Below are 64,912 nucleotides of genomic sequence, written 5' to 3' on the forward strand. Positions count from 1 at the left end.
TGTGTGTATATATCAAGTTATAAGCATTACATATCACATATGTAATAGATACTAATATAAACATGCATATTTGTGCACCATTTTGTACCTGCTGTACTGCTATGTGCCTACAGAACTTGTCTCATTTATGTTTCTTAAAAACTAAAATAGGTCAAAGAATACAAATTCTTAGAGCAGCTGTGAAGAGGTTTTAAAATCTGGGAATTTAAGGCTGATGTGTGGATTTAATTAGGAAATGTAGGTAAAGTCCTTAGCCTGGTACCCAAATGTTCATCTAAATGTTCAGCAGTATTATGAAAGATACTTTGTGGACTCTTCTGGTTTTGGAGATAATCTGGCATCAATTGGGTTTTAATGCCCCCCACCCCATTTCCTGTGTGTCCCTGAGTTTACAACTGAGGGTCAGTGGGAGCCGGCAGGTTCACAGGAGGTCTGACAATGCTCCAACAACACCCACTCAGCACTGGAGTCTTAGGTTACTTTCAGGGAGAAACAACCCACACCACTTTGCAGGGGCTCATCTTCTATTCCTGCCACAGTGAATTATGGTTTGGTACTGGCCTGGAGTGGAATGATCCCTCCATGCTCATCAAGATGTAAACTCACAGAGGTGGGCACCTTGCTTCTCTTATTCACAGCTGCATTTCAGTCCTTATTTGAGGTTCCAAACAGACGTGATGTTAAAAGTAATATTTGAATAAACAGCGAACCCCTCTTCTATGTGATGAAGTCTTGTGACTACTTTGGAGTTCAACGTTTTCCTGGAGCCAGGGTGGGAGAGAGGGAAGAGGCATACCTCCACAGGTGTGAGAAATTAATATGAAAGTATTTTAAAATGAATGGTTTTCCCAATAATGACAGTATGAGATGAGATGTCCTGTTCATCCTTTCTAGGTCCTGAGACTCCCAAGCCTTCTTCCTCCTCAGCAGACAGAGGAGCAGCATGAGGCCTGAGAACCAGAGCAGCGTGTCCCAGTTCCTCCTCCTGGGGCTCCCCATCCCGCCAGGGCAGCAGGGCGTGTTCTTCACCCTGTTCCTGGGCATGTACCTGACCACGGTGCTGGGCAACCTGCTCATCATCCTGCTCATCAGGCTGGACTCTCGCCTGCACACGCCCATGTACTTCTTCCTCAGCCACTTGGCCTTCTCTGACATTTCTCTCTCCTCTGTCACTGTCCCTAAGATGCTCATGAACATGCAGACTCGGCAACAATCCATCTCCTATGACGGATGCTTTTCTCAGTTGTATTTTTTCATACTTTTTGTTGGTCTTGACAATTTCCTTCTGGCTGTGATGGCATATGACAGGTATGTAGCCATCTGTCACCCTCTGCACTACACCACCATCATGAGGGAGGGGCTCTGTCTTGTTCTGGTGGCTGGCTCCTGGATTCTCTCCTGTGGCAATGCCCTTTTGCACACCCTCCTCTTGGTCCAACTGTCTTTCTGTGGTGACGATACCATTACCCACTTCTTCTGTGACCTCGCTGCACTCCTGAAGCTGAGCTGTTCAGACACCTTCCTCAATGAGCTGGTCATATTCACTGAGGGAGGAATGATTTTCTTGTTGTGTTTTGGTATTATTTTGGGCTCCTATATTCGTATAGGGATCAACATGCTGAGGGCATCCTCCACTAAGAGACTCCTTAAAGCCTTTTCTACCTGTGGCTCCCATCTGTCTGTGGTGTCTTTATACTACGGGACAGCTATAGGTGTTTACTTTTTCTCCTCATCATGGGGTTCCAAAGACATAATTGCTTCAGTCATGTATACAGTAGTTACCCCCTTGCTGAACCCCTTCATCTACAGCCTGAGGAACAGAGATATCAAACAGGCCTTAGTGATGTGTGTCAATAGGGTTAAGTTCTTTCAGCAGCAATCACTAAATTATCTTGTTGCAGTCAGGAGCACAGTGAGATAGATCTGCTAAAATTATTGTATGGTTGACACCTCTATATTACTTTCATAGTATATCCATCATCTTGTCATGTATAAGTATTTTTATATGGTTACTTTAGCTTCTAGGATTATTAATAATTTTTTATTCATAATTGATAGCTTTTGCTTGTTCATCATCTCATAATATACTAGAGGCCTGGTGCACGGAATTAATGTCCTCAGAGGGTGGGGATCCCTCAGCCTGGCCTGCACCCTCTCACAGTCCGGGAGCCCTTGGGCGATGTCCGATTGATGGCTTAGGCCTGTGGACAGTTGGCCTAAGCTCTCAGTCGGACATTCTTAGTGCTGCCGCAAAGGTGGGACAGGCTCCTGCCACCGCCGCTACCCTCTCCAGCAGTGAGCCCAGCTCAGGGCTTCTGGCTGAACAGCACTCCCCCTGTGGGAGTGCACTGACTACCATGGGGCAGCTCTTGCGTTAAGTGTCTGCCCCCTGGTGGTCAGTGCACATCATAGCAACCTATTGTTCCGCTGTTCAGTCGATTTGCATATTAGCCTTTTATTATATAGGACTAGAGGCCTGGTTAATGAAATTCGTGCACAGCGTGTGTGTGTGTGTGTGTGTGTGTGTGTGTGTGTGTGTGTCCCTCAGCCCAGCCTGCACCCCTCCAATCTGGGACCCCTTGAGGGATGTCCAACTGCCCAGTGGGATCGGGCCTAAACGGGCAGTCGGACATCTCTCTCATAATCCAGGACTGCTGTCTCCCAACCACTTGCCTGCCTGCCTGCCTGATTGCCCCTAACTGCCAGCCTGATCATCACCTAACCATTCCCCTGCCAGCCTTATCAATGCCTAACTGCTCCCCTGCCAACAATTTTGCCCCTAACTGCCCTCCTCTGCCAGCCTGGTCGTCCCCAACTGCCCTCCCCTGCAGGCCTGGTTGCCCCCAACTGCCCTCCCCTGCAGGACAGGTCACCCCTAACTGTCCTCCCCTGCAGGCCTGGTCACCCCCAACTGCCCTCATCTGCTGGCCAGTCACCCCTAACTTCCCTCCCTTGCCAGCCTGGTTGCCCCTAACTTCCCTCTCCTGCCAGCCCAATTGCCCCTAACTGTCCTCCCCTGTCGGCCTGGTCACCCCTAACTGCCCTCCCTTGAAGGCCTGGTCGCCTCCAACTGCCCTCCTGTACCAGCCCAGTCACCCCTAACTGCACTCCCCTGCCAGCCTTGTCCCCCCCAACTGCCCTCCCCTGCCAGCCATCTTTTGGTGGCCATTTGTGTCCACATGGGGGTGGCCATCTTTGACCACATGGGGGTGGTCATCTTGTGTATTGGAGTGATGGCCAATTTGCATATTACCTCTTTATTATATAGGATATGCAAAATACCATGCATACCTGTTACACAATCATAAATGTGGTTTGTCTCCATCTGTTATGAGATGTCTGATATTTTGCTTATGCAGTTTTAAAAATTTTATACTATAGAAGACTCACTTATTTAGCATCATGATCTGTTCCTGGTGATCTTTCTTTCTTTGGTTTTGAACTGATTTTTATATTCTGGCTTAAAGCTGATTGTGCTGAGCAAGACAAAGTCAATCAGGGACTGTAAGTGTCCATGCAGAATGTATTGTGGCTGGTTCTGCCCACTGCACGCTCCAGATGGCAGACAGACCACAGGCAGCCTGGACTCAAACGATTACTGCAGAACCCATACTAAGCACATTTCTCCCTTCTCTGTGTTAAAGTGTCTCCTTACCTTGTATTTATACTATAAAAAATGCACTGAGATTGTGTTAAAAACCAACCACCAAAATGGATCTCAACACAGATTTAAAGCCCAGAGGAGGAGCATTGCTGATCTCACAGCAACTCCTAGAGGCCCCACCCCAGGTGCCTAAAATCCCTTCTCAGTACTAAACAGTGGGTTGATTCTGTTATTTTTATTTTTTACAATAAGAAAAACTGAGTAATATTGCTTAGGAGTACAGAAACTGCCTCATTGGAAACAAGAACTATTTACATTAAATACAAACTCAGTTGCAGGCTGTGTCTGCACATGTACAGCATGATGAAGCACACTGGGACCAACCATGGAGACAGCTTCTGGCACTCACACCACAGGGGCACGTCTGCCACATGAGAGGAAAGCAGGGTGAAGGAGGGAGTGAGGGGGAAGAGAGGAGTTCGGCTCACTTCTGGTTTCGGAGCTGATTGGACAGCCAGTCCAGTCCCTCATAGAGCCCGTCCCCACTGGTGGCACAGGTAGCCTCATAGGGCTGGTTCCTGTGGAGCAGAGTGGAGGCCCAGCTTGTCTGTGATCTCAGCTGTGTTCATGGCATTGGGGAGGTCCTGCTTGTTGAGCAGGACAGCAGCCCTGACCTCATCCTCTGCAGGCATCCACATAAGCTTCTCTCGAGCCTTGTACACATGCTCTTAGTCATTGGTGTCAACCACAAAGATGAGACCTTGTGTGTTCTGGAGGTAGTGGTGCCACAGAGGCCAGATACTGTTCTGGCCACTCAAGTCCCACACAGTGAAGCTGATGTTCTTATACTCCACAGTCTCCACTTTGAATCCAGTGGTGGGGATGGTGGTCATGATCTCACCCAGCTTCAGTTTGTACAGGGTGGTAGTCTTCCCCACTGCATCCAGGCTCACCATGAGAATGCCCATTTCTTTTTTGCCAAAGAGGCCCTTGAAGTGGTTTGCAAAGATATTCCTCATGCTGTAGACTGGAGGGAGAGACACAGGCCAGAGAAACTGTTGGCAGCCGCCGTGCTTCTGTTACTCTGAGCCAGGCTTTGTTTTTGCTCCCACCCATTTTTAACATTTTTATGTTATAGAACACTCACTTATTTAGCAAATTTTTGTGCACCAGGCCTCTAGTTACACTATAAAAATTGGTATGTGCTACAAAGAAAGGCTGCTAGAAAAAGAGACTTTTTAGGAATGCATTTAAGAGCACACCACTAGTTTTATAATTAGGAAGAGTTTGTTGTAATGGGTCCCTAGCTTAACACCTAATCTAGTTCTGATATTAATATAAATACTTTATAGGGATTCTAGAAGCCCGGTCATGAAATTCGTGCACGGGTAAGGTCCCTAGGCCTGGCTAGTAATCAGGGCAGATCAAGGCCTTCTGGCTGCTGGCTGGGGCCTACCTTCATTCCACGCTGGCCCCTCATGGTCAGTGCACATCATAGCAAGCAATCAAACTCATGGTCACCTGGTTGAACTCCCGAGGGGACACTTTGCATATTAGCCTTTTATATATATAGACTAGAGGCCCAGTGCACAAAAATTTGTGCACTCGGGTGGGGGGGGTGGAGGGGGGTCCCTCAGCCCGGCCTGTGCCCTCTCACAGTCTGGGACCCCTCGGGAGATAACGACCTGCTGGCTTAGGCCAGCTCCGGGGTGGCAGAGGGCAGGCTCAATCCCTAGGTGCAGCCCCTGGTCGGGCTCAGAGCAGGGCCGATTGGGGAGTTGGGGCACTGCCCCCTGTCATGCACAGAGCAGGGCGGATTGGGAGGTTGCGATGCCACCCTCAGTCACGCTCAGGGTAGGGCCAATTGGGGGGTTGGGGCACCGCCCCCTGTCACACTCAAGGCAGGGTCAATGGGGAGGTTGCGGCACCACCCCGTCACGCACAGAGCAGTGCCAATCAGGGGGTTGGGGTGCTGCCCCCTGTCACACACACAGCAGGGCCCATCAGGGGGGTTGAGGCTCCATACCCTGTCATGCACAGAGCAGGGCCCATCAGGGGGTTGGGGAGCTCCCCCCTGTCACTTACAGGGTAGGGCCGATAGGGGAGTTGGGGCACCGTCCTCTGTCACACACAGAGCAGTGCGGATCAGCGGGTTGGGGCGCTGCCCTCTATCACCCACAGAGCAGGGCCAATCAGGGGGTTGGGGCGCCGCCACTGTCACACTCAGGGCATGGCCGATGGGGAGGTTATGGCTCTACCTCGTCACACACAGAGCAGGGCCCGTGGGGGAGGGGGGGTGTTGGGGTGCCGCACCCTGTCACACACAGAGCTACAGGGCCGATCAGGGAATTTGGGTGCTGCCCCCTGTCACGCTGATCCCAGTGCCGGGAGGCCTCACAGCTCTGCTGATCCTGGTGCTGGGAGGCATATTACCCTTTTACTATATAGAATAGAGGCCTGGTGCATGGGTGGGGGCTGGCTGGTTTGCCCTGAAGGGTGTCCTGGATCAGGGTGGGGGTCCCCACTGGGGTGCCTGGCCAGCCTGGGTGAGGGGATGATGGCTGTTTGCATCTGGTCACACACCCTTCAGGGTGGGGGTCCCCACTGGGGTGCCTGGCCAGTCTGGGTGAGGGGCTGAGGGCTGTTTTCAGGCTGGGGGTGACTGAAGCTCCCAACCGCTCCTTTTTTCCTTTTTTTTTTTTTTTTTATTCTGGACCAGCTTTAGCTTGAGGCTTGGCTCCAGCTCTTAGGCCTCCGCTGCTGAAAGTAGGTTTCTGGCCTTTGCTTACAATGTTGCAATCCTGCTGGCTGAAGTCTGGCGGTATTTGTTACAATGTTTGAAACTGCAGGCTCAGAGGCCTGCAGCTGAAGGCGGGGAACTTTGGTTTCCTCCATCACTGAGGCAAGCAAGCCTCATGTTAGTTTCAAGCTGCCTAGCTGCCGGCCGCCATCTTGGCTGACAGTTAATTTGCATATCTCGCTGATTAGCCAATGGGAAGGGTAGTGGTCGTACACCAATTACCATGTTTCTCTTTTATTAGTGTAGATAGGTATAGATACATATACAGATATAGATAAGATGGAGATATAGATGGAGATATAGATACTAGTATAGTATAGTGTACTATAGTACAGTACAGGATAGTATAGTCAAGATTCAGCTTTCATGTGGTTACAGTAGGTCTTTGGGTTACGTCAGAGATCCGTTCCTGTGGCCCGACATAATGTGATTTTCGCCGTAAGTCAGAACCCACCTACATAAACACCTACGTCACTCACATGGAGCACATACACAGCAGTAATGAAATGAAACAGTAAAAAAAAATTTAAAAGAAAGATAACACTTCTTGACCTTTACTTGTGGTAAATAAATAAAAAACATAAAGCACATATGTACATACGTCGAAATAACGGCACTTTTTTTCTTTATAAATAAATGGGAGATGGCGACGTAACCACGAAACAACATACATCGAGTATGATATAACCCAAGGACTGTCTGTTGTATTTAAATGGTATTTCTTTTCCATCACTTTAAACTTTTCTTTGTCCTTATGGCTGTCAGGTGTGCATTGTTAAAAATGTAATGCTGGATATTGTTCATTTATGTAAAGCAATAATTATTATATTTCTGGATAATATTGTCTATGCACATGTAATTTAATCATAATACATTTGAATTTATTGTTTCCTCATTATTATATTTGCTATTTGATTCATCTGTTTGACATATATTCCTCTTGTCTTTCTCTGTTTTAAGTAAATATATATATTCAATTCCACTTTCCCTCTATTAACTTAGTAATCATGCATTATTATTTTATAATTCTTTTCTCAGCTATATGTAGGCATCACTTTTTACTTTCTATTTAGCTATTTGAGGTATACAATGCAGTGGCATCTAGGACACATATCACCAATATCTTATTTTATGACCGTTAAAGAAAACGCTATAAAACATCAACTGAGTAATTTTCAATTCAAAAACTGAACAACAATATCTATGAACCAATGTAGAGAAATAGACTACTAGAGGCCCGGTGGAGAAATATTAGAATACTAGAGGCCTGGTGAATGAATTCATGCACAGATGGGGTCCCTCGGCCTGACCAGCTATTGGGGCCCATCAGGGTTATCTTGCCCAGTCCAGATCGGAGCCAGCAGGGGCAGGGGAGAGGGACCGAGGGAGGTTGGCTGACCGGCCCAATTGGGGCTGATCAGGGCTGGCTGGCTTGGGGGAGAGACCATGGGATGTTGGCCCGCCAGGTCCACTGGAGGTTGGCCGTCCATGGGAGGTTGGCTGCGAGAATGAACTGACTACCAGGGGGCAACTCCTGCATTGAGCGTCTGCCCCCTGGTGCTCAGTGCACGTCATAGTGGCTAGTTGACTCATTCCTGGCATAATGGTCGCTTAGGATTTTATAGATATAGATATAGATATAGATATAGATATAGATATAGATATAGATATAGATATAGATATAGATATAGATATAGATATAGATATAGATATTGCAAAATGAAAAAAAGCAATGTGTAAGAGTATAGCATGCTACTTCTTATATAAAAATGAAGGAGAATAAAATATACATGTGTTTTCCATTTGAGCAGAAAGATGCAGAGGAATAATAAATTAGAAGCCCTAGTCAGTTTGGCTCAGTTTATAGAGCATTGGCCTGCAGACTGAAGGGTCCCAGGTTCGATTCTGGTCAAGGTCACATGCCTAGGTTGTGGACTCAAAACTCAGTAGGAGGCATGCAGGAGGCAGCCAATCAATGATTCCCTCTCATCATTGATGTTTCTATCTCTATCTCTATCTCTCTCCCTCTCCCTTTCTCTCTAAAATGAAGCCAAAAGGTAATTCAAATCCAGAGGAAGGAATATAAAACACTAAAAATGTGAACATATAGGTATAGGAATATGTGGTATGTATGTAATTATGCATGTGTGTGTATGTACAAATATTATATTTCTACTCTTACATAATTTTATTTTTTCTTTCTGAAGTTCCTTAAAAACCATATGACTTCTTTTTTTTAAATTAAATCTTTATTGTTCAGATTATTACATTTGTTCCTCTTTTTTCCCCCCCATAACTCCCCTCCTCCCAGTTCCCGCCCCACCCTCCGCCCTCACTCCCCACCCACTGTCCTCATCCATAGGTGCACGATTTTTGTCCAGACTCTTCCCGCATCTCCCACACCCCTTTCCCCCCCAAGAATGGTCAGTCCATTCCCTTTCTATGTCCCTGATTATATTATAATCACCAGTTCATTCTGTTCATCAGAGTATTTATTCACTTGATTCTTAGATTCACTTGTTGATAGATGCATATTTGTTGTTCATAATTTGTATCTTTACCTTTTTCTTCCTCTTCCTCTTCTTAAAGGATACCTTTCAACATTTCATATAATCCTGGTTTGGTGGTGAGGAACTCCTTTAGCTTTTCCTTATCTGTGAAGCTCTTTATCTGACCTTCAATTCTGAATGATAGCTTTGCTGGATAAAGTAATCTTGGTTGTAGGTTCTTGGTATTCATCACTTTGAATATTTCTTGCCACTGCCTTCTGGCCTGCAAAGTTTCTGTTGAGAAATCAGCTGACAGTCGTATGGGTATTCCCTTGTAGGTAACTGAGTTTCTTTCTCTTGCTGTTTTTAAGATTCTCTCTTTATCTTTTGCTCTTGGCATTTTAATTATGATGTGTCTTGGTGTGGTCCTCTTTGGATTCCTTTTGTTTGGGGTTCTCCACGCTTCTTGGACCTGTAAGTCCATTTCTTTCACCAGGTGGGGGAAGTTTTCTGTCATTATTTTTTCAAATAGGTTTTCAATATCTTGCTCTCTCTCATCTTCTGGCACCCCTATAATTCTGATGTTGGTATGCTTGAAGCTGTCCCAGAGGCTCCTTACACTATCCTCGCATTTTTGGATTCTTTTTTCATTTTGCTTTTCCGGTTGGGTGTTTTTTGCTTCCTCGCATTTCAAATCATTGACTTGATTCTTGCGCTCCTCTGGTCTGCTGTCGGGAGTCTGTATAATATTCGTTATTTCAGTCCGTGTATGCTTAATTTCTAGTTGGTTCCCCAATATAACATCGAGGGTCTCATTAGTTTTCTTGTAGATCTCATTAAGTTTATTGGCGGCTTCTAAACAGTTCTTGAGAGACCTTAAAAGTGTGGTTCTGAACTCTATATCTTCCATTGACAATTTTGTCCTGTTTCTTTGTCTCCGCATTTTGTTCTGCTTCCTTGGTGCACCCCCTAGTGGTCTTTGTGCGCAGTCTTCTAGTTAAACCTTGATTGTTGTAGCTAATACCAGGGAGGGTTTGACCTCCAGGCCAAGTGGCTATGAGAATCAGCTGTGTCTGCAGTGAGAGAACTTCTGTCCTCTAGGGAGGTGCTAATCTAGCCTTTGCCTGAGGCTATCCGGCAAATGCCTCTGTGCAGGACTTGGGCGGGGCGGGTCACACAGGTTCAACAGGGTGGGCTGGAGAGAGCAGTTATGGTGGCTCTCAGTCCTGTCCCCAGGGGCTCTGCCTCTCTGAGTCCCAGCACCCGCTGCAAACCTCAGAGAGAAAGCTGCATTCGCTCTGACTGAAGCCAGACAGTCCCTCTTCTCCCGTTTGAGTCTGGGTCCCTAAAGACTCGCCTGTATCTGGAGCTCAGAGTCTGCGACCCCCTCCCGATTGAAAACGCCAACCGCGCCCTCCGCCGCCAGCCCGCTCCGCGCACTCCGCACCTCAGAATTTGACTTCAGCACTGCGCCTCCTCTGAGTGTCCGTATGCGTTTCTCTTTCCTCCTAGTTGTAGGACTTCCACTCAGCCAGCGTTCCTGTGGTTCTGGGTGATGTCCGTTCCATTTTTTAGTTTCACTTTTGAAGTAGTTGTTCAAGGCAGCAAACTCCGGCGTTAACCTATGCCGCCATCTTGGTTCTCTCCTGGAATCTCAAAACCATATGACTTCTTAAAGTAAAATAAAAAATTGTATTATTGGCTTTAAAATAAATAAATAAATAAATAAATAAATAAATAAATAAATACAAACAAACTAATGAAATTGTTAACCTACAGGAGATGGGGTAGAAGAGATGAGAGGATGAGTAGAATTATTTGTGTAGTTTTGATTATGTTGTCTTTTGCAAGTAAAAAATAAATATTAAAAGTGGTTAATAAAGCAAAATTGAATAAAACAAATAAAATGAATCTAACTACATTTCAAATTAACTGCAAAATTTGACTAAAATGAAAAATAAATTAGGTACCCGAAGTAAGTATTGAACCCAGTATTTTGTCTATATATCACAATTAAAAATAAAATACTGAAGTCTGGTGGGTGTGGCTCAGTGGTTGAGCATTGACATATGAACCTGGAAGTCAAGATTTAATTCCCAGTCAGGGCACACACCTGGGCTGCAGGTTCGATCCCCATTGTGGGGTGTGCAGGAGGCAGCTGGTCAATGATTCTTTCTCATCATTGATATTCCTATCTCTCTCTCACTCTCGTTTTCTCTCTGAAATCAATAATATGTGTGTGTGTGTGTGTGTGTGTGTGCATAAAAGAAAAAACATTATCTTCATATAATATCAAATTTTTTACAAATGATAACTCTAATTTACATGGTTAACATGGAGGCTATTTTGTAGAGAACCTGGCAGACCACCTTACCTAATGATCAAGGGTAAAAACACTAGATAAGGATTATAAAAAGATTCCCAGGTGATTCTAATGTGCAGCCAAGGTTGAGAACCAATGCACTAGAGATTTCATGATGGCTGCTGAGAAATTGGAATCTGTGCTCACTTGCTACCAGATTTACAGCTAAATCGTAGGGAAATCAACTTGAAAGACCAATTGAAGGGTACTTGATGTGAAAAATTTTAACTAAGGAGTATAGAAGAGGCCACATAGAAACTTGTAAGAAGGGTAAAGACCTTGAAAGTGAGAACCCCTCACATAGGTGGGAATGTGGCTGAGAAGGTGAGGGATATGGCAGTTGTGAAGCTCACTCCCTCTAGGAGCAAGGGGTCTCAACCCCACACAAAGATCCCCAACCCTGGGCAACAGAGTCAGGAAGAGGAGCTCAAGTAGCATCTGGTGGGGAGTACTCTGTCCACCTGGGAGATTTGGACCATATCACCCCAGGGAAATTGCACTCTTATTTGTTATCAGACAGGAGTTCACACCAAATTCTGACTGCTAGAGAGGCCACACAGCCATACTCAGGTCATGTGGAGGGGTCTGCTCGCTACACCCAGAAGACAAAGGAGCCATTTATTTTCTTGAAAGCCTTTGGGTGAAGACCCAGACAGTGACTAAACTGTGGAGTGGGAAAGAGGAACAGGCTCCTCTACCTCCAGCAGGCAGTCTATGCCCCTCCGTCTACCTGTTGAGCTGATTGGCCTGCCTTATCTTTTTGCATTCAGCAGGACAGAGGAGTGGCCCCCTGGAATTTTCATCCTGTCCTGCCAGGTTTGAAGCTCAGTGGAGCTGGATTTTGGCCTAATTTGCAGGGTTTGGAGCCTAAATGGAGCTGAGATTGGCAATGCAGAGAGATCAGACAGCCACACAGGGCTGCTTTTCAGCTTTGTCCTGATTGGTTGGGCAGCATGGTAGTGCCAGGCATATGTTCAAACCAGGAATTTTCGACTGTGTCTCTTGGGGAGGCTTCTGTTTGGGAGACAGACAAGCAAATGCTGGGCTCTGTGGCTACATTGTGGGCAGGCAAATCCAAGCTCCCCTGCAAGTTTAGCCTGCTTTTCCCTGAGAAGGAGAAGTGCCCATCACCCTCCTAAAGGTTGCAGGCACCACTCCCAACAGGACAGTGTTTGGATCATCCCTGCCCAGTCACAGACATTCCCGCTGGGAGGGGTTGGGGAGGGGTACTGGTTCACAGTGAGGACATTCAAAGTGTGAGACCCTTGGAGACTCTTGTCTGGAATGGGGAGAAAGTGTTTAGCCTCCTCCTGTGGGCTGGGCCAGCATCATCCTCAAGAAGAGACTCTTGATCTATCCTCCTCATCCTAGGTTTGATGGCTAAGCTCCTGTAGAGGCGTTGGCTGTCTATATGCAACCTGAACATACATTGAGTCCTGCTAGAGGGAGCTAGAGTTGAAGACTCTGGGTTTGGCTTTGAAGTAGAGAATACAGTACTTTCCCCTCACATGCATGATCCCAAAGTAGGGTCCACGCAAGCCCTATCTTGGCTAACCTGAGTATACCCTATAGTCTCTTTTGAAAAGGCTCTGGAGGAAGACCAGGCCACCTCAGGGGGTAGGTGGAGTAGCTGACTGATGGAGGCAGACCATGGGGAGCCTTGGTTCTATCACAGAATGGTCCCCAGCTCTAACCAGGAAGAAGCTCACCCTTTACACAGATTGGCCTCTCACCCACACACAGGTCCAGTATATGCAGACACAAACAATGACCAGTTTGGTAGCTATAGAACATTAGCCCAAGACTTGTTACACACGTCTGACAGTGATCTGCACCTGAATGGCTCCCAAGTGGACCCAGAACTAACACAACCAGGGGTGGGCCTCAGACCACACAGGAGCTCGACCCTACAGCAATACAAGCTGCACACCCAAATGGGGATCCCTGCTGGGAACACACCACCTCTGGGGGTAGCTCCTGAACAGTGTCTCATACAAGGTGATGGAGGTTAATCCTTATAGTCACCGAGATGAAGGGTTAAATGTACTAAGCAACAGCAAACAAACCTCACCTACAACAGGGTGTGCACATAACCAACAAGAGACATTTCTTAGTGCACTCAGCTCAGGAAATCAAGCAATTGCACCACTGGGTCCCAAGAAACACCTACTACATAAGGCGACACCATGAAGAGGGCATCATCACAGTTCTATCGAATATACAGAAACAAGCACAAATAAACAACCAAAAAGGGGAGACAAAGAAACAGGGCCCAAATGAAAACAAACAAACAAACAAACAAACCAACAACAAAAACATACACACACAGGAGGAATCTCCAGAAAAAGAGCTAAATGAAATGGAGGCAAGGAATTTATCAGATATAGAGTTCAAAGTAAGGTTTTAAGGGTTCTCAGCTTAAAGAATGAAAAAAAGAACAACAAGAAAAGCCCAGAGTAAGTAGAAGGAAGGAAATAATAAACACCAGAGTAGAAATAAATGGCACAGCGACAGAAACAACAACAACACAAAAACAAACAATACAAAAGATCGATAAAACAAGAGTTAGTTCTTTGAAAGGATAAACAAGATTGGTAAAACTTTACCCAGACTCACCAAGAAAAAGAGAGAGAAATCAAATAAAGATAATCAGAAAGAAACAGGTGAAGTAAAAACTGACCCCACAGAAATATAAAGGATTGTAAAAAAAAATAAAATACTACGAACAATTCTATTCCAACAAATTGGGCAACCTTGATGAAATGGACATATTGCTAGGTTTTATTCTTTGAGTTTCTTTTATATATAATTCCAGTTGCCTTCTCTGAGATAATTTGGAATCCTTGAAGGCAATAAACACACCCAATGCTTCAAAATGAATAACTACAGTAATAGATTTGAACTTAGAGAATAAGAATACACAAATCCATAATGATATAAATAAATAAAGAAAGAATAAGAGCAAGTTCCTTCTTATAGGAGAATACAACTAATAAATATATAAAAAAAATGATAGAATTGGAACAATCGCTATTTGGCCACCACATTTGTAATAATTTTCCCATATGAAAATCACCAATGGATGTTAAGTATAGGAGGTGAAATTTTAATAAGCAAAAATTTCATGGTTGTATAGTATCAAAATATATACCTATATGATACCTATTAATTACAAGGTTAAAATAGTAACCAAAAAAATGTCAACTTTACAGTAGAGAACCTGGCACATAATACCTTAGCTAACTATTCAAGGATAACTTTTTTTTAAAATATATATTTTATTGATTTTTCACAGAGAGGAAGGGAGAGAGATGGAGAGTTAGAAACATCGATGAGAGAGAAACATTGATCAGCTGCCTCCTCCACACCCCGCACTGGGGATGTGCCTGCAACCAAGGTACATGCTCTTGAACGGAATCAAACCTGGGATCTTTCAGTCCGCTGGCCGACGCTCCATCCACTGAGCCAAACCAGTTTTGGCTCAAGGATAACTTTTTATGAATCCAGCATAATCCTAATTTCAAAACCAGATAATGACACAACAAAAAAAATAAAATTACAGGCCAATGTCCCTGGTGAACATAGATGCTAAAATCCTCAAGAAAATACTAGCAAATTGGATCCAGCAACATGTAAAAAATCATACACCATGATCAAGTGGGATTTAATCCAGGGATGCAAGGTTGGTATAATATTCGCAAATCAATAAATATCAGCACATAAACAAATTGAAAGACAAAAACCACATGATCATATCAATAGATGCAGAAAAAGCATTTGACAAACTCCAACACCCATTTTTTAATAAAAACTCAGCATGGTGAAGCCCTGGGGCGGAGTGCAGGAGGCAAACTAGAAGGGGTCCTTGGGGAAAAAAGTGGATATCTGTAATACTTTCAAAAATAAGGATTAATAGAACTCAGCAAAGTACAAATAGAGGGATCATACCTCAACATAATGAAGGCCACATATGATCAACTTATAGCCAAAATTATACTCCATGGGCAAAAACATAAAACCATTTCCCCTAAGAACACGAGCCAGACAGGGATGTCCGCTTTCACCACTCTTATTCAACATAGTATTGGTATTTTAATAGCCACAGCAATCAGACAAGAAAAAAAATAAAAGGCATCCAACTTGGAAAGGATGAAGTAATAAAAGGAAGCAAGAGCATACAATGGAGTAAAGACAGTCATTTACATAAATAGTGCTGGAAAAATAGACAGATACATGCAAAATAAAAAATAAAAAAGAAAGAACCACTAACTTACACCATACACAAGTAAACTCAAAATGGATAGAATACTTAAATATAAGTCATGAAACCATAAAAAACTAGAAGAAACCGTAGGCAGCAAAATCTCAGATATCACTTGTAGCATTACGTTTGTAGAGATATCGACTAGGGCAAGAGAAACAAAAGAGTTTAAAAACAAATTAGACTACATCAAAATAAAAAGCTTCTAAACAGCAAAAGAAACCATAAACATAATGAAAAGGGAGCCTACTGTATGGGAAAACATATTTGCCAATGATACATCTGATAAAGGATTAATATCCAAAAAATATAAGGAACTCATACAATTAAACAAAAGGAAGACAAACAATCCAATTAAAAATGGGCGAAAGACCTAAATAGACACTTTTCCAAAGAGGACACACAGATAGCCTAGAGACATATGAAGAAATGCTCAAAGTCAATGATCATCAGAGAGATGAGATTTAAATTCAAACTACAATAAGGTATCACCTTGTACCTATCAGAATGACATCAATATGTCAACAAATGACAAGTGCAGGCGAGGATGTGGAGAATAGGAAACCCTAATCCACTGCTGGTGGGAATGCAGATTGGTGTAGCCGTTATGGAAAACAACATGAAGTTTGCTCAAAAAAATTAAATATGGAACTGCCATTTGGCCCCGTGATTCCACTTCTAGGAATATATCCAAAAAATCCCAAAACACCAATCAGAAAGAATATATGCACCCCTATGTTCACAGCAGCGCATTTCACAATAGCTAAGATCCAGAAATAGCCCAAGTGCCCACCAGTAGATGGATGGATAAAAAAGCGGTGATACATTTACACCATGGAATACTACAAAGCAGTAAAAAAGGATTTTTTACCTTCTGAGACAGCATGAAGGGACCTGCAGAGTATTATACTAAGCAAAAAGACAGTCAGACAAAGACAAGTATCACATGATCTCACTTATGTGTGGAAATCTGATGAACAAAATAGATCCAGGGACATAGAAGCATGGAACATACTGTTGAATCTCAGATGGAAGGTAGGCATGGGAGGGTGGATGGGAAGAGATCAACCAAAGAACTTGTATGCATATCCGCACAATCAATGGACCAGATATTAGTATGGTGACGTCTGGGGTAGGGAGTGGGGGCAGGAAAGAAGCGTTAATCGGGAAAAAAAGGGGACATATGTAATACTTTCAACAATAACATTTTTTTTGAAAATTTGTTTAAAAAGGATAAAAACACTAGCCTTGGAATCTTTATCATATGCCTTCTGATAATATGCACTGTGGTATATCAGCTAAAAATATAAGCCTGAAATATACACACAAACATACATACATATAAACATATACACACAGAGAAGGTAAACATAGTAGAATGTTAAACATTGGGGAATTGGCTGAAGATTGACCAGGAATTCTTAATATCATTATTACAACTTTTCTATAACTTTAAAATCATTTAAAATAGAAAGTTGAAAAATCTTTCATCCCAGCTGGAGCAATGCCCAAGAACCAAGCAGTCTAGGGCATGACTGGAATCAGGGACACTGTCCCTAGGATGCCAGTCCCTCTTGATCTTGGACACACAGCTCCCCAAAGGGCAGTCAGAAAGCAGCCACAAGCTCGGGGACTTGGCTGTAGTCTCTCATTAGTAGTTAAGTGTCATCTGTGGACTCATTTCTCTGGGGTTGGTTAAGGAAAGTCTGTAGAAGTGCCAAGTCCCCAGATACTGCTTCTGTGTGTCTGATGTTAGGTCTCCTGAAGAAAACCTGAGGAGATGGGTGATAATCTGGAGCACAAGGTGTCTGACCTCACCAATGAGCCCAGGTGAAAGGAGCTGGAAATCTGCACTTGGTGATGGACCTGCCTGTGTGCTAGTGTGTTCATGTGTGAGACTCTGAGTCCATGACCCTGTAGGTGTGCATGTATTGTGTATGCTTGTATATGTGCTGTTTGATAGTTGTGTGTGCATGTGCTATGAATCTGACTCACAGTCTCGTTTTAGTGTATGTAGACCAAGTTATCAGCCTCCTGGTGTGTGGTTGGGACTCCTGATTCATGTCTGTGATCATAAACATTGGCATCACAGCTGAGCATCAGGAGTGATATGGTTGTCTCTGCTGCTGGACAAGTAGATGCCCACCATATAAGGAACCAAGGTCAGCTCAGAGGGAGCTCAGACCTCTGCTCAGCAGTGTGTTGAGGTGCACGTGAGCTGTGCCTGTGGATGACGCTCTCATGTGTGAGAGCTGGAAGTTATGTTATTGGATTTTCTCTGTGTGTATGTGGTCATGTGTGTGTGACCATATGCATGGGTGTTGGTGTTGGTTTAATGACTGTGCCTGTGACTGAATAGGCTTAACTGCCCTATGCTGACTGCTCTCCCCCAGCAAGGGGAAGGTCAGATGGAGGGAAGCTCATTAATACACTCTCATTAATAGGAGAGTGTATACTGTTTGTTGTAGTGAGTGTGGCTGGGTGTGCATATGTGTTGTGTGTTTCTTGTAAGATTTTTGAATTTGTGATCTTGTGTGATTTTGCTGAGTGTGTGTAGTGTTTGAGTGATGTATATGTGGTGAGTTGAGTGTTCACCAGGTGCATCATGAGGCAGGTGGTTTGATGTGCATTGTGATTGTGTTTTGTGGTGAGAGGTCAGTTATTGTATGTTGTATATGTTTAACTTTGAGTTATTTATGACTTGTATGTATGCATATGAGTGTTTATGAGATGAACCACATATTGGCTATTCTTCCTTTACGATGGATATTTGGTCAGCGGTGACTTACATTCCCAAATCAGCAGTGTGTGTGTGTGTGTGTGTGTGTGTGTGTGTGTGTGTGTGTGTGTGTGATCTGTACCCAGGACTCAAGTATTTCCTAAAGTGTCCTTCTTCTGGGCACCATTACTAAGATACTCAAGTTCTAAGCAACACCCTGTTTCTTGAAATAGATCTGCTATCATTTTCATTACCTGAGTGTGACTGAGTTGCTCAGAAGTTTCCAACCTTTTCTTTATTTTTACTAAACATCCCAGCGAAACAAACAAACAAGCAAGCAAACAAACAAACCATAAACTCCAGGCATCATGATGTGTGAATGTATTGGGCAGAATTACCATTAAATAGCGATGAGATCTTGGGGAAGTTATATAAACCACTGGTCTCACTTTCACATCTATAAAATGGAGAATGACACTAGTTTTGTGAATCTTGCAGACACTCTCAGTAAATAGTCATTGCATAAATAGAACTTCCTGTATTTGAGAATTCTTTGTCATTTGGATAGCACATAAATATAAAGGAGTAAAATTATCTAGTAATGGGGAAAAAAATTTTGCACAACTCTGGGTCCTCACAGCTCTAAAATAATATATTGTGCTTGGCTCCTAAGCAAGAAAAGGGAAGTTTCCCTGTGTAACAGTTATAAGCATGGGTTCTGATCACACAGACATATTAGACTGGAAACCCATGAAGTAGATAACACTTGGTGATTTTTAATTTATAGAAAATGGCAATACATATATATCAAGTTATAAACATTACATATCACATATGTAATAGATACTAATATACACACGCATATTTGTGCACCATTCTGTCCCTGCTGTACTGCTGTGTGCCTACAGAATTTGTGTCATTTATGTTTCTATTTCTTAAAAACTAAAATAGGTCAAAGAATACAAATTCTTAGAGCAGCTGTGAAGAGGTTTTTAAATCTGGGAATGTAAGGCTGACATGTGAATTTAATTAGGAAATGTAGGTAAAGTCCTTAGCCTGGTACCCAAATGTTCATCTAAATGTTCAGCATTGTTATGAAAGATACTTTGTAAACCATTCTGGTTTTGGAGATATTCTGGCATCAAGTGGGTTACAATGGCCACCCATTTCCAGAGTGTCCCTGAGTTTACAGCTGAGGGTCAATAGGAGCCGGCAATCTCACTGGAGGTCTGACAATTCTCCAACAACGCCCGCTCAGCACTGGAGTCTTACGTTACTTTCAAGCAGAAACAACCAACACCACTTTGCAGGGGCTCTCCTTCAATTCCTGCCACAGTGAATTATTATGGTTTGGTGCTGGGGTCCAACCCCAGCAGGTCCAGGGGTCCCCAAAGGTGTGGATGGAGTCGGCGAAGAAGGAATGACACAGAGACAGCGTTCAGTTGATCAGCAGCCTTGCCAGGATCTCTAGCCACAATCTCCAGCCAAGAACTGTGTCCATGTTCTCTTGCTAGGTTCTCCAGCCAGGTTCTCCAACCAGGTTCTCCAGCCAGGTTCTGTAGCCATGTTCCCTCGCTAGGTTCTCCAGCCAGGTTCTGTCCAGGTTCTTCAGCCAGGTTCAGTCACCAGGTTCTAGTCAGGTTCTCTTGCCATGTTCTATCCAGGTTCTGTAGCCAGGTACTGTCTCTAGGATCTTCAGCCAGGTTCTCTCGCTAGGTTCTGTCTCTAGGTTCTGTTGCCAGTTTCTGTCCAGGATCTTTTGCCATGTTCTGTCTCTAGGTTCTGTCTCTAGGTTCTGTGTCTAGGTTCTGTGTCCTGTTGTCTTGTTACATCTGTATTTATACCAGTTGATTCCAATCCTATCAATCTCTATTCCAAAGGTTAGGGCGTTTCTTATCTCCATTCCAGGGAGTAAAGATTCTGTTGCTTAAGCATGATTGTTTGTAGTTAAAGTGATTAATTACCCGCCTGGCACTTAGTTAAGGGGTTTTATTCCCTCCCTAACTTCAGGGGAAAATCCCTACCTGGGGAAACAACCTTTCTCAGAGAGGTGACCTTGGTTAAAACACATAGTGCCAAGTAGGTAAGCAAACATATTAAGAACAGTATGCCATATATGCCAGGTCCCTTGAAACAGCAAGGATGGACTGGCTCCCGGCAGTTTGGCTCTGGCCTGGTGTAGAAATGATCCCTTTATGCTCATCAAGATGTAAACTCATAGAGGTGGGCACCTTGCTTTTCTTGTTCACTGCTGCATTTCAGTCCTGAAACAGACAAGATGTTAAAAGTAATATTTGAATAAACAGCGAACCCCTCTTCTATGTGATGAAGTCTTGTGACTACTTTGGGATTCAATGTTTTCCTGGAGTCAGGTTGAAATAGAAGGAATATGCACACATCCACAGGTGTGAGAAATTAATATGAAAGTATTTAAAATGAATGGTTTTCCCAATAATGACAGTATGAGATGAGATGTCCTGTTCATCCTTTCTAGGTCCTGAGACTCCCAACCCTTCTTCATCCCCAGCAGACAGAGGAGCAGCATGAGGCCTGAGAACCAGAGCAGCGTGTCCCACTTCCTCCTCCTGGGGCTCCCCATCCCGCCAGGGCAGCAGGGCGTGTTCTTCACCCTGTTCCTGGGCATGTACCTGACCACGGTGCTGGGCAACCTGCTCATCATCCTGCTCATCAGGCTGGACTCTCGCCTGCACACGCCCATGTACTTCTTCCTCAGCCACTTGGCCTTCTCTGACATTTCTCTCTCCTCTGTCACTGTCCCTAAGATGCTCATGAACATGCAGACTCGGCAGCAATCCATCTCCTATGGGGGATGCATTACTCAGTTGTATTTTTTCATGCTTTTTGCTGGTCTTGACAATTTTCTTCTGGCTGTGATGGCATATGACAGGTATGTGGCCATCTGTCACACCCTGCACTACACCACCATCATGAGGGAGGAGCTATGTCTGCTGCTGGTGGCTGGTTCCTGGGTTCTCTCCTGTGGCCATGCACTTTTGCACACCCTCCTGTTGGTCCGACTGTCTTTCTGTGCTGACAATACCATCACCCACTACTTCTGTGACCAAGGATGTGGAGACAAGGAAACCCTAGGGCACTGTTGCTGGGAATGCAAACTGGTGCAGCCACTGTGGACAACAGCATGGAGTTTCCTCAAAAATTTAAAAATGGAAAAAAATTAAAAAAAAATTTAAAAATGGAATTGCCTTTCGACCCAGTGATCCCTCTTCTGGAAATATATCCTAAGAATCCCAAAACACCTATCCGAAAGAATACATGCACCCCTATATTCATAGCAACACTATTCACATTTGTTAAGATCTGAAAACAGCCCATGTGCCCATCAGCAGATGAGTGGATTAAAAAGCTGTGGTACATTTACACAATGGAACACTACATGGCTGTATAAAAGAAGGAACTCTTACCCGTTGCAACAACATAGATGGACCTAAAAGAAGGAACTCTTACCTTTTGCAACAGCATAGATGGACCTGGAGAGTATTATGCTAACAAAATAAGCAAGTCGGAGAAAGACACATACCATAGGATCTCACTAATATGTGGAGTCTAATGAACAAACTGATGAACAAGATGGAATCAGAAGCATGGATCCATAGAACAGAAAGGCAGAAACCAGAGGGGAGAAGGCTTGGGGTGACCAGATAAAGAAGCTGAAAGTATTAGCTAAAGAACATATTTGCGTACCTCATGGACACAAACAATAGCGTAATGAAGGCAAAAAAGAGGGAGGAGAAGTGACAAGGGGCAAGTCTGCAATAATGTCAACATTAACATTTTATGCATAAAAAGAAAAAAAGTATAACTAAAAAGGAAGAAGAAATGATAGAATTAGAAAACTCACTGTTAGACCACCATATTTGCCATGTAGGCATCAGCAATGGATGTGAAATATAGTGAGTGAGATTTTAATAAGAAAAATGTTAATGTTATAGAATCAAAATAACTACCCAAATGATACCTATTAATTACAAATTTAAAAGAGTAACTTAAAAAATGTTAACATTTTAGTGCAGACACCACCTTAACCAATTGATCAAAGATAAAAACTCTAGTAATTGGAAAAATTAATATCACAAGCCTTGTAATTATATGCACTGTGGTATATATGCTGAAAACAAAGCCTGAAACATATATGTATAAATGCACACACACATAGAAGGTAAACATCATAAAATGTTAACCATTGGGGAATCTGGCTGAAGCCTGTCTAAGAATTCTTGATACCATTTTCACAACTTTTCTATATCTTTGAAATCATTTCAAAATAAAAAGTTGAAAAAACTTTGTCCCAGCTGTAGCAATGCCCAAGGACAAAGCAGTCCAGGGCATGACTGGAATTAGGGACACTGTCCCCTAGGACCCCAGTCCCACTGGCACTTGGACACTCAGCTCCCCAAAGGGCAGTCAGAAATTAGCCACAAACTTGGGGACTTGGTTGCAGTCTCTCATTAGCAGTGAAGTGTCATCTGTGGACTCATTTCTCTGGAGCTGGTTAAGGAAAAGGAAACTCAGTAGAAATGCCAAGGCCCCAGATAATGCTTCTGTGTGTCTGATGTTAGGTCTCCTGAAGAAAACCTGAGGAGATGGACAACAGTCTGGAGCAGAAGGTGTCTGACCTCACCAATGACGAGCCCAGGTGAGAGGAGCTGGAAATCTGCACTTGGTGATGGATCTGCCTGTGTGCTAGCCGGTTCATGTATGAAACCCTGTGTCCATGACTGTTTGTGTGTATGTATTGTGTATGCTTGGGTACGTGTTGTCTTATATTTGTGTTTGTGCGTGTGTGTTTGCTAGGTATCTGATCCACAGTCTTGTTTAGGGTGTGCAGAGAAACAGACAAGTCACCTCCTGGCGTGTGGTGAGGGACTCCTGATTCATGTCTGTGATCTTAAACACTGTCATCACAGCTGAGCATCAGGAGTGACACTGTTGTCTCTGCTGCTGGACAGGAAGATGCCGACCTTACAAGGAACAAAGGTCAGCTCAGAGAGGGCTCAGACCTCTGCTCAGCAGCATGTGCTGATACATGTGTGAGCTCTGTTTATAGGGGACACACTCATGTGTGAGAACAGGAAGGTGTGTTGTTGGGTTTTCTCTCTGTTATCATGTGTGTGACCACATGCATGGGGTATTGTTACTGGGTTAATGATATGACTATGACTGAATAGGCTTAACTGCTCCATGCTGACTGCTTCCCCAGGAAGGAGACGGTAAGGAGGAGGGTGTGTGCTGCTTGTTGCACTGAGTGTGGCTGGGTGTGTATGTGTGTTGCTGGTGTGTGTTTCTTGTGGGATTTTTTAAAAATATTTTTTTATTGATTTTTTACAGAGAGGAAGGGAGAGGGATAGAGAGTTAGAAACATCGATGAGAGAGAAACATCAATCAGCCGCCTCCTGCACACCCCCTACTGGGGATGTGTCCGCAACCAAGGTACATGCCCTTGACCGGAATCGAACCTGGGACCTTTTAGTCCACAGGCCGACGCCCTATCCACTGAGACAAACCGGTTAGGGCTCTTGTGGGATTTTTGAATTATTTGTGGCCTTGTGAGTTTTGGTGATGTGGGTGTATAGTGCAGAGTTATGTATATGTGGTGAGTTGAGTGTTTTCCAGGTGTGTCACGAGTCACCTGTGTTGATGTGCATTGAGAGTGTGTTTGTGGGTGAGTGGTGCATCATTGTGTGTTGTGTATGTTGCACTTTGTTTTTTACTTGTGACTTATGTGTATGTATATGAGTATTTATTAGCTGAACCGCACACTGACCATCCGTCCATTAGGATGGAAAAGTGGTCACCAGTGACTGGAATCCTCAAATCAGCAGTGTGTGTGTGTGTGTGTATCCCCTCATGCTCCTGTGTGATAATGTCTATTTACTACTTTGGGGTTCAGTGTTTTCCTGGAGCCAGACTACAATGAAGAGAAGTTTTATACATTCACAGATATGAGAAATTAATATGAACTTATTTAAAAATGGTTTTCCCACAGAATGACAGTATGAGATGTGATGATCCTGGTCATCATGTTTAATTTCCTGAGACTCCCACACCTTCTTCATCCCCAGCAGACAGAAGAGCAGCATGAGGCCTGAGAACCAGAGCAGCGTGTCCCAGTTCCTCCTCCTGGGGCTCCCCATCCCGCCAGGGCAGCAGGGCGTGTTCTTCACCCTGTTCCTGAGCATGTACCTGACCACGGTGCTGGGCAACCTGCTCATCATCCTGCTCATCAGGCTGGACTCGCGCCTGCACACGCCCATGTACTTCTTCCTCAGCCACTTGGCCTTTTCTGACATTTCTCTCTCCTCTGTCACTGTCCCTAAGATGCTCATGAACATGCAGACTCGGCAACAATCCATCTCCTATGTGGGGTGCATTTCTCAGTTGTATTTCTTCATACTTTTTGCTGGTCTTGACAATTTTCTTCTGGCTGTGATGGCATATGACAGGTACGTGGCCATCTGTCAGCCCCTACACTACACCACCATCATGAGGGAGGGGCTGTGTGTGCTGCTGGTGGCTGGCTCCTGGATTCTATCCTGTGTCCATGATTTGTTGCACACTCTCCTCTTGGTCCGACTGTCCTTCTCTGCAGACAATACCATCCCCCACTTCTACTGTGACCTTGCAGCGCTCCTGAAGCTGAGCTGCTCTGATGTCTCCCTCAATAAGCTAATGATTTTCACTGAGGCAGGAATGCTTTTCTTCCTGCCTTTTGGTGTTATTTTGGGCTCTTATATCCGTATCGGGACTATCATGCTGAGGGTCCCCTCTGCTAAGAGACTCTTTAAAACCTTTTCTACCTGTGGCTCCCATCTCTCTGTGGTGTCTTTATACTATGGGACAGCTGCAGGTGTTAACTTTTTCTCCTCATCATGGGGTTCCAAAGACATAATTGCTTCAGTCATGTATACAGTAGTTACCCCCATGCTGAACCCCTTCATCTACAGCCTGAGGAACAGAGATATAAAACAGGCCCTAGTGATGTGTGTCAATAGGGTTAAATTCTTTAAGCAGCAAATACTAAATCCTCTTGTTGCAGTCAGGAGCATAGGGAGATAGATCTCCTAAAATTACTGTGTAGTCGACACCTCCATATAACTTTCCTAGAATATGCATTCACTTCTCATGTATAAGCATTGTTATAAGTGCACTAGCTCATGTTTGCTACTTGCATTGTTAATAATTTTTCATTCCCAATTGATAATTTTTGCTTGTTCATCATATAAGATAACGCAAAATACTATGCAAAACAAGTTGCACAATCATAATTGCAGGTTTTTCTCTTTCTGTTTTGAGATATGTTATTTTTTTACTTATGCATTTTTGACATTTTTTTTCATGTATTGAAAGCAGCAAGAGGTTCCAGGACACCAGATGAACCAGTTCTGAGATTTTCCCCAAGATAAATTTTAGCAGCTCTAGGTTCTTCAGTGTTTACCAAAATACAAAAGAAAAATGTAGAGGTTGTTGTTTTTTATCTCAATCTGGCCCTTGCAGGCTGAGGGAGTGAAAGCACATGTGGACGGGGGCTCTGAGGAACTGGCTCTAGGATGACTGGTCACATGTCTGCACTCCTACTGGTGAGACCCAGACAACCTGGCGCAAGTGAGTGTGTGTAGGGACCATGGCAGCCTCTTGTCCTGGCCTGAGTGGTCCCACCAAAGCACCTACACTGATCCATACTGACCGAAGGGAAGGCTGGGGTCCCTCAAAGGGGTCGAGTGGTGGCTGCAGCCCCCAGCCCACCCCCATAAGCAGTGTTGTAAGCACAGGTAGAAGCATGAAATCTATGGGATGCAGATGACCCAGCGAGAGAAAGCCAATCAGGGACCATAAGTGACCATGCAGAATGTATTGTGGCTGGTCCTGCCCACTGCACATGCTCCAGATGGCAGACAGACCAAGGCAGATTGGACTCAAGCCGTTACTGCAGAACCTACACTAGGAACATTTCTCCCTTCTCTGTGTTAAAGTGTCTCCTTACCTTGTATTTATACTATAAAAAATGTACTGAGGTTGTGTTAAAAACCAACCACCAAAATGGATCTCGACACAGATTTAAAGCCCTGAGGAGGAGCGTTGAGGTGCTCTCACAGCAACTCCTAGAGCCCCTGCCCTAGGTGCCCAAAATCCCTTCTCAGTATAAACAGTGGGTTGATTCTGTTATTTTTATTTTTATTTTTTACAATAAGAAAATCTAAGTAATATTGCTTAGGAGTACAGAAACTGACTCATTAGAAACAAGAACTATTTACATTAAATAAAAACCCAGTTGCAGGCTGCGTCTGCACATGTACAGCATGATGAAGCATAGTGGGACCAACCATGGACACAGCTTCTGGCACTCACACCACAGGGGCACATCTACCACATGAGAGGAAAGCAGGGTGAAGGAGGGAATGAGGGGGAAGAGAGGAGTTCTGCTCACTTCTGGTTTCGGAGCTGATTGGACAGCCAGTCCAGTCCCTCACAGAGCCCGTCCCCACTGGTGGCACAGGTAGCCTCAATGGGCTGGTTCCTGTGGAGCAGAGTGGAGGCCCAGCTTGTCTGTGATCTCAGCTGCATTCATGACATTGGGGAGGTCCTGTTTGTTTGCGAACACGAGCAGGACAGCAGCCCTGAGCTCATCCTCTGCCAGCATCTACATAAGCTTCTCTCGAGCCTTGTTCGCATGCTATCGGTCATTGGTGTCAACCACAAAGATGAGACCTTGTGTGTTCTGGAGGTAGTGGTGCCACAGAGGCCAGATATTGTTCTGGCCATCCACGTCCCACACAGTGAAACTGTTGTTCTTATACTCCACAGTCTCCACGTTGAATCCTATGGTGGGGATGGTGGTCATGATCTCACCCAGTTTCAGTTTGTAGAGGATGGTGGTCTTCCCCGCAGCGTCCAGGCCCACCATGAGAAAGCGCATTTCTTTTTTGCCAAAAAGTCCTTTGAAGAGGTTTGCAAAGATATTCCTCATGCTGTAGACTGGAGGGAGAGCCACTGGCCAGAGAAACCTTCGGCAGCCGCCGTGCTTCTGTTACTCTGAGCCAGGCTTTGCTTTCAGTCCCACCCATTTTTAATGTTTTTATGTTGTAGAACATTCACTTATTTAGCATCATGATCTGTGCCTGGTGATGTTTCTTTTTTTTGAACTGATTTTTTTTTTATGCTGTCTTTTGTTGGCTTCTGGCTAATTATGTTGGCCGGCTGCAATCAGCCATGATAAGAATAATTATACTATAAAAATTGGTATGTGCTACAAAGCAAGGCTTTTAGAAAAAGAGACTTTTTAGGAATGCATTTAAGAGCACACCACTAGTTTTATAACTAGGAAGAGTTTGTTGTAATGGGTTCCTACCTTAATACCTCATCTACTTGTGATATTAATATAAATACTTTATATAAATACTAGAGGCCCGGTTCATGAAATTCATGCATGGGTAAGGTCCCGAGGCCTGCAGCAATCAGGGCCAATCAGGGCCTACCAGATGCTGGCCGGGTCCTTCCTTCATTCCACGCCATCCCCTAGTGATCAGCACACATGATAGCAAGCAATCAAACTCCCCATCACCTGGTTGAACTCCCGAGGGGACACTTTGCATATTAGCCTTTTATATAGAGAGATAGGTATAGATACATATACAGAAATAGATAAAATAGAGATATAGATAGAGATATAGGTACTAGTATAGTATAGTATAGTATAGTATAGTATAGTATAGTAGAGTATAGTACAGTACAATATAGTATAGTCAAGATTCAGCTTTCTTGTGGTTACAGTAGGTCTTCAGGTTACATCAGAGATCCGTTCCTATGGCACGACATAATGTAATGTGGTTTTTGCAGTAAGTCAGAACCCATATACATAAGCACCTATGTCACTCACATGGAGCAGATATACAGCAGTAATATAGTGAAACAGCAAAAACAATTTAAAAGAAATATAACAATTCTTGACTTTTTCTTGTGGTAAATAAATAATAAAAACATAAGGCCTATTGTGCTCAATTAATATCTGACAAAGGAGGCAAGAGCATAAATGGAGTGAAGATAGTCTCTTCAATGAATGGTTTTAGGAATATTGGATAGATGCATGCAAAAAAAATGAAATTAGACCACCAACTTACACCATACACAAAAAATAAACTCAAAATGAATAAAAGACTTAAATGTAAGACGTGAAACCATGAAAATCTTAGAACAAATAATAGGCAGCAAAATCTCAGATATCTCTCATAGCAATAATGTGTTTCCTGGAACATCTCCTAGGACAATAGAAACTAAGGAGAAATAAACAAATGAAAATACATCAAAATAAAAAGTTTCTGCACAGCAAAAGAAACCATCAACAAAATAACAAGAGAACCCATTGCATGGGAGAACATATTTGCTAATGATACATCCGATAAGGGGTTAATCTGCAGAATTTATAGGGAACTCATACAATTTAACAAAAGGAAGATAAACAATTGAATTAAAAAATGGGCAAAGGACCTAAATAGACACTTCTCCAAAGAGGATATACAGAAAGCCAAAAGGCATATGAAAAAATGCTCAAAGTCACTAATTATCCGAGAGATGCAAATCAAAATGACAATTAGGTACTATCTCACACCTGTCAAAATGGCTATCATCAACAAATCAACAAATGACAAATGTTGGTGAGGATATGGAGAAAAGGGAACCTTCATATATTGCAGGTGGAAATGCAGACTGATGCAGCCACTGTGGAAAACTGTATGGAGTTTCCTCAAAAAATTAAAAATGGAACTACCATTTGACCCAGTAATCCCACTTCTAGGAATATATCCCAAGAAATCAGAAACACCAGTCAGAAAGGATATATGCACCCCTATGTTTATAACAGCACAATTTACAATAGCTAAGATTTGGAAACAGCCTAAGTGCCCATCAGCAGATGAGTGGATTAGAAAGCTGTGGTACATCTACACAATGGAATGCTACAGTGCTCTAAAAAAGAAAGAACTCTTACCATTCGCAACAGCATGGATAGACCTGGAGAGCATTATGCTAAGTTAAATAAGCCAGTCAGAGAAAGACAAATATCACATGATCTCACTCATTTGTGGAATATAATGAACAACATAAACTGATGAACAAAAATAGATCCAGAGACACAGAAGCATCAAACAGACTGTCATACCTCAGAGGGAAGGTAGGAGAGTTGGAGTGGGTGGAAAAAGATCAACCAATGAAATTGTATGCATAACCCATGGACACAGACATTAGAGTAGGGAAGGCCTGGGGCCGGGGGTGGTGGTGGTGGTGGTGCAGGTGGGCTAGGAGAGGTCAATAGGGAAAAAAGAGGCCATATGTAATACTTTAAACAATAAAGATTTTTTTTTATTGCTTAAAGTATTACAAAGGGTATTACTTAAAAAAGAAAGGAAAAAAAGAAATTGAGGAAGATACAAATAGGTGGGAGCATATATCTTGTTCACGGATCTGAAAAATTAACATTATTAAAATGTCCATAGTACCCAAACCAATCTAGGACAAATATTCCAAAAAGTTATATGGAACCAAAATGACCCCAAGAACCTAAGCATTTTTAAAAATATATATTTTATTGGTTTTTTACAGAGAGGAAGGGAGAGGAATAGAGAGTTAGAAACATCGATGAGAGAAACATCGATCAGCTGACTCCTGCACACCTCCTACTGGAGATGTGCCCGCAACCAAGGTACATGCCCTTGACCGGAATCAAACCTGGGACCTTTCAGTTCGCAGGCCGATGCTCTATCCACTGAGCCAAACCAGTTAGGGCAAAGCATTCTTAAGAAAAAAGAACAAAGTTGGATGCATCACAATACTTGATATCAAACTATACTATCAGGCCATTATAATCAAAACAGCCTGTCATTGGCATAAGAACAGGAATATAGAATATATGGAACAGAACAGAGAACCCAGAAGTCAACCCATGGCTTTCTAGTCAATTAGTATTTGACAAAGGAGGGAAGAGCATAGAATGGAGTAAAGACAATCTCTTCATGAGTGGTGTCGGGAAAATTGGACAGATACATGCAAAAAAATGAACTAGACCACCAACTTACACCATACACAAGAATAAACTCAAAATGGGTAAAAGACTTAAATGTAAGTCGCAAAAACCATAAAAATCCTAGAAGAAAACACAGGCAACAAAATCTGACACATTTCTCGTAGCAATATTTTTGCTGATATATGTCCTAGGGCAGTGGTCGGCAAACTGTGGCTCATGAGCCACATGTGGCTCTTTGGCCCCTTGAGTGTGGCTCTTCCACAAAATACCAACTTCTGCACATGGGCCAGGAAGTTTCAATCGCACTGTACATGAGCGCCCACACGTGGTATTTTGTGGAAAAGCCACACTCAAGGGGCCAAAGAGCCGTATGTGGCTCGCGAGCCGCAGTTTGCCTACCACTGTCCTAGGGCAATGGAAAGAAAGGAAAAAATAAACAATGGGGCTACATCTACACTAATAAAAGACAAAGATGCTAATTGACCATACCTTCGCGACACCCACCAGCCAATCAGAAGAGTATGCAAATTAACCCAACAAAGATGGCAGTTAATTTGCATACACAGGCGCCCAGCGAAGACTGAAGACACTGTAGAAGGAAGCCAAGCACTGCAGAAGGGAGCCAAGCGGCGGAAAAGGGAACAGATGGGAGGTAGCAGAGACGGGAGCGGAGCTGAGGCAGCGGGGAAGGGAGGGAGCCAAGTGGCAGGGAAGGGAGGGAGCTATAGTGGCAGGGAAGGGAGGGAGCCAAGTGGCAGGGAAGGGAGGGAGCCATAGTGGCAGGGAAGGGAGGGAGCCAAGTGGCAGGGAAGGGAGGGAGCTATAGTGGCGGAGATGGGAGGGAGTGAAGCCCGCCTCCGGCTTCGCTCCCTTCTCTGCTTCGCCCAGGCCTCAGGAAGCCCTGTTCTTGCAGGAATACGCCTGAGGAAGCCCTATTCTTGCAGGAATCTTCCTGCAACGGGCCTCTAGTGAAAATATAATGCTTTTACACAGCAAAAGAAACCATCAACATAATGAAAAGGGAGCCATTGTATGAGAGAACATATTTGCCAATAATACATCTGATAAGGGGTTAATTTCCCAAATATGTAAATAATGTCTACAACTCAACACCAGGAAAACAAACAATCCAGTTAAAAAATGGGCAAAGGACCTGAATAGACACTTCTCCAAAGAGGACACACAGATGGCCAACAGACACATGAAAAAATGTTCAATATCATGAATCATCTGAGATATGCAAATTAAAACCATTATGAGATGTCACCTCACACCTGCCAGCATGACATCATCAATAAATCAATAAATCAACAAACAGCAAGTACTGGCAAAGATGTGGAGAAAAAGGAACCCTAGTACACTGTTAGTGGGAATGTAGACTGGTACAAGCACTATGGAAAAGAATTAAAGTTTCCTCAAAAAATAAAAAATGGAGCTTTCATTTGACCCCATGATCCCACTTCTCAGAATATATCCTAAGAAGTCTGAAACACCAACCAGAAACAATATATGCACCCCCATGGTCATAGCAGCATTATTTACAATAGCTAAGATCTGGAAACAACTCAAATGGCCATCAGTATGTAAACAGCTGTAAAAATAAGGGTCTCTTAACCTTTGAGACCGTATGGAGGGACTTGGAGAGTGTTATGCCAGTCAGAGAAAGACAAGTAACACATGATCTCACTTATACCTGGAATCTAATGAACAAAATAAACTGATGAACAAAAGAGACCCAGCATGCAATGGACTGACGTATTTCAGAGAAAAGGGGGTGAGGGGACAGGGAGAGATTAACCAAAGAACTAATATGCATATATGCATAACCATGGACACAGACAGGAGAGCACTGAAGGCATGGGGAGGGGGTGGCAGTGGGGTGGAGGGGGGTCAATGGGGAAAAAGGGGACATCTGTAATACTTTCAACAATAAAGATAAATTTTAAAAAAAGAAGTTACAAAATACTCATGAAGATATAAAATATGGCATAAGGAACATAGTCAATAATATTGTAATAACTGTGTGTTTCCCAGTAGGTACAGGAAATATCAGGATGAACACTTTGGAAAGTACATGATTGTCTAACCACAATGCTGTACATGTGAAACTAATACAAAATAATATAGTATGTAAACTATAATTTAATTTTTTAATTTAAAAAATGAGAAAAAGAAAAGTAAGTATCACATGATCTTATTCATATGTGGAATCTAATGAACAAGAAAAACTGATGAACAAATAGATCCAGAGACATAGAAGCATGGAACAGATTGACAAATCTTAGAGGGAAGGCAGGGGAGTGGGGGTGGGAAGTGATTAACCAGGAACCTTATATGCATAGCCCATGGACACAGACAATAGTGTGGTGAAGGAATGGAAGGAGGGTTGTGGGATGGAGGGGGTCAATGTGAAAAAATACAAAGGGGATATTTGTAATGCTTTCAACTAATAAAGATACATTTAAAAAAATAAAAACACCAAGATTTTTTGAGGTTTAAGTGACATATAAAAAATTTAATATAGTGAAAGTATACAATTTGGATAGTTTTGACATATGTATACACCCATTAAGCTATCACTACAAGCTGTCAGGACCACGAAGTTTCCCCAAGCCTACCTCCTGCTGCCTCTTTGCTCCTCACCTCTGTCCCCCAGGGGAATCACTGATCTGTTTTTGTCACATCAACTACTTTGCACCTTCTAGAAGTTTATCTAAATGGGGTCATACAGAATATATTCTTTTATTGCTGCCTTCTTTCACTCAGCATAAGCATTTTGAGATTCATCTATGTTTAATATGTATCAATACATGGTACATTCTTTGAGCTCATTAGGTCATACTTTTTATTGGCAAGTAGTATTCCATTGTTTAGATGTACCACAGCTTTTTTGCCCATTCATCTGATGATGGACATTTGAGATTGTTCCTAGTTTCACCCCTGATTTTTGTTGTGCCCCAGTACCTTTTGCCATTTACTGACCATATTTTTAATTAAAATTTGTTTTCGGTTCCCCCTGCTTGAATGTGTGCTCTCAAAGAGGAATTTCTGTTTGTTTTATTCACTGCTGTGTCTCCAGATTATATATATCTTACTTTTGTGAGAACCTTAGTAATTATTTAAGAGAATGTGTCAATGAATGAACAAATGAATTCACTCACCATTACCAAGTGCCTATTTCAGCCATAGCTGATACTTAGTGTTACACAGAAATTGAAAATAATTCTAAACATTAACCTTCCATTATGTGCTCATTTAATCATCCTTCAAACTCACCTGGAGTATTATTATTATTATTCCTACTTTGAAGGACCCAGGTCTCAGAGATCTTTGATAAATCTCTCAGACACGCTCTCTTAGTAAGGGGACGGAGCCCAGAATCTTTTTCCCAGAGACTATAGACTCAATCCCATTGCCCCTGAACAAGGCATAGACCCTACCCTATAGGACCCCACAGAGGATGGGGAGACCAGTACATTTGAAGGGGCTTTGTGTTGGAACAGAGGTCTGTGTAGTGTTTTGCCAGCTTGCTGAAGCCCTGTACACTGCCTGGGCCATTCACTGCTGTGCAGAGAAGCTGAAATTGTGATGCAGAGGCCACGGGCAACTGGGAACCTCCTGCTTCCCATCCAGAGACTTGACCAGAGGCCCGAGGTATCACTGGCATTAAGAACCCTTTCTCCTGGGACTCCAGGTACAGCTCAGCTCCTCTGGCCCCTAAACATGTTTCATCCCAAGGGGCCTGGAGGAAGTTGGGCAGTTATCTCAATTGACTGCTGCTCTACTCAGGGACCTGGGGCTGTCTCCCTCTGGGGTCTCTTTCTGTTACTAACAGGGGATATTCTGCCTGTTGTTTTGAAGCTGGTGAACAAACATGAGAGTCTGTAAAGGTCCTAGGGCCATAAATGTTTATTTCCCTTTCCTTTAAGCCTGGGTCTCCTGCACAGAAACTGAGGATTCCGGAGACAGCACAAAGCACAAGGTATGAGAACTCACAGCCCTGGTATAGATTAGAAGGGAACCAGAAATCCCCATAGCCGTGTGTGTGTGTGTGTGTGTGTGTGTGTGTGTGTGTGTGTACGCATATGTGTGTGTGTGTGTTGTATGACTTTGTGTGTGTGTCACTTACTCACACACTGAATGTCTCCACTGAGGACATTATAAGTCACAGAAGGCGGAAAGTTTCCTCAGCGATGTGTGTCTTATTTCACCTCTGTTTGTTGCCTGTGTGCTGCATGGAAGACCTTGTGCATCACTTGTGATTTGAATGTGTGACTGCCTGTGACTGCAATGTGTGTGGTAGAGGATGCTTGATAGTTATGTGTGTGCAACTGTGCTGCACACATGTGAGTGTGTTTTGTGTGAGTTTTGCGTAGATTTGTGTGACATTGACTCACACTCTGGCTGTATTTACTTAGCTTGAGTGTAAGCCAGGGAAGTCTGTCTCCATCTGGCAAGGCTGTGACTGTGATAGTGTGTGAGTGCTCTTGTGTGTAACAAACTCACACCTTGACTTCCTTCACACAGAAGATATGTAGAATGGAGACTTAAAACCAAGATACTGAAAAAGGCCAAACAAACAAACAAAAAAAACCCCATCTTACTTTCATGCATTTGGACTCACCATAGCTACAGATTAGAACCCACACAGGCAGCTTAAAAAAACAGGCCATTTTGAAGATCTGTTGGGGGCCATTTTTTAGTGATTTGAATAATATAGGAGCATCCCCGAAGCCCAATATTTTTGAACTTCGTCTTCAACTTTGTTACATAGTTTAGAAACTAAATGCTCATATCTGAGGTCACATATGGCTACACTTAACTCTTTGTCTTTTTCCCACTTAATAGCTTTGTGGTCGTACATGCTCAGCAGCCTCCACTGTCAAATGGGAATAATTACAATCACTATGGAATCTGGTCTGCAAGGTGCTTAAGCACATTGTAAGCACTTAGTAAATTGTAGCCTGTAGAGGCCATGACACCTGACTCTCCATTTCCTGAATGCTAGGGGACAATACCTGGTACCTGACAGGAAAATTTGGCCCATCCAAAGACTCCCCCGGACCTCCAGGCAGCCGCTTCTCCTCTCCATTACTAAGTGTCTCCCAGCCACCTCTTTCACTCATGGTGCTGACAGAATCAAGGTACCATTTCTATATTGTTCCCTTTCCTTGAAATGGGTCTCTTCCAGGAGATGTTACTTACTGGGATTACTTAACCTTGTTACACACACACACAATATTAATGCCAAGTTCTTCTCCCAAAAGTATGGGTATTTTGACATTCAACTTTAGCTTAACCTTTCTACCTCCCACAGGAAGAAATAGGTGAATTCTCTTCTCAGTGAAAAGATGATCAGAAAGTCTACCTTTGAGACCAGGCCCTGCTGGGCAGTATCGATGTGAAATTGTGTAAGCCATCTCACTACTCCTGTTAGTAGTGAGTAATAGAACAAAAATCTCTGTCTTCCCTACTTCGCAGACTCAGAAGAAACATTGGTGGATGGAACGAAACCGGAAGTACATGAAAATCATTTGCAAACTACTGGGCTGTAGGAATATGACTGCAGTCTGAGCAGAAGGACTCCCTCAAATCCTGAGACCATACTGCTTAAGGTCCTGGCTCTTTGGTCTAATTAAAGAGAGGGAGAAACAGAAGCGTTATAGGAGCAGAGATTCCAATAAATCTAAGAAACATGAGAGAATTGAGACTACAGCAGTTACCAACTGTGTGATCATGATAGTTCTCACTCCTTCTGAGTATGTATATGATGAAGTTTTATAACAGCTATCTTCTGGGATTATTTAAAATTTAATGAGGCAATAATGCAAAAATGGATTGGTTTGACAGAGTGTTCACTAAATGTCAATTATTATAAATGTGAAGATCTGTACTAGAAATAGTGATGGTTAGTCAGGTAACTGTGAATCCTAATAGACACTTCCCATCCTTCAGGGTCCCCAGTCTCACCTGCCAGATCTCAGGTCTCAGGTGTTTCCTGCCTATGGATCCTCATTTCTGAGCCAGCATGAAGGACCCGGTACAGATGGAGATAGAGGCACTGAGGTAAGTTTATTTCTCGGCAAATAGATGGATGTGCATTTAGACTTGTTTCACCGGAAGATTTACCCAATGACAGGATATGCACTCCAAAATGCCTCTTGAGAGGGTGAGAGCTCATATAAAAATAATGGGTATTATTTTGTATTTATTTTATACAAGACACTGTTCCTAGATATTAATGTGTCTTGAATTGGAATCCTCTAGGAATATGTGACATTGGTATCACCACCTACTGTGGCACAACATGAGGCGAAGACAATCACCCCCTCAACTCATCCACCCAGAAAGTGGTGGGGCCAGACTTGCAGCACAAGGAATCTGGCTGCAGAGCTTCACGTTTACTCAGTCCTCTGTCAGGGGTGCCCAGACGGTCAGGGGGCTGAGGGAAGAGGTCCTGTGTGTCCCATTTATTCATGCATTTTCAATTAGTAGCACGGTTCCAGGAACCTGTCTAATAAAAAAATTAAGAAGAATGAATTTGATCTAGTTTCACTTAAAAAAAACAATGCTGGGCATTGAGGGTATGTTGCTTGCTATGGCAACTCTAGCTGATTATATGTATGCAAGGATAGTCTTTTTCTCCAGGAGAAAGTGGAAGACCCTACAGTGGTGGCCATAATCTCACTTTGGAAGTATTTTACCTTTTTACACTGTCCTTTCATCCCCAGCAGACCCAAGAGGAACATGAGGCCTGAGAACCAGAGCAGCGTGTCCCAGTTCCTCCTCCTGGGGCTCCCCATCCCGCCAGGGCAGCAGGACGTGTTCTTCACCCTGTTCCTGGGCATGTACCTGACCACGGTGCTGGGCAACCTGCTCATCATCCTGCTCATCAGGCTGGACTCTCGCCTACACACGCCCATGTACTTCTTCCTCAGCCACTTGGCCTTCTCTGACATTTCTCTCTCCTCTGTCACTGTCCCTAAGATGCTCAGGAACATGCAGACTCGGCAACAATCCATCTCCTATGTGGGATGCATTTCTCAGTTGTATTTTTTCATACATTTTGCAGGTATTGACAATTTTCTTCTGGCTGTGATGGCATATGACAGGTATGTGGCCATCTGTCACCCTCTGCACTACACCACCATCATGAGGGAGTGGCTGTGTGTGCTGCTGGTGGCTGGCTCCTGGGTTCTCTCCTGTGGCAGTGCCTTGTTACACACCTTCCTATTGGCCCAACTGTCCTTCTGTGCAGACCATACCATCACCCACTTCTTCTGTGACCTCGCTGCACTTCTGAAGCTGAGCTGTCCAGACACCTCCCTGAATAAGCTGGTCATATTCACTGAGGGTGGAATGCTTTTCTTTCTTCCTTTTGGTATTATTGTGGGCTCGTATATCCATATAGGGGCCATCATCCTGAGGGTGCCCTCCACTAAGAGACTCCTTAAAGCCTTTTCTACCTGTGGCTCCCATCTCTCTGTGGTGTCTTTATACTACGGGACAGTGGCAGGTGTTTACTTTTCCTCCTCATCATGGGGTTCCAAAGACATAATTGCTTCAGTCATGTATACAGTAGTTACCCCCATGCTGAACCCCTTCATCTACAGCCTGAGGAACAGAGATATAAAACAGGCCTTAGAGATGTGTGTCAATAGGGTTAAGTTCTTTAAGATGCAATCACTAAATCCTCTGGTTGCAGTCAGGAGCACAGGGAGATATATCTCCTAAAATTACTGTATGGTCGACACCTCCATATAACTTTCATAGAATATCCAGTTCTTGTCATGTATAAGTGTTGTTATATGTGCACTAGGTCACATTTGCTTCTAGGACTGTTAGTAATTTTTTATTCCTAATTGATAGGTTTTGCTTGTTCATCATCTCTTATCATACACTAGAGGCCCAGTGCACGAATTCATGCATGGGTGGGGCCCCTTGGCCTGACCGGCATTCAGGGCCGATAGGGGCCATCTTGCCCAATCCTGATGGGGGCCGGCTGGCCGGGGGCAGGGACCGTGGGAGGTTGGTCAGCTGTGGGAGCACAGTGACCACCAGTGGGCAGCTTCTGCAGTGAGCATCTGCCCCCTGGTGGTAAGTGCGCATCATAGCTACTGGCAGGTTGTCTGGTCGTAATGGTCACTTAGGCTTTTATATATAGAATACAGGCCCCGTGCACGGACTTGTGCACTGGTGGGGCGTGTCCTGCAGTGATTGGCCACTGTGAGAGTGCTGCTCATCCTGGTCAGCTGAGCGACTGTGGACTCACCCTCTGAGCAGCTGCTCCCACTGTGGAAGTGCCACTCATCCCGGTCAGCCAAGTGGCGCTCCCACTGTGGGAGCACACTGACCACCAGGGGGCAGCTCCTGCATTGAGCATCTGCCCCCTGGTGGTCAGCATGCATCATAGTGACTGGTCGATCGGTTGTTCTGGTCGTTCTGCCATTCGGTTCCTGGGCTTTTATTATGTAGAATATGCAAAATCCTATGCAAAACATGTTGCACAATCATAATTGTGGTTTTGTCTCTTTCTGTTTTGTGATAATTCATTTTTTGCTTATGCATTTTTAAAAATTTCATGTTATCGAAGAGCCACTTATTTAGCATCATGATTTTCTCCTGGTGATCTTTCTTTTTTTATAACCTGATTTTTTTATGCTGACTCTTGTTGGCTTCAAGCTGCTTGTGTGCATCTCTTCCTAATTCACAATCATTGACATCATTTTTGTCTGACTGCAATCAGCCATGATAAGAATAATTACAGTATGAAAACTGTTATGTGCTACAAAGCCAGGCTGTTAGAAAAAGAGAGAAAGAGACTTTAAAAAATGCATTTAAGATCATATCACTTCCATTTATAATTAGGAAAACTTTTCTAATAATAGGTCCTACCTTAATACCTCATTTACTTCTGATATTAGTATAGGTACTTTATATCTATAGATATAGATAGATATACAGATTTAGATATAGGTAGAGATATAGGTACTAGTATAGTATAGCTGGTCAAGATGCAGCTTTCTCATGGTATGTGATTAAATGGTATTTCTTTTCTATCATTTTAAACTTTTCTTTGTTCTTCTGTGAGGTGTGCATTGTTAAAAATGTAATGCTGGCTTTTGCTCATTTTATGCAAAGCAACTATTCTTATATTTCTGGAGAATTTTGTCAATTTTCATCTAATGTAATCATAATATATTTGAATTTATATTTTCCATATTACTCTGTTTTTTATTTGATACATCTGTTTTACATATATTCTCTGTCATCTTCTACTTTAATTAAATACATATTTTAAAATTCAATTATCTCTCTATTACCTTATTAATCATACATTATTATTATTGTTTTATTATTCTTTTCTGTGCTGTATGCAGAGATCACTTCTTACTTTCTTTTTAGCCATTTGAGGTATGTGATTCAGTGGCATTTAGGACACATATCACCAATCTCATTTTATGACTCATAAAAAAATCTCTATAAAATATCAACCGAATATTTTTCAACTGTGAGAAAAATAAGAACAAAGATATCTATGAACCAACATGGAGAAATATTAGAATATATTGCTAAATGAAAAAAATCAATGTATAAAAGAACATTTATAGCATGCTTCTTTTTATGTAAAAATGAAGGGGAATGAAATATACATGTGTCTGCCCATCTGAACAGAAAGAAGCACAGGAAGAATGAATCAGAAACTGATATGTAGTCTCCAGTTGGCTTCTCTGAGATCATTTAGAATCTTTGTAGCTAAACAAAGAAGAGATGGGGACATGAGTAGAATTATTTGTATAGTTTTGACTATGCTGTATTTTGCCACTAAGAAAATAAATAGGAGAGGTGGTGAATAAAGCAAAATAGATTAAAACAATACAAATGAACTGAAATTATATTCGAATAAACATCGTAATTAGTCTAAAGGGGAAAATAAGTAACCTAAGCAATTCTTGAAACCAGAATTTTGTCTATATACTCTCACAACTAAAAAAACACACCTCCAAACAACGTTTTAAGCTGTAGAGTGCCATTAATTGTGGTATGTGTTAAAAATTCTGAAACAGCTCACCATATATCCAAAGACTCAACAATTAAATAAACACGGAGGAAAAGGGAGTGACTCTCACTCTTGGGGAAAGGAGCTCTGTACATGGAAAAGGAGAGGCTGGAAAGGTCTCTGTGGTGTCAAACTAGAATTGGAGCTATCAATTCAAACTCATGGGTTTTAAATATATAAAGAGATTACAATTTATAGGTTATATATGAACACCTATACTGTTCCCTTTCCCCATTCATTCAGCCCCACTCATGACCCACCACCTGTGGGTAAACTTTCCTTTTGTTTCTTAGTTTCTAGGTTTTTTCCTGATGTTGTTTTTATACATATTTTCTAGTTGGCTTCTCTGACATCATTTAGAATCCTTGTAAGCCATGAAGACACCAAATGCTTCAAAATAAATAAGATTAGTAATGGATAATAACCCAGAGAATAATAATCCATCTATCCATAAAGATATAGATGAATAAATAAGAAAATGAGTAGAGAATAAGGATAAGTTCCTTCTTATAAATATCAACATACACCTGCCAGAATGGTTCCTATCAATAAATCAACAAACCACAACTGCTGGCAAGGATGGGGAGACAAGGAAACCCTAGGGCACTGTTGCTGGGAATGCAAACTGGTGCAGCCACTACGAACAACAGTGTGGAGTTTCCTCAAAAAAAAAAAAAATGGAATTGCCTTTCGACCCAGTGATCCCTCTTCTGGAAATATATCCTAAGAATCCCAAAACACCAATCAGAAAGAATATATGCACCCCTGTGTTGATAGCAACACTATTCACATTTGTTAAGATCTGAAAACAGCCCACGTGCCCATCAGCAGTTGAGTCTATAAAAAAGCTGTGGTGCATTTACACAGTGGAATACTACACGGCTGTATAAAAGAAGGAACTCTTACCCTTTGCAACAGCATAGATGGACCTGGAGAGTATTATGCTAACAAAATAAGCAAGTCAGAGAAACACAAATACCACATGATCTCAGTAATATGTAGAGTCTAATTAACAAATAAACTGATGAACAAGATAGAATCAGAAGCATGGATACATAGGACAGAAAGGCAGAAACCAGAGAGAAGAAGGCTTGGGGTGACTAGAGAAAGAATTTGATAGTATTAGCTAAGGAACATATTTGCATACCTCATGGACGTGTACAATAGTGTAATGAAGGCAAAAAGGAGGGAGGAGAGGATAGTAGAGGTGGACAAAGAGGAAGACAAGGGGGAATCTGCAATAATGTCAACATTAAAAAATTTTTTCATAAAGAAAAGAATACAACTAATAAAGAAAAAATGATAGAATTAGAAAGATCACCAGTATGTCACCATATATGCCATATAAGCATCAGGAGTAGATGTGAAACATAGTGGGTGAGATTTTAATAGGAAAAATGTTATGTTTATAGTATCAAAATAACTATCAAATGGTACCTATTAATTACAAACTTAAAAGAGTAATTTTAAAAATTGGTAATATTTTAGTACAGAACCTGGCAGACACCAACCTTAGCCAATTGATCAAGGATAAAAACACTAGTAATTGGAAAAATTAATATCATAAGCTTTCTAATTATATGCACTGTGGTATATATGCTGAAAATCAAAGCCTGAAATTTTATATATATATATATATATACTAGAGGCCTGGTGCACAAAAATTTGTGCACTGGCGAGGGGGCGGGGTGTCCCTCAGCCCCACTTGTGCCCTCTCACAGTCTGGGACCCCTTGGGAGATAACGACCTGCTGGCTTAGGCCTGCTCCCGGGTGGCAGAGGGCAGGCCCAATCCCTAGGTGCAGCCCCTGGTTGGACTCAGAGCAGGGCTGATTGGGGAGTTGGGGCGCCACCCTCTGTCATGCACAGAGCAGGGCGGATCGGGAGGTTGTGATGCCACGCCCAGTCATGCTCAGGGTAGGGCCGATTGGGGGGTTGGGGCACCGCCCCCTGTAACACTCAAGGCAGGGTCGATGGGGAGGTTGCGGCGCCACCCCCTGTCACACACAGAGCAGGGCCCATCAGGGGGTTGGGGAGCTCCCCCCTGTCATGCACAGAGCAGGGCCCATCAGGGGGTTGGGGAGCTCCCCCCTGTCATGCACAGAGTAGAGCCTATAGGGGAGTTGGGGCACCGCCCAGTCACACACAGAGCAGGGCTGATCAGGGGTTTGGGGTACTCCCTCCGTCACACTCAGGGCAGGGCCGATGGGGAGGTTGCGGCTCTACCCCATCACACACAGAGCAGGGCCCATGGAGGGGTTGGGGAGCTCCCCCCTATCAGACACAGAGCAGGGCCGATCAGGGGGTTGGGGCGCCTTCCCCTGTCATGAACAGAGCAGGGCGGATAGGGAGGTTGTGGCCCCGCCCCCTGTCACACACAGAGCCACAGGGCGATCAGGGGGTTTGGGCGCTGCCCTGTCACACTGCTCCAGGGGCCAGGAGGCCTCCCGGCTCCACTGATCCCAGTGCTGGGAGGCCTCGTGGCTCCACTTGACACAGGGGCAGTGATGCCTCGTGGCTCCGCTGATCCCGGTGCTGGGAGGCATATTACCCTTTTACTATATAGGATAGAGGCCTGGTGCATGGGTGGGGGCCAGCTGGTTTGCCCTGAAGGGTGTCCCGGATCAGGGTGGGGGTCCCGCTTCGGTGCCTGGACAGCCTGGATGAGCGGATGATGGCTGTTTGCAGCTGGTCACACTCCCTTCAGGGTGGGGGTCCCCACTGGGGTGCCTGGCCAGTCTGGGTGACGGGCTGAGGGCCGTTTTTAGGCTGGTGGGTGACTGAAGCTCCCAACCTCTCCTTTTTTTCTTTTTCTTTTTTAAATTCTGGGATTTATTTACCTTCTATGGCTGTCACTGGAACTGAGAGCCAGCTTTAGCTCTGAGGCTCGGCTCCAGCTCTGAGACCTCGGCTGCTGATCTGGGTTTGTTTGGCTTTTATAATTGAAACACTGTTTCAGCTCCAGCTCCGAGGCCAGCTGGCTGAAAGCAGGTTTCTGGGGATTGTTTAGCTTCTATATTTGCAACATTGTTTCTTAGAGTGCAGCTCAGAGGCTGGCAGCGGCAGGCGGGGAACCTTGGCTTCCCCCTTCACTGGAGCAAGCAAGCCTCCTGTTCACTTCAGCTGCGTGGCTGCCGGCCGCCCTCTTGGTTGGCAGTTAATTTGCATATCTCGCTGATTAGCCAATGGGAAGGGTAGCAAAGTTACAGTTAATTACCATGTTTCTCTTTTATTATATAGGATATATATATATATATATGAAAAACATTAACCATTAGGGAATCTGGCACAAGCCTGCCAGGAATTCTTAATATCATTTTCACAACTTTTACATATCTTTGAAATCATTTCAAAATAAAAAGTTGAAAAATCTTTTTTCCGAGCTGGAGCAACGCCCAAGAAGTAAGGTGGCCAGGGCATGACTGGAATCAGGAACACTGTCCCTTAGGACTCCAGTCCCTCTGGCTCTTGGACACACAGCTCCCAAAGGGCAGTCAGAAATTAGCCACAAGCTTGGGGACTTGGCTGCAGTCTCTCATTAGCAGTTAAGTACTATCTGTGGACTCATTTCTCTGGAGCTGGTTAAGGAAAAGGAAAGTCTGTAGAAGTGCCAAGGCCACAGATATTGCCTCTGTGTGTCTGGATATTAGGTTTCCTGAAGAAAAGCTGAGGAGACGGGCAACAGTCTGGAGCAGAAAGTATCTGAACTCGTCAATGAGCCCAGGTGAGAGGAGCTGGAAATCTGCACTTGGCAATGGATCTGCCTGTGTGCTAGTAGGTTCATGTATGAGACTGTGTCCATGACCGTGTGTGTGTCTGCATGTATTGTATATGTGTGTACATGCTATTTAATAGTTGCATGTGTGTGTTTGTGTGTGTGAGTGTGCTATATATCTGACTCACAGCCTGATTTTAATGCATGTAGAACAAGTTATCAGCCTCCTGGTGTGTGATTAGGGACTCCTGATTCTTGCCTGTCAACATAAATACTGGCATCACAGCTGAGCATCAAGAGTGAGACTGTTGTCTCTGCTGCTGGACAAGAAGATACCTAACCTTATCAGGACCAAGGACAGCTCAGAGAGGGCTCACATCTCTGCTCAGCAGCGTGTACTGGTGCACATGAGAGCTGTGCTGTGGGTGACACACTCGTGTGTGAGCGCTGGAAGGTGTATTGTTTGGTTTTCTCTGTGTGTATGTGACCGGGTGAATGGGATGTTGTTGCTGGTTTAATGACTGCCTGTGGCTGAACAGGCTTAACTGCTTAACTGCACCAGGTATACACCTGTCCCCTGGAAGGGGATGGTCCGAAGGGTGGCCCTGTCTCTCAGTAATAGGAGGCTGTGTGCTACCTGTTGTAGTGAGTGTGTGGTTGAGTGTGCATATGTGTTGTGATGAGTGTTTCCGGTGAGATTTTATATATATATAAAATCGATTTCAGAGAGGAAGGAAGAGGGAGACATAGAAACAAATGATGAGAAAGAATCATTGATCAGCTGTCTCCTGTATGCAACGCCGCCCCCCCCCCCCCCCCCCGGGTTTCAAGCCCACAACACTAGCATGTGTTCTGACTTGGAATCGAGCTGTGACCTTCTGGTTCATAGGTCGATGCTCAACCACTGAGCTATACAGGCCAAGCTCTTGTGCGATTTCGTAATTGTTTGTGGTCTTGTGTGCTTTTGCTGATGTGTGTACAGTGCCTAAGTTATGTATGTGCATTGAGTTGAGTGTTTAGGAGATGAGTCATGAGTCAGATTGTGTTAGTATATGTTTTTGAGTGAATGATCCATCATTGTGTGTTGTATATGTCTCACTTAGTGTGTTACTTATGATTAGTTTGTATGTAGACAGTGTTTTTGAGCTGAACCAAATATTGGCTATTCTTCACTTAGGATGGGAACGTGGTCACAGGTGATTAGAATCCTCAAATCAGCACTGTGTGTGTGTGTGTGTGTGTGTGTGTGTGTGTGTGTGTGTATGCGTGCGTGAGCACGCGTTTATGGGTGTCAGAAATCAAGTATCGTTACCTTTCCTCCTCCTGGAGTACCAATAGCTGAGATATCCACACTCTAAGCAACTCCCAGTTTCTTGAAACAAATCTGCTCTTATTTCCATGTATCTGAGTGTGACTGAGTCCCTGAGTTTTTGCAACCTCTTCTTTACTTTTATGAAATATCCCAGGAAAAAAATACGTCAGGACATCAGGCTGTGTGAAGTTATTGGGCAGAATCACCATCAAATAGCAGAGAGACCTTGGGAAAGTTACTTAAATTTTTGGTCTTAGTTTCCACATCTATACAATGGAAAGAATTTCACTTGTTTTGTGAATGGTACAGAGGTTCTCAGTAAACAGTTATTGTGTATATAAAGTTAATATATTTGAGCAGTGGTTTTCAACCTTGGCTGCACATTAGAATCACCTGGAATGAGGCCCAGAAATCAGGATTTTAAAACGATTCCCAGGTGATTCTAATGTGCAGCCAAGTTTGAGAACCACTGTATTTGAGGATTTATTGTCAGTTGGAAGGTATATAAATATAAAGAAATAAATTATCTAGTAAGAGGTTTCAGAATTTTGGACAACGTTGAGTCCTCACAGGTCCAAAGTAATACAGTGTGCTTGGCTTCCCTAAGCAAGAAAAGGGAAGTTTCCATGTGTAATGGTTAAAAGCATGGGTTTTGATCACACAGATGTATTATATAGAACCCCATGAAGTGGCTAATACTTGGTGATTTTTATTATATAGAAAATGATAATACATATAGCAAGTTATATACATTATACATACAGATACACACATGTGCCCTTCTATTCCTTATACATTGATGTGTGCCTACAAAATTTGTATAATTTATGTTTTTAATTCTTAAAAACTAAAATAGGTGAAAGAACACCTTTTCTTAGTGCAGGTGTGAGGAGGTTTTAAAGTCTGGGAATGTAAGGTTGATGTGTGCATTTAATTAGGAAACGTAGGTTAGGTCCTTAGGCAAGTACCCAAATGTTCTCCTTAAGGTTCAACCATATTGTGAAAGATAATTTCTGGACTATTTTGGTTTCAGAGATATTCTGGCACAAATTGGTTTTAAATGGCCACCCATTTGAGAGTGTCTGAGTTTACAGCTGTGGGCCAAAGGGACCCGAGGGTTCACAGGCGGAGTGTGAAAATGCTCTGAGAACCCCAACTCACCCCTGGATAATCATGCTACTTAAATGCACCAAAAACAGATACCAGTTTCCGGGACTCATCTTCTGTTTCTGCCACAGTGAATTATTATAGTTTGGCTCTGGGCTGGTGTAGAAATTATCCCTACATGCTCATCAGGATCTAATCTCATAGAAGTGGGCTCCTTGCTTTTCTTCTTCACTGCTGCATCTCAGTTCTTAGTAGAGGTCCTGGCAGAGATTTGATGTTAAAAGTAATGGTTGAATAAAAACAGAGAACCCCTTATTGCGCTGTGTGATAAGGCTTTGTTGACCACATTGGGGGCTCAATGTTTTCCTGGAGCCAGACTGGGAGAGAGGGAAGATGCACACATCCATAGGTGTGAGAAATTAATATGAACGTATTTAAAAATGAATGGTTTTCCCAGAGAATGACAGTATGAGATGAGATGGTTCTGATCTTCCTTTCTAGGTTCCTGAGATTCCCACACCTTCTTCATCCCCAGCAGACAGAAGAGCAGCATGAGGCCTGAGAACCAGAGCAGCATGTCCCAATTCCTCCTCCTGGGGCTCCCCATCCCGCCAGGGCAGCAGGGCGTGTTCTTCACCCTGTTCCTGGGCATGTACCTGACCACGGTGCTGGGCAACCTGCTCATCATCCTGCTCATCAGGCTGGACTCTCACCTGCACACGCCCATGTACTTCTTCCTCAGCCACTTGGCCTTCTCTGACATCTCCTTCTCATCTGTCACTGTCCCTAAAATGCTCATGAACATGCAGACTCGGCAACAATCCATCTCCTATGTGGGATGCATTTCTCAGTTGTATATTTTTATACTTTTTGGTGGTCTTGACAATTTTCTTCTTGCACTGATGGCATATGACCGGTATGTGGCCATCTGTCACCCTCTACACTACACCACCATCATGAGGGAGGAGCTGTGTGCGCTACTGGTGGCTGGCTCCTGGATGGTTTCCTGTGGCAGTGCCCTGTTGCACACCCTCCTCTTGGTCAGATTATCTTTCTGTGCCAACAATACCATCACCCACTTCTTCTGTGACCTCATTGTGCTCCTTAAGCTGAGCTGTTCTGACATCTACCTTAATGAGCTGGTAATATTCACTGTGGGAGGAATGCTTTCCTTCCTGCCATTGAGCATTATTTTAGGCTCATATATTGGTATAGGGACTATCATCCTGAGGGTGCCCTCCACTAAGAGACTCTTTAAAGCCTTTTCTACCTGTGGCTCCCATCTCTCTGTGGTGTCTTTATACTATGGGACAGCTACAGGTGTTTACTTTTTCTCCTCATCATGGGATTCCAAAGACATAATTGCTTCAGTCATGTATACAGTAGTTACCCCCATGCTGAACCCCTTCATCTACAGCCTGAGGAACAGAGATATCAAACAGGCCTTAAACATGTGTGTCAATAGGGTTAAATTCTTTAAGGGGCAATCACTAAATCCTTTTGTTGCAGTCAGGAGCACAGGGAGATAGATCTCCTAAAATTATTGTATGGCCGACATCTCCATATAACCTTAATATAATATGCATTGTGTTGTCATGTACAAGTGCTGTTAATATTCAACTTGGTCAAATTTTCTATTAGGTTGTTAATAATTCTTTATTCCCTTATTCATAATCCCTTATAAGATCTATGCAAAATCTTTTGTAAAACATGTTACACAATCATAATTGCGAATTTGTATTTTTATTCTATGTTATTGAGGACTCACTGATTTACCATCATGACCCATTCCTGGTGAACTTTCTATTTTTTTCTGTTCAAACTGATTATTGTTTGCTGGCTCACATTGGCTTCAAGCTGATTGTGCACATCTCTTCCAAATCACATTCAATGACATCATGTTGGTAGACTCCAATTCACCCATGACAAGAATAATTACACTATGAAAATTAGCATGTGCTACAAAGCAAAACTTAGAAATATTTCTAAAATGCATTTAAATATCAGATATCAAGCTATATTACAAAGCCACTGTTATCAAAACAGTCTGGTATTGGTACAAGAACAGACATTTAGACCAATGGAACAGAAGAGAGAACCCAGAAATAGACCCAACCCATTATGCTCAATTAATATTTGGCAATAGCACACAATGGAGTCAAGACAGTCTCTTCAATAGATGATGTTGGGAAAATTGGATACATGCAAAAAAATGAAACTAGACAACAAACTTACACCATACACAAAAAACAAATGGATAAAAGACTTAAATGTAAGATGGGTAACCATAAAAATCTTAGAAGAATCCATAGGCAGCAAAATATCACACATATCTCATAGCAATGTGTTTACCAACACATCTCCTAGGACAGGGGTGGGCAACCCCTGGCACGCGTGCCAAACATGGCACGCCAGTAACTTTTGCTGGTTCGCAAAACCCTCTCTTATAATCTTCCATTTACAATTTTTTTCTTAATATTGACTTTTTTATTTTTCACATAAATTCAGTGCCGGTGCATCTTAGATAAATAAATAATTTTACATAACAAGTTATCTTAAAGACCATAGACATGGACTGATGAGAGAGAAGAGCAATTTCTATGCCTCTGCCTTAACTCGCCCTGCCTATCTACATCCGACCAGTGTTTTGGTTTCATCCACATACGCTTGTGAATCTTTGTTCTCAGTGATGAATTTTGTTAAGTCTCGTAATAGGAGTAGCCTGATGGATGAAAGTAGTAGCTCGTGCATATCTCTGAAGGTCACAAAATATAAACCTGATGTAAAATCTCTGTCATCGGTGATGCAGCAGCAAACGTCCCACTGATAACATCACACGGAGTCATAAAGTTTTCTGTCGGACTATCAGTGTACATGTATACATTAAAAAATAAATGTATTTTTCATCATCATATACTGTGTTTTTGTCGCTCGAATGAATTTTATTATTTCTTCAAGGTTCTTCACACACGTACACCTTAAGAGATATCAAGTAGGCGTAACATGTTCTCAAAAAATTAGGGTTGGCACGCAGAAGAATTTTGAGCCAGAGATTTTGCTCGTTTTGGCACGCACTCACAAAAAGGTTGCCCACCCTGTCCTAGGACAATAGAAACTGAGGGAAAAAATAAACAAATGGGACTACATCAAAATAAAAAGCTTCTTGTGCACAGCAAAAGAAACCATCAACAAAACAAGCGAGTCCACTGCATGGGAGAACATATTTGCTAATGTTATATCCGATAAGGGTTTAGCCTCCAAAATTTATAGGGAACTCATACAACCTAAAAGGAAAATAAACCAATAAAAAAATGGGCAAAGAACCCAAATAGATACTTCTTGGAAGTGGACATACAGAAGGCCAAGAGACATGAAAACATGCTCAAAGTCACTAATCATCCAAGAGGTGCAAATCAAAACGACAATGAGGTACCATCTCACAACTGTCAGAATGGCTATTGTCAACAAATCAACAAATGACAAGTGCTGATGAGAATGCGGAAAAAAGGAAACCTTGGGCACTGCTGGTGGGGATGCAGACTGGTGCAGCCGCAGTGGAACAGTATGGTGTTTCCTCAAAAAATTAAAAATGGAACTCCCATTTGACTCAGTAATCCCACTTCTAGGAATATATCCCAAGAAAACAGAAACACCAATCAGAAAGGATATATGCACCCCTATGTTCATAGCAGCACAATTCACTATAGCTAAGATTTGGAAACAGCCTAAGTGCCCATCAGCAGATGAGTGTATAAAAAAACTGTGGTAAATCGACACAATTGAATAGTATGCTGCTATACAAAAAAGGAACTTTTACAATTTGCAGCAGCATGGATGGACCTGGAGAGTATTATGCTAAGCAAAATAAGCCAGTCGGAGAAAGGTAACTATCACTCATTTGTGGAATATAATGAACAACATAAACTGATGAATAAAAATAGATCCAGAGACATAGAAGCATCAAACAGACTGTGCAACCTCAGAGGGAAGGCAGGGGATGGGGTAGGGTAAGAGATCAAAGGAATTGTATGGAAGTATATAAGCATGCCCAATGGACACAGACAGTAGGGGAGTGAGGGCATGTGCTGGGGGGTGGAAGTGGCCGGGAAGAGGTCAATGAGTGGAAAAAGGAGACATATATAATATTTTCAACAATAAAGAATTCAAATGAAAAAAGAATGCATTTAACAGCACACAACTAGCACTGGGTCCTACCTTAACACCTCATCTAGTTCTGATATTAGTATAGATATATCGTAGCTAAATCTATAGATATAGATACATATACAGATATATATAGATATAGATATAGATATAGATATAGATATAGATATAGATATAGATATAGATATAGATATAGATATAGATGTAGATATATAGATAGAGATACAGGTAAAGATATAGTTACTAGTATAGCATTGGTAGTAAAGATGCCCCTTACTCGTGGTTAGTGTTTACATGGTATTATTTCTATTACTCTAAACTTTGCTATGTCTTTATATCTGTGAGGTGTCCATCACTAACAGTGTAAAGTTGGATTTGCTCTTTTTATGTAAAGCAACAATTATGATATTTGTGCAGAATTTTATCTATTGATATCTAATAATATATCTAAATTTATATTTTTCATATTACCGATTTTTATTTGATACACCTGCTACACATTTCTTTTTTATTTTATTTAAATTCTTTATTGTTTAAAGTATTACATAAGTCTCCTTTATTCCACATTGACCTCTCCTTTACTTCCCCCACCCCCCAGCACATGCCCTCACCTTCCCCCGGTCTGTGTCCATTGGTTATGCTCATATGCATGCATACAAGTCCTCTGGTTGATCTCTTACCCCTTCACTCCCTACCCTCCCTCATAGGTTGGACAGTTTGCTCGATGCTTCGATGACTCTGGTTCTATTTTTGTTCACCACTTTATGTTGTTCATTATATTCCACAAATGAGTGAGACCATGTGATATTTATCTTTCTCCAACTGGCTTATTTTGCTCAGTACAATGCTCTCCAATTCCATCCATGCTGTTGCAAATGGTAAAAATTCCTTCTTTTTTACAGCAGCGTAGTATTCCATTGTGTAGATGTACCACAGTTTTCTAATCAACTCATCTGATGATGGGCACTTAGGTTGTTTCCAAATCTTAGCTGTTGTAAATTGTGCTGCTATGAACATATGGGTGCATATATCCTTTCTGATTGAAGCTTCTGTATTGTCTCTTATCTTCCTCCCTTTTGATTAATCAAATATATATCCTTATTTCATTCCCCTTTGTTTACTTATTGATCATAGTGAGTTGAAATTTTAGTAAAGGAAATGTTATGTTTGTATAGTATCAAAATATCTACCCAAATGATATCTATTAATTACAAGGTTAGAATAGTAATTTAAAAAAATGTTAACTTTCCAGTAGATAACCTAGGAGACATTACATTAGCCAATTATAGGTTAGGATGAAAGTATGGTTAGAGAGCTGGAAAGTGTGTTGTTTGGTTTTCTCTGTGTATATGTTACCATGACAAATTTCTCTATATAACACCCTAATATGCAAATAGACAGAACAGTGGAGCAACCGAACAACTGAACAACTGGTCACTATGACATGCACTGACCACCAGGGGTCGGACGCGAAACATGGCAGGCATCAAGCAGGCGGCAGAGCACGGAACATGGCAGGTAGGCTGCAGCAAGATGGTGGAGCAGGTAAGCAGGGGTGCCAGACCAAGGCAGGACGCCTGTCGTTGGCATCAGGGTGAGCCTCTGGTGGTTACTGAAAATTCTTTGCTCCCACATACCACGGTCCCACCCAGCACTTGCACCTGCTGCCGGTGCCAGCCCCGCTTGCACCCACTGCCAGCACTGGAAGCACCGCTCACATCTGCTGCCGGTGCAGTCAGAGGGTGTGAGTGGCAGCTGCCAATCCCAATTGCCCCTGAGGGCTTCTCCACCTCTTCCTGCTCCTGAGGGGCGATTGGGGCAGCAGCCGCCACTCGCACCCATGATGGTGCTGGCCCTGCTTGCACCCGCTGCTGGTGCCGGCCCCAATTGCTTGTCATGGCATAGTCAGCGCATGGAGCAGTGGCTGGGAGAGCAGGGCTGCCAGCACAGAGGGGACCCAGGGCCACAGTGGGAGGGGCTGAGCGGGGGCACAGAGAATGGGCCAAGACCTGCCCCTGTGCCCACCACAGCCTCGCAGCCCACAGTTCCTTTCAAGGTGCATGAATTCGCGTATTGGGCCCCTAGTAATAAAATAATAATAAATAATAACATGTGAATAAACTCTGTGTTTTGTGTACTCACAACTGGAAACCTACTTTTTTCCAAACCAATATGGCATTTTACAATTTTTCTCTAAGTTTAAAATCATTTAAAATGTTAAGTTGAAAACTCCTTTGTCCCAGCCTGAATAATGCTCAAGAAGAAAGGCGTCAGGGCATGACTGGAATCAGGGGCAACGTCCCCTAGGACTCCACTCCCTCTGGCTCTTGGGCACATGGCTCTCCAAAGGGCAGTCAGAAATTAACCAGAAACCTGGGGACTTGGACTTTGTTGCAGTCTCTCATTAATAATTAAGTGTTATCATTGGACTCATTTCCCGGGAGCTGGTTAAGGAAAAGGAAAGTCAGTAGAAGTCAGTAGAAGTGCCAGATATTTCTTCTGTGTGTCTGGATATTAGGTCTCCTGAAGAAAACCTGAGGAGATGGACAACATTCTGGAGCAGAAGTTGTCTGAACTCACCAATGATGAGCCCAGGTGAGAGGAGTTGGAAATCCGTACTTGGTGATGGATCTGCCTGTGTGCTAGTGGGTTCGCGTATGATACTCTGTGTCCATGAATCTGTGTCTGCATGTATTGTGTATGCTTGGGTATCCGGTATTTAATGTTTGCATGTGTGTGTATGTGTGTGTGTGTGTGTATGTGTGCGCTATGTATCTGACTCAAAGTCCTATATTCATGCATGTAGAACAAGTTATCAGTTCTTGGCATGTGGTGAGGGACTCCTGATTCATGCCTGTCATCATAAACACTGGCCTCACAGCTGATCATCAGAAGTGAGACTGTTGTCTCTGCTTCTGGACAAGAAGATGCCCAACCTCACCAGGAACCAAGGTCAGCTCAGAGAGGGCTCACATCTCTGCTCAACAGCATGTACTGGTGCACATGGGAGCTGTGCCGTGGGTGACACACTCGTGTGTGAGAGCTGGAAGGGGTGTTGTTTGATCTTCTCTGTGTGTATGTGACCATGTGTATGTGACCAGGTGATTGGATATTGTTGCTGGGTTAATGACTGCCTGTGACTGAACAGGATTAACTGCACCAGGTAGACACCTGTCCCTGGAAGGGGATGGTCAGAAGGGTTGAAGCCTGCCTCTCAGTAATAGGAGGGCGTGTGCTACTTGTTGTGGTGAGTGTGTGGCTGGGTGTGCATATGTGTTGTGGTGAGTGTTTCTTTTGACATTTTTTACAAAAATATTTTTTATTGATTTCAGAGAGGAAGGGAGAGGGAGAGAAACATAGAAACATATGTCTCTATGTTTGATGAGACAGAATGATTGATCTGCTGCCTACTTCACACACCCCACTAGGGATTGAACCCACACCCCAGGCATGCACCCTGATCAGAATCGAACCGTGACCTTCTGGTTGATAGGTCGACACTTAACCACTGAGCAACACCATCCAGGTTCTTGTAAGATTTTCTAATTGTTTATGGTCTTGTATGATTTTGGTGATGTGTGTACAGTGCTTCAGTTATGTATATGTGGTGAGTTGCATGTCACCAGGTGAGTTCACAAGTCAGGGGTGTTAGTACTTTTGTGGGTGAGTGGTCCATCATTGTGTGTTGTGTATGTCTCACTTAGTGTGTTTCTTATGATTTGTATGTGTGTAGACAAGTGTTTTTGAGCTGAACCACATATTGACTATTCTTCCCTGATAATGGCAACGTGGTCACAGGTGACTGGAATCCTCAGCTCAGCAGTGTGTGTGTGTGTGTGTGTGTGTGTGTGTGTGTGTGTGTGTGTGTGTATGTGTGTGTATGGGTGTATGGGTATCAGAACTCAAGTATGTCCTTAGCCATCCCCCCTCTGGCACCATTAGCTGAGATAGCCACACTCTAAGCAACTCCCGGTTTTGTGAAACAAATCTGCTCTCCTTTCCATGTACCCGAGTGTGAGAGCCCCTCAGATTTTGCAACCTCTTCTTTACATTGTCTTTTCTTTTTAAATGTTTTCCTCTCCTTTTTGTCTTTATTTTATATTTTCCTTTCCTCCTCTTTACTTTTATTAAACATCCCAGAAAAATAACCTGCTGGCATCATGCTGTATGTGTTTATTGGGCTGGTTCACCATCAAATAGTGTTGAGACCTTGGGAAAGTTACGTAAATTTTGGTCTTAGTTTCCCCATCTATAAATGAAAAGAATTACACTTCTATTGTGAATCTTACAGAGGCTCTCAGTAAACAGTTATTGTGCAAAATAAAGTGAATATATTTGAGAATTATAAAGGAATGAAATTATCTAGTAAGAGGTTTCAGAATTTTGGACAACTTTGAGTCCTCACAGCTCTAATATAATACATTGTGCTGGCCTCCCCAAGTAAGAAAAAGGATGTTTCCCTGTGTAATAGTTAAGAACGTGGGTTCTGATCACAAAGATACATTAGACAGAACCCCATGAAGTAGCTAATACTTGGTGATTTTTATTATATAAAAACTAGTGGCCCAGTGAACGGATTGTGCACCCATGGCCGAAGGTGGAATCACGCGGATCCCTCCTCTCTGGTCCTGGGGTGCGAAACCTGAGAACTGCTGCTGCCAAGTTACCGCAGCTCAGCAGCTCCTGCATAGAGTGTCTGCCCTCTGGTGGTCAGTGCGCATCATATATACCGGCCAGTCGAATGGTCGGATGGTCACTTAGCCTTTTATATATATAGATGATAATACAAGTTTTATACATTACATATTACATACATTATACATACAGATATACACACATATGTGTGTCCTTCTATTCCCTACTGCATTGCTGTGTGCTTAGAGAATTTGTATCATTTATGTTTCTATTAAAACCTAAAAAAGGTAAAAGAATACGAATTATTAGTGCAGCTGTGACAGGGTTTTAAAGTCTGGGAATGTAAGTTTGAAATGTGGATTTAATTAGGAAATGTAGGTAGATACCTAGGCCAATATGCAAATGTTGTACTAAATGTTCAACCATATTATAAAAGATAGTTTATGCACTATTTTAGTTTTGGAGCTGTTCTGGCATCAAGTGGTTTTAAATGGCCACCCATTTGCAAATGTCCCTGAGTTTACAGCTGTGGATCAATGACCCCGGCTGATTCACAGGAGGAGTGTGAAAATGTTCCAAAGAGCCCAATCAGTCCAGGTGTCTCACATTATTTTAGGGCACTAACAACTGATACCAGTTTCTGGGGCTCATCTTCTGTTTCTGCCATTGTGAATTATTAGGGTTTGGCTCTGGCCAGGTACAGAAATTATCTCAGTCCTTAGAAGAGGTTCTGACCTAGACTTGATGTTAAAAGTAATGGTTGAATAAAACAGAGAACCCCTTCTTGCAACTGTGGGACGAGGTCTTATCAATTACGTTGGGGGCTCAATGTTTTCCTGGAACCAGACTGGGAAAGAGGGAAGATGCATACATCCACAGGTGTGAGAAATTAATATGAAAGTATTTAAAAATGAATGGTTTTCCCAGAGAATGACAATATGAGATGTGATGGTTCAGGTCACCATTCTTAGGTTCCTGAGATTCCCAAACCTTCTTCATCCCCAGCAGACAGAAGAGCAGCATGAGGCCTGAGAACCAGAGCAGTGTGTCCCAGTTCCTCCTCCTGGGGCTCCCCATCCCGCCAGGGCAGCAGGGCGTGTTCTTCACCCTGTTCCTGGGCATGTACCTGACCACGGTGCTGGGCAACCTGCTCATCATCCTGCTCATCAGGCTGGACTGTCGCCTACACATGCCCATGTACTTCTTCCTCAGCCACTTGGCCTTCTCTGACATTTCTCTTTCCTCTGTTATTGTCCCAAAGATGCTCATGAACATGCAGACTCAGCAACAATCCATCTCCTATGTGGAATGCATTTCTCAGTTGTATTTCTTCATACTTTTTGGTACTCTTGACAATTTTCTTCTGGCTGTGATGGCATATGACAGGTACGTGGCCATCTGTCACCCCCTACACTACACCACCATCATGAGGGAGGGGCTGTGTGTGCTGCTGGTGGTTGGCTCCTGGATTCTCTCCTGTCTCCATGATTTGCTGCACACTCTCCTATTGGTCCGACTGTCCTTCGGTACCGATAATATCATCACCCACTACTTTTGTGACCTCCTTGTGCTCCTGAAACTGAGCTGCTCAGACATTTCCCTCAATGAGCTGGTCCTATTCACCGAGGCAGGAATGATTTTCTTCCTGCCTTTTGGTGTTATTTTGGGCTCCTATATCCGTATAGGGACCATCATCCTGAGGGTGCCCTCCACTAAGAGACTCTATAAAGCCTTTTCTACCTGTGGCTCCCATCTCTCTGTGGTGTTTTTATACTATGGGACAGCTGCAGGTGTTTACTTTTTCTCCTCATCATGGGGTTCCAAAGACATAATTGCTTCAGTCATGTATACAGTAGTTACCCCCATGCTGAACCCCTTCATCTACAGCCTGAGGAACAGAGATATCAAACAGGCCTTAGAGATGTGTGTCAATAGGGTTAAGTTCTTTAACTGGTAATCACAAAGTCCACTTGATGCTGTCAGAAGCACAGTGAGATAGATCTGAGATAGATCTAAAATTATTGTATGATCAACATCTCCATATAACTTTAATAGAACATGAATTCTGTTGTCTGGTACAAGTGTTAATATGTCAACTAGGCCATATTTGCTACCTAGATTGTTAATAATTCATTATTCCTAATTCACGTTTTTCATTTGTTTATCATCTCTTATAAGAAATATGCAAAACCCTATGCAGAACATGTTTCACATTTATAATTTGTGGATTTGTCTCTTTCTGTTTTGCTATATTTCATTTTTTGCTTACGTATTTTTTTATTTTGTGTTATACAAAACACACTTATTTAGCATCATATTCTGCTTTGATGAACTTTATTTATTTATTTATTTACTTACTTACTTTTGAACTAATTCCTTTATGACAGGTTTAGTTGGCTTCAAGCTGAATGTGCACATCTTTTCCCACTGCACAATCAATTAGATCATGTTGGCAGACTGCAATCAGCCATGATGAGTAATTACATATGAAAATTGGTATGTGCTACAAAGCAAGGCTGTTAAAAATCTAGAGACTTTTCAAAAATGCTTTTAACAGCATACCACTTTATTTATAATTAGGAAAATTTTTCTAGTAATGGGTCCTACCTTAACACCTCATCTACTTATCATACGAGTATAAGTACATATACAGATATAAATACAGATACAGATGTAGATGCTAGTGTAGTATAAGTAATAAAGACCCCATGACCTGGAATTGAACCCGCAACCATTCAGTGTGCAGGCTGAGACTGTAACCACTTAGCAACACCAGCCAGGGCTATTCCCCATTCTTTCTGTCTCAGTCCTGATCTACATCCTATGAGTACAAACACCCAAAGCTTCAAAATGAGTAACCATGGTAATGGGTTATCACTCAGAGAGTAAGAATCCATGAGTCCATAATGATATAAATGAATAAATATAAAACCAATGACTAAGGAATGAGGGTAAGTGTTTTTGTATAGGAGAATACAACTAATAAACAAGAAAGATATGATAGAATTAAAAGAATCATGATTTGGCCTCAACGTTTTCAATAATTTTGTCATATAAGAATTACCAATGGATGTTAACTATAGTGGGTGAAGTTTTAATAAGGAAAAAGTTATGCTTACATAATATCAAGATATCTACCCAAATGATACCCATTAATTATAAGGTTAAAATAGTAACTTGAAGAAAATTGTGACTTTTCTGTAGAGAGCTTGGCAGACACCACCTTAGCCAACTGATCAAGGATTAAAACACTAGAGATTTCAAGATATCTCCAGATTAGCTGAAAGCTGCACCTACTGGCTCCCAGTCCCAAACCAGATTTGCAACTAAATTGCAGAGCAAACAATTTGAAAAACAATACAAGCATAGCTAACGTGAAAACTTATAACCAAAGAGTACAGTAGAAATCACATGGGGGGGGGGTGGTAGGAGGGTGGAAGATGGTAAAAGGGAGAGCCTCCTCAAAGATGTGTGGTTGTGCTGAAAAGCCAGAGGGGTATTGCAGGGCTCCCTCCCCCTAGAAGCAACAGGTCTCAATCCTACGCATGGATCTCAACCCAGAGCAACAAGGAGGTGTGGAGGAGCCTGTGTAGCATCTGGTGTTAGGAATCAGTGGGGATTCTGTCCCCTGGGGAGATTTGGACCACACTATTTCAGGGAGAGCAAAATAAAAACTTCCCAGTCTTTATTTATTACCACCAAACCAGCACTGCAAGAAATGTTAAAGGGACTGCTTTAAGAAGAAGAAAATATATATTGTAGAGAAGAACATATGTAAAAGAAAAAAATTGCAAGAAACAAGTAGCTATCAATAATACCTTAAATGTAAATGGATTATTTGCTCCAATCAAAAGACATAGGGTATGGGGAGGGTGGTTGCATGGGAGGTAATCAACTAAAGACATTGTATGCATATATGTATTACCCATGGACACAGGTAATAGGATAGTGAAGGACTGGAGCAGGGGGCGGGGGGAACCTAGAGGGGTTGGAGGGAGGCCTGGAGGGAGTCAATGGGGGGAAAAGGGGAATATATATAATACTTTCAACAATAAAGAAGTATTTAAAAATAAATAAAGGTGTTAATACATCTTTTGTTCAAAAAAGACATAGGGTAGCTGAAAGGATAAGAAAACATGAGCCACGTATATGCTGTCTACAAGAGACCCACCTCAGAACAAAAGATTCTCACAGGTTGTAAGTGAAGTGATTTAAAAAATAATCCATGCAATGGAAACAAACAAACAACTGCTGGGGTAGCAATACTTATATCTGACAAAATAGACTTCAAAACAAAGGCCATAACAAGAGACAAAGAAGGTCACTAATATTACTAAAGGGATTGATCCAACAAGGGGTTATAACCCTTGTAAACATATATGCACCTAATGCAGGAGCAACTAACTATATAAAGAAATTCTTGGTGGACTTTTAGGGAGAGATTGACAGTCATAGTAAGGGACCTTAACTTGATAGATTAAGATCTATCATCACTGAATAGATGTTTCAGACAAAAAATCCAGAAGAACAAAAGCGACTTTAAACAACAAACTAGAGTGGATGGATTTAATTGATATTTACACAACATTTTACCCCCAAACAGCAGAATAGACATTATTTTTCAGTACACATGAAACATGTTTAAAGATAGACCACATGTGAGGACACAAAATAAGTCTTAATAATTCAAGATGATTGCAATCATATCAAGCATCTTCTCGGATACCAATGGTATGAAACAAAATATCAACCACAGTGATAAAAAAAAAACCTCTCAAAAATATTCAAACACATGGAGGCCAAACAGCATGTTATTAAACAATGAATGGGTTACCAATGAGATCCAGGAAGAAATAAAACTTCACCTGAAAACAAATGAAAACACAAAACACAAAATCTATGGGATATAGCAAAAGCAGTCCTGAGAGAGAAGTTCATGGCATTACTAGTCTACCTCAAAAAGCAAGAATAATCTCAAAAATTTAATCCTACATCTAAATGAACAACAATAAAAAAGACCACGAAATGAAGCCAAGAGTAAGTAGAAGGAAGGAAATAATAAATATCTGAGTGAAAATAAATGACAGAGACTAAAAAAATCAGCACAGAAGATCAATGAAACTAAATGCTAGTTCTTTGAAGACATAACTAGATTGGTGAACCATTAACCACACTCACTAAAAGAGAAAGAGAGAGAGAGAGAGAGAGAGAGAGAGAGAGAGAGAGAGAGAGAGAGAGAGAGAGAGAGAGAGGACCCAAATAAATAGAATGAGAAATGAAAGAGAAATTAACAACTGACATCACAGAAACACAAAAGAGTATAAGAAAGGACTATGAAAAATTAAATGCCAACAAATTGGACAACCTAAGTGAAATGGACTAATTCTTAGGCACATACAATCATCCAAAATTCAACCAGGAAGAATCAGAAAAACTGAATACACCAATAAAAACTAATAAAATTTAAAAAGTAATTTAAAAAACTCCAAACAAAAGTTCTTGACTGCATGGCTTCACAGGCAAATTTTACCAAACATTCAAAGAAGAACTAACACCTCTCCTCCTCAACTATTTCAAAAAAATACAAGAGAAGAAAAGACTTCCAAGCTCTTCTGATGAGGCCAGCATTATCTTAAATGCAAAACTATATAAAGCCACTAAAATAAAATAAAAATTTGTAGGCCAGTATCTCTGCTAAACATAGATGCTAAAATCCTCACAAAATTTTACCAGCTGGAACTAGAAATGCATTACAAAGACCATACACCATGAATAAATGAGATTTACTCCAAGAATGAAACATTGGCGCAATATTTGAAAATCAATAATGTGATACATGGCCCAAACAAAATGAAAAATAGAAATCACATGATCTTTAGATGCAGAAAAAGCATTCAATAAAACCCAGCATCCATTTATGATATAAACTCTCAGAAAAGTGGCAATAAGGGGATCATAGCTCAACATAAGTAAGGCCATGCGTGAAAAATGTAAAGCCAACAGAATACTCAATAGGCAAAAGTGATATGTGTTTTCTTTAAGATCAGCAATAAAACAGGATATCTGCTTTCACCACTCTTTTTCAACATAGTGCTGGAAGTCCTTGTTCAGACAAGAAGAAGAAATAAAAGGCATCAAAATTGGAAAGGAGGAAGCAAAACTGTTATTATTCGCAGGTGACATGATACTGCATATAGAAAACCTAAAAACTTCACCAGAAATCAACTAGAACTAATACATGAATCAGCAAATTAGCAGAATAAAAAAATAATATGCAGAAATTGGTGGCATTTTTATACACCAATATAGAACTATCAAAAAGAGAATCTAAGAAAACTATCCCATTAACTATTGCACCAAAAATTTAAGATAATTGGGAACAAATTTACACAAGGAGGTAAAAGACCTGTACTCGGAAATCTATAGGACATTGAATGAAGAAACTGAGAAAGACACAAATAAGTGCAAGCATACACTATGTTCATGGATTGGAATAATAAATATCATAAAATGTCCCTATTACCCAAAGCAATCTATAAGTTCAACGCAATTCCTATTAAAATACCAATATCATATTCCACAGGTGTAGACAAATATTCCCAACATTTATATGGAACAATAAAAAGACTCCAAATATCCTCTGCAATCTGGAGAAAGAAGGACAAAGTAGGAGGTATCATAATTCTGGATATCAAATTATACTACAAGGCCATATTATTCAAAGCAGCATGTACTCGCATAAGAACAGACATATAGATCAATGGAATAGAACAGAGAGTCCAAAAATTGACCCATGTCTTTATGGCCAATTAGTATTTAACAAAGGAGGCAAGAGCATACAATGGAGTAAAGACAGTCTCTTCAATAAACACTGTTGGGAAAACTGGACAGCTACATGCAAAATAATGAAAATAGACCACCAACTTACCAGACACAAGAACAAACTAAAAATGGATAAAAGATTTAAATGTAAGCACAGGACCATAAAAATGCTAGAAGCAAACATAGACAATAAAATCTCACACATCTCTCATAGCAAATTTTTTGCTGAGATATCTCCTAGGGCAAAAGGAACAAAGAAAAGAATAAACAAATGAAACTAAATCAAACTAAAAAGCTGCAGCACAGCAAAGGAAACCATCAACATAATGAAAGGGGAACCCACTGTATGGGAGAACATATTTGCCAATGATACATCTGATAAGGGGTTAATTTCCCAAATATATAAAGAACATCTACAACTCAACATGAACACAAACAATCAAGTTAGAAATTGAGCAAAGGACCTAAAAAGACACTTCTCCAAAGAGGACATACATATGGACAAAAGACATATGAAAAGATGCTCAACATCTTTAATTATCAGAGAGATGAAAATTAAAATGATAATGAGATATCACTTTACACCTGCTGGAATAACTATCATTGATAAATCAGCAAGCAAGTACTGATGAGGATGTGTAGAAAAGGAAATTCTAGTTCAATATTTATGGGAACGCAGACTGGTGCAGCCACTGTGGAAAACAGTATGGAGTTTCCTCAAAAAATTAAAAAAGAAACTGCCTTTTGACCTAATGATCCCACTTATGGAAATATATCCTAAGAATTCCAAAACACCACCCTGGACAGTGTGGCTAAGTCTTTATGGCTTCCGCCGGTGGATCAAAGGGTGGTGGTTTTGATACCCTGTCAAGGGCATGTATCTGGGTTACAGGATTCATCCCTGGCCCTGCTTGAGGCACGTTCAGGAGGCAACCATCAATGTGTCTCTCATTGATGTTTCTTTCTCTCTCTCCTCTCTCTCTCTCTCTCTCTCTCTCTCTCTCTCTCTCTCTCTCTCTCTCTCTCTCTCCCCTCCCCCCCTCCCTCCCTCCCATTCTACTCTATCTCAAATCACTGGAAAAATATCCTCTGGTAAGGATTAACAAAACAAAACAAAAAACAACAACACACAAATGAGTGGGGAATAAAGATGAGTTTCTCCTTATAGAATACAACAAATACAAGAAATGATAGCATTTGTAAAGTTTGATTTGATTGTACCATTTGATTTTGCCATAATTTTTTCATATAAGAATCATTCAAGTGAGTGGGTGAAATTTTAATAAGGAAAATGTTATGTTTCTATAATATCAAAATATCTACATTAATTATTCCTTTTAATTACAATGTTAAAATAGTAACTATAAAAAACTGTAACTTTACAGTAGATAAACTGGCAGATAAAACCATAGCCAATAAAGATAAATGAAAACACTAGTCATTGGAAAAATTAATGGCATACGCCTTATAATAATATGCACTATGGTATATCCACTGAGAATTAAACCCTGAAACATACATACATACATACAAACAAACAAAGGGTAAACATAGTAAAATGTTAACCATTATGGAATCTGAGCAACGCCTGTCAAGAAATTCTTGACATCATTTTTCTAACTTTTCTGTATTTTTAAAATCATTTCAAAACAAAAAGTGGACACATCCTTTGTCCCAGCTGGAACAGGTCCAAGAAGAAAGGCGTCCACGTCATGGCTGGAATCAGGGACACTGTCACCTAGGACTCCAGTCCCTCTGGCTCTTGGACACGCAGCTCCCAAAGGGAGGTCATGAATCAGCCACAAGCTTGGGGACTTGGTTGCAGTCTCTCATTAGCAGTTAAGTGCTATCTTTGCACTCATTTCTCTGGAGCTGCTTAAGGAAAAGGAAAGTCTGTAGAAGTGCCAAGGCCCCAGATATTGCTTCTGTGTGTCTGATGTTAGGTCTCCTGAAGAAAAGCTGAGGAGATGGGTGACAGTCTGGAGCAGAAGGTGTCTGACCTCACCAATGATGAGCCCACGAGAGAGGAGCTGGAAATCTGCCCTTGCCAATGGACCTGCCTGTGTGCTAGTGGGTTCATGTGTGAGACTTGGTGTTCATGACTGTGTGTATCAGCCTGTGTGTCTGTCTGAATATACTATGTACACTTGTGTACGTGCTGTTTGATAGTTGTGTGTGTGCGTGCACTATGTGTCTGACTCTTTTCCTGAGTCAGACTTAACCTGGGCCCTGTTTTAGTGCATGTAGATCCGGCCACCAGCCTCCTGGTGTGTGGTTAGGGACTCCTGACTCATGTCTGTGATCATAAACACTGGCATCGTAGCTGAGCATCGGGAGTGAGACTGTGGTCTCTGTTGCTGGACAGGAAGATGCCCTACCTCATCAGGAATAAGGTCAGGTCAGAGAGGGCTCAGACCTCTGCTGACAGCATGTGCTGGTGCACATGCTAATTGCATCTGTGGGTGACACACGTGTGTGAGAGCAAAAAGGTATGTGGTTAGGTTTTCTCTGTATGTTACCATGTGTATGTGACCACGTGCATGGGGTGTTGGTGGTAGTTTAATGATGGTGCCTGTGACAGAATATGCTTAACTGCTCCATGCTGACTGCCCTCCCCAGGAAAGGGAGGGTACAGAATGGGGGGAAGCATACCTCTCATTAATAGGAGGGTGTGCGCTGCTTAATGCAGTGAGTGTGGCCTAGGTGGGCATATGTATTGTTGTTGTGTGTTCCTATGGTTTTTTGAATTGTTTGTGCTTTTGTGTGTTTTTGGTGATCTATGTGTATAGTGCTGAGTTATGTATATGTGGG

At 42.3% G+C, this 64,912-nt stretch overlaps 3 protein-coding genes and 2 pseudogenes across 3 annotated transcripts; 3 read left to right on the forward strand and 2 right to left on the reverse strand.

Annotated features, from left to right (window-relative positions):
• Nucleotides 1–901: 901 nt before the first annotated feature.
• On the forward strand, nucleotides 902–22,914 carry LOC118667684 (olfactory receptor 3-like). The gene is made up of 3 exons (XM_036331471.1): nucleotides 902–1,440; nucleotides 20,778–21,347; nucleotides 22,845–22,914. The coding sequence occupies exons 1-3, from the start codon at nucleotides 944–946 to the stop codon at nucleotides 22,912–22,914; spliced, it is 1,137 nt and encodes a 378-aa protein (XP_036187364.1). The 5' UTR covers nucleotides 902–943.
• LOC118667154 lies at nucleotides 3,946–4,623 on the reverse strand (annotated as a pseudogene).
• A 1,433-nt stretch (nucleotides 22,915–24,347) lies between the features above and the next one.
• LOC118667139 (olfactory receptor 1J4-like) lies at nucleotides 24,348–38,021 on the forward strand. Its single transcript, XM_036329929.1, has 2 exons — nucleotides 24,348–24,849; nucleotides 37,031–38,021. The coding sequence occupies exons 1-2, from the start codon at nucleotides 24,353–24,355 to the stop codon at nucleotides 38,019–38,021; spliced, it is 1,488 nt and encodes a 495-aa protein (XP_036185822.1). The 5' UTR covers nucleotides 24,348–24,352.
• On the reverse strand, nucleotides 26,696–27,239 carry LOC118667153 (annotated as a pseudogene).
• A 9,010-nt stretch (nucleotides 38,022–47,031) lies between the features above and the next one.
• LOC118667143 (olfactory receptor 1J4-like) lies at nucleotides 47,032–57,236 on the forward strand. The gene is made up of 2 exons (XM_036329934.1): nucleotides 47,032–47,520; nucleotides 56,292–57,236. The coding sequence occupies exons 1-2, from the start codon at nucleotides 47,032–47,034 to the stop codon at nucleotides 57,234–57,236; spliced, it is 1,434 nt and encodes a 477-aa protein (XP_036185827.1).
• Nucleotides 57,237–64,912: the final 7,676 nt, after the last annotated feature.

The sequence above is a fragment of the Myotis myotis genome, unplaced genomic scaffold (assembly GCF_014108235.1).
Source record: "Myotis myotis isolate mMyoMyo1 unplaced genomic scaffold, mMyoMyo1.p scaffold_m19_p_12, whole genome shotgun sequence".
NCBI lineage: Eukaryota > Metazoa > Chordata > Mammalia > Chiroptera > Vespertilionidae > Myotis > Myotis myotis.

Excerpts from the sequence above, each read along its gene's own strand:
- LOC118667684 (XM_036331471.1), top strand. The coding sequence starts at position 944 with ATGAGGCCTGAGAACCAGAGCAGCGTGTCCCAGTTCCTCCTCCTGGGG. Across the intron at positions 1,441-20,777 it reads ACCCTCCTCTTGGTCCAACT|CATGAGGCCTGAGAACCAGA; the intron begins GTCTTTCTGTGG and ends ACAGAGGAGCAG. Across the intron at positions 21,348-22,844 it reads GGAGACAAGGAAACCCTAGG|AAAACCTGAGGAGATGGACA; the intron begins GCACTGTTGCTG and ends GGTCTCCTGAAG.
- LOC118667143 (XM_036329934.1), top strand. The coding sequence starts at position 47,032 with ATGAGGCCTGAGAACCAGAGCAGCATGTCCCAATTCCTCCTCCTGGGG. Across the intron at positions 47,521-56,291 it reads TGTTGCACACCCTCCTCTTG|AAGAGCAGCATGAGGCCTGA; the intron begins GTCAGATTATCT and ends CCCAGCAGACAG.
- LOC118667139 (XM_036329929.1), top strand. The coding sequence starts at position 24,353 with ATGAGGCCTGAGAACCAGAGCAGCGTGTCCCAGTTCCTCCTCCTGGGG. Across the intron at positions 24,850-37,030 it reads ACTCTCCTCTTGGTCCGACT|GAACATGAGGCCTGAGAACC; the intron begins GTCCTTCTCTGC and ends CAGACCCAAGAG.